Genomic DNA, 72,089 nt, shown 5'->3' with positions numbered 1-72,089 from the left:
CGATTCATCTGAGAGAATAATCATAGATATGATCATTCAATGCAACCTTCTCCATTCTTTGTGTTTTCTGTGCCTTTCCTGTGCAGCATCAGAGAAGTTGCAATTTTAGTCATGTAAATCTCTTTCATCTGATTTTTTCGAAATCCATCTGTGCATTGATTAAGAAGATAATGTATTGTTTTTAATATGCATGTTACCATGCTGGAGTTATTTATTGTTTTCTTCTTTTCCTTTTTTCTTCTGTTCTTTGTTGTACTTTTTCACAGGAGGAAAGGAAGGGGCCCAGACACCGACACTCACGTTCACCGGCAACCTACCCTTTTCCCCTATCATCACTTAATATATCGACTGATGGGTACAGTATGAGAACACATAAGATTTAAGTCTTTGGATGTCTTTCATCTCAATGGAACCTGAGGGCACTTGCCCATTCATACTTCCTATGTGATTTTTTGTATAAACCCAGGCAACACATGTTGCTCTGATTCCTGTAAGACATTCAATCTTCATTTGCATTTATGTATAACTATTTTGTGGACCTTGGAAATTATTTTACCAGTATAAACATACGCGCACGAACTGGCATTGCAGTCCATTGCGCGACATGGATTGGAGAGTATTGCACTATGCATATACAATTAGTTGGGGCACTAGTTTGGAGACATGCAATACGTAGAGATTTAGCATATGCTTGTCATTTATGTTGATGTGTCCATACACAAGATTGTATTCTTTTCATTTTCTGGTACCATTTATACCTTTCCAAGATGTCTGCCGCATTGTGTGCAATATGAGTGTGACATATCTACATTGTCCTTTGTTTGTTTTCATGCCCATAACTTTATCAGTCACCAAGTTGTATGCACTATTCTACGTGAACAAGGCTTTGCAACAAGCTGAAACGCGTTGTAGAATTAAACACCTTTTGAAGTAATTTGGATGTGGCGTCATTCGGTTGCTGAGAGCGCATTCATTTGTGACTTTGTGGAGAATTTACAGCCGGCGTGCTCCGCCGGCATATGCGCCACCTCTCTCGGGTCCCCCGCGATCAGAAGGAGCGGCGAATTTGGGATATATATATATATATATATATATATATATATATATATATATATATATATATATATATATATATATATATATATGTATATATATAGATGTATATATATATATATATATATATATATAGAGAGAGATTGATAAAGGCTGCTGGATCAGGCAAAATGCATCTCTCTTTGCTTCCCGGGCTGAGGATGGCTTGCTGAAATTAGAAGCTTTTTTACTTTGCAGCTTTGTGTGCGTGCTATCTGTCCGTCTGTAGTAGGAGGTGTTCTGCTACATCTATATATCTATCTATATATGTGTATATATATAGTAATGCCACAATACACGCGTTCTCAGGAACCACATAACAGGGGATGTAGGTACAGAAGATTTATTAAGTCGTAAATCTAAAAGTGATGCATTTCGGGCGTCCAGCGGCCTTGATCACACAAAAGTGAAATGGCATACAGAGCGTCATATATACATGATACATGAAACTGAAACAGGACTCAAGTACAGAGTAACGTAAACAGCGTTTAAATGGCGGCCATCTTAGAGTGGATACAAGTATATACACAAACATTACAGTGCTCGCCCAGGTGAGGAGACATACCAATATAATTTATAATGTATGCAAAGTACTGGTCTGAAGAGTATGGACAGTAGAGGAGGAAAATGCCATGCTCATAGTATACAATCTCAATGAGTTGCATTGGCAGTGGACCAACTGATAGACATAGTTATAAAAGTGATTGAAAAATTCACATCCCCAAGTGGAAAAACAAGGCAAAAGTCGTTCATTACGTGTCATACAATGTAAATTTTTAGGTCGAAGACTACCAAATAGTGCAACTTTCTGGTTGCTAAAGACGTCTTGGGAACATTCTGAAAGTTAACCTAAGAAAGCATTCTATCCATTGCTTACCATTGGTTTGTAACTCATATTTGCTTGGTATTTGCTGGCTTTAATTGTTTTAGGCTGTCCTGCATGTCTTTGCCCCTCGTGTGGAGCATAGTCTGCTTACTGTATTCTTCCATGAGTGTTCGTTTTCTGTAAACAGGCCTTGAAATTTCGTTCTTATCTTGTCATATTTGCTGTGCATTCAAAGACAGAGGTCAAAAGTCAGACTCTGTCTTCGAACTTCAAAGTGAGACGGTTCATTTGACAGTCTGAGGGTGTGAAAGGAAAGGTGTTTTTCTAGCACACAATAAAATGTAAATGTCTGTAAATTAACTGGGCAAATATTTTAGCATATCTCAAGATTAGGAAAGCACAAACGATGTGCATTTTTTGTAATTCTGACTTGTGCTGGAAACAAATATTTTAATGAGATCAATAAAATAAATATACTAGACAATGCCATTTCCATACACTATCTTTTGTGCACTGTATACTTATATCACTAAGACTGTATGTCTGTGCAAAAGTAATAGCCATTTCAATAGAAAATGTGTTGTCCGTAATGGCAGTGCCACACCATGAACACTCCACTCTACACCACTCCACTCTATGACACTATACTCCACTCTATGCCGCTCTACGCTCCTCCACTCTACAATACTCTACGCTACTCCACGAAACTCTATGCCACTCCACTTTACGACACTCTATGCCACTCTGCTTTATGCCACGCTACTCTACGACAGACTCCTCCTCTCCACTGTATGACACTCTACAACACTCTACTCCACTCTACACGATTCCACTCCACACCACTCCACTCTACTCCACTCTACACGACTCCACTCCACACCACTCCACTCTACTCCACTCTATGCCAAGCTACTCAAAGCCACTCAAACCCACCATAGGCCACTCCACTTTATGCCAAGCTACTTCACTCTACACCACTCTATGCCACTCCACTCTACTCCACTCCATGACTCTCAATGACACTCTATGTAACTTCACTCTATGACACTTCACTCTGCAACACTTAATGGCACTTCAGTCAGTGACAGTCTACGCCACTTCACTCTTTGACATTCCACTTTGCACCACTCTACAACACTCCACTCTATGACACTCCACTCTATGATACTTCATGACGCTCCACTCTGAGACTCTATGACACTCTACTCCACTCTTTGCCACTCCACTTTATGACACTTTACTCAATGCCACTCCAATCTATGACATTGAACACTAGTCTACTCTATCACACTTTACTTATCTCTATGTCACTCCACTCTATGACCTTCTATGCCATTCCACTCATGCCATGACACTGTATGCCACTATACGACACTCTAAGCCGCTCCACTCTACTGCATTCCATGCCACTTACTCCACTCTACGACACATCACGCTATGCCATTCCACTCTATGACACTTTGCTCCACTTTATGCTATGGCACTCCACTCTACTCCACTCCACTCTATGGCAGTTCTCTTTACGTCACTCAACTTGACTCGACTCCAATCTACTCCACTCTGACATGTTTCTCCACTCTACGCTATGCGACTCTACGACAATTCCCTCTATGCCCTTTTGCCTATGTCACTCCACTCTATGAAACTCTACTTTCTCCACTCTATGACACTCTTCTACATGTTAAGCCACTCTACACCACTCTATTCTACAACACTCTACACCATTCTACGCCACTCTATGCTACTTAGCACTAGGTCATTCTACTCCACTCTATGACAGACTAATCTACTCTAGTGTATGACATTCTACAACACTCCACTCTATGACACTCTACTCCACTCTACACCACTTCACTCTATGACACTCTCCTCTACTCTATGCCACACCACTCTGCCACTCTATGCCACTCCATGTCACTCTAGCTCTCCACTCAGTGCCACTTCACTCCTCTCTATGCCACTCTAAGCCACTCTACGACACTCATCTCTATGACACTCTAGGACACTCCACACCACTTCACTCTATTACATTCCACTCTACGCTACTCTATGACACTCTACTCTATGACGCTCCACTCTATGACACTCTATGCCATTCCAATCTATGACACTTTACACCACTCTACTCTAGGCTAATTTACTCCTCTCTGCGCTGCTCCACCCTACGATACTGCACTCTATGACACTCTACTCTACGACACTCTATGCCAATCCACTAACCTACATTCCACTCCACTTAACTCTAGTCTACGACACTCCACGCTATGCCACTCCACTCTATGACACTTTTCTTCACTCTACGCTATGTAACTCCACTCTATGGCACTACTCTCTATGCCACTCAACTCTACTCCACTCCAAACCACTCCATTCTACGACACTTCACTCCACTCTATGCCCCTCCACTCTATGTCACTTCACTCTATTCCACTCTATGACATTCTAGTCCATTCTATTACACTCTACTCCACTCCCCTCTGCGCCACTCTACACCACTCTACCGCTCTCTATGCAAATTAACTCTAGGCCACTCTACTCCATTCAATGCCCTTCCACTCTACAACACTCTTTGCCCCTACACTCTATGCCCCTACACTATACACCCCTCTACAACACTCCACACCACTCTACGCCACTCCACAACACTCTATGCCACTCCACTGTACTCTACTCTACGCCACTCTCGTCTACGTCACACTATTCTATGACACTCTGCTCTACGAGACTCCACTCCACTCTATGCAACCGTACTCTACTCCAGGACACTTTACGACCCTCCACTCTATGAACCTTCACTCCACTCTATAACACCCCACTCTACTCTACGACATTCCACTCTGCTACACTCCACTCTACAACACTCCACTCTATGACACTTGACTCCACTCAATGGGTCAGATGTACGAAATAAATTCAATTCTTGCATTTCCTAAATAGCGAATCCTAAGAAATTGCTGTTTGTTAAATACAAAATGGAATGAACAAAAATAGAGATTTCCTAATAGTGATTCCTACGGAGTAGGAATCGCTATGATTAAATTGCTATTTAAGAAATGCTAAACCATTCGTTCCTATGGACCTAAAGGCCCATAGGTACGAATGGTTCTGCATTTCCAAATTTGCAATTTCCTAATAGTGAATTGTAAATTTGGAAATGCAAAACCAAGGTTGCCTATGGGCCTAAGGCGCCCCTTGATGCACCCCCAAAAAAGTGGTGCATTTGTAAAGCAACATGCCCTATGGGCATGTGTGCACATTATGGCGCTTAAAAAAGCATTTTGGGGTGTTTTTTTAGAATTGCACGTGGTTGCCATCGGCTTGGAGTCGATGGTAATCGCATTTCCTCAATGGCCATTTTGCTTTTAGGAAATGTTTTCTACATGTGCTTAGGAATCCCTACTTGTGATTTCCTATTTAAGGAATAACAAAATGCAATTTCGACTTGCTAGAAATCACATTTTGCGATTCCCTATTTGCCTTTGTACTTATAGAAAGGCAATATTAGCATTTCTTAATGGACCGAAATTGCGATTTGGTCCATTATGAAATGCTAGATCCTTTTGTGCATCTGGCGCTATGTCACTCCACTCTACGACACTTTACTCCACTCTATCCCATTCCACTCTAAGACACTCTACTCCATTCTACGACAATCTACTCCACTCTCCTCAACTCCCTCTATGCCACTCCATGCCACTGTACTCCTCTCTACACCACTCCCCTTTATACCACTCCACTCTGCAGCATTCCACCCTATGATAATCCACTCTGTGACACTCCACTTCATCTTATGTTACTCTATGCCACTAACGTGCTATGCGGAACAGTAACTACGCTGGTGTACAACATGGCTTGCAACACATTAATAAAGCCAACAGCTCTTGCATAGGCGAGACCTATTGGTTTTTCACTGTACTTGTTTAGGTGAGTACACACCTCGAATTATAATGACAGTAGCCTTATTCAAGCAGAAAATACATCTGAGCAACATATTTGTTGGGCAAACCAGTCTTTATATCTCACAAGACTTTTTCACATGAGGAGCAGTCACTTAAAAAAAATCAATATCTGGTATTGTGACATTTTGAGATATTTCACATAATGCGATATGTGTACATTTCATGATTCTCACTGACATATCTGTAGTTTTACCTAGCCTTAATATATAGCCGCAATGATCAAAATAACAGGGAAATGCTTCAGAGATCTCTGCCCATGAAGGACCTTCTCTCTAACAGCCGAGTGGGGGCCTCAGCGTCCATTATTAGGGGATGAGTGACAGCCTGACATCTGAAGCACTCAGCATTTGTCATAGACAAATAATAATTGCCTCCATTCACTCTTATTCACTACAGACTCATAGGATTGTATGGGTCTCATTTAGGGTTAGGCAGTAACAGGCCATCCATCAAAATGCGGCTGATGCCCAAATGCCCAACCATTGGTTCTCCTGCCTCAATCAGATGTATGGGAACTGATATGTTTAGAATGGCAGAACCTCAGTTAGCTGGGGTATCGAAAACACCCACTATCCCTCTCCTCCACCAGTGAGGATTTTGAATGGATTGCCCACCCTATTATGGGGTGCTTTTACAAAATCAATAACATCAACCTCTTCATGTCTGAAACCGCCATGCTGATATCTGAGAGAAAACTTCCAGCACATCACCAACGTTATTTTCGTGTTCTTCAAAGACAAACTCCCTCTTGAAAAACCCACAGAAAAATTGCCAACTGGTCCGCCATGGCATGCTGGTTGCCTGTAAATCCATCTTTTTAGAAAGTGTCAGGAAAAAATCCCCAAAGAGCTGATGGGATAATCTATATTGGATTGACTGGCTCTTACTGGGTTGAAGGAAGCTGTGTATTTGCTGGTCGGGTTACATGGTGGCAGATCTTATCAACTGTAAGCGATGTCCAAAGTTCAGGACTACTAGAATGATGTGGTATTGTGGCTACTGCATTTTCTGAATAATTTGGTATTTGCCACATTTTCCGTCATGTAATTAATTAACTATATATTTTACAATTGTTTCTAGTTCAAACAGTTCAAAACGTACTAAAAACGCCACAACATGGGTTGCCGCACAGTGGAAGACTCCTTGCTAAGGTTGACTGGTCACCTTTCTGTTGCCTATTGCTGTATTGATTGTTTAACTTGTGCCTTTGCCCAGACATTGTTAAGGTGTAAAAATGACAAGAGAGTGAAATAATAGTATCACAAAATATGCCTCATAAGGCCAAATAATTTAGTCAGCCCTGTCGCATAATTTATTCCTTCCCTGCAGCATAATTCCACTGACTCTGGCAAGTCCGCATGAAAGGGGACTCTGGTGAGAACTTGGGGGCAGATTTACAAGGCCCTTGCGCTACTTTTGCGTCACTTTTCCCATGTTAAAAGTGACGCAAAAGTGACGTAAGGGGCTTGTAAATTTGCCCCTTGGAGTGGAGGCTAGGGACACTTAAGCAATGCCTGAGATGGGTCATTTTTAGGGCTGAGCCTGAGTGAGCCACACGCTAGTTAGTGCACGCTTGCTTGTGAGACACGATTGCGTACAGAAAAGGCTTGGAGCCCACTTATTACTTGCCCCTTGTTGATTTGCGTGGCACTCTTCTTTGCAACCTTGTAATTGGTCAAGGGTGACTTCCAATCCTTTTTGTGGAGTAGGGACCAAGCAGGCGCGTCCAGTGCAGGTGAATAGTGGGGGGGGATTTGACAGACGATGACGAGGGAAATAATGATTTATTTAATTTTCCCTCGGCGTCGTCTGTCGAATCCCCCCACCCACCGTTCTTACCTGCACGCGCCGCTCCTGGGGCCAAGCACTGATTGATTCAGCTTAATCAGTGCCTGTCTGCTGCTCCCGAGGATTGAGGTACTATTATTCTCTTTTTAACTTCTAATGTCATGCAACTAGAAGGCAGTAGACTCGACAGTGTGAACCCATGCATAATGCAGGCAGATGATAGGAACAGACCTGTACTTAACCCAGGGTTCAGGAAAAGTGAACTTGCTTTTAGCTGCATGCCAGCATTATTTGCAAACCACAAGCTGAATCGGCATTTTCAAGGGCAGCTCACAAATTATTTTTGAAGTTCAGTGTCACTGGCAAAAACGTGAGCAGCAGCACAAACAAAATTGCAAGATTTATTCTCTATAGTTGACTTTCTTTCATTTTGCCAAGTCTTCCTTTCTCACTTTGCAGGCTCATGTTTTATTTTTGCTACTGTGCGCAGTTCTCTAAAAATGGCAATGACGATCTTGTTCTAAATATTGCAAAGCAACATCATTTCTTTCTAACATGTAATTTCAGAAAGGATGCTATAACACCTGATCGTACAGTACACCCCAATCCACCCCACTCCAATCCACCCCACCCCATCCTACCCCACACCAATCCACCCCACCACACTCCAATCCACCCCACACCAATCCAGTCCAATACACACCACACCAATCACCCCCATCGAGCCCAACCCACCCCACTCCAGTCCAATCCACTCCAATCTAATCCAATCCACCACACCACACACCACCCTACTCCACCTCAAACCAGTCCAGCCCACTTTACCCCAATCCAAACCAAACCACACCAATCCAACCCACCCACCACAATCCAATCTACCCACTCCAACCCACCCCATTCCACCTCACTTCACTCCTTTCCACCCCACTTCAAATCCTATCCACTCATTCCAATCCAATAAAATCCACCCCACTCCAATCTACCCCAATCTAGTCCACCCACCCAATCCAATCCACATTCCCAAATCCATTACACCCCGCTCCATCCCAATCCACCAAACTCCAATCCAATCCAATACACACCTCTCCAATCCTCCACAATCCACCCCACATCAATTGACTCGATCCTACTCCAATCCACCCCACTCCAATCAAATCCACCCCACCCCAATCCAATCTACCTCACCCCACACCAATCCACCCCAATCCAATTGACATCACTCCAACCACCCCACTCCTATTCCAACCCACCCCATTTTGATGCACCATACTCCATCTCACTCCTACCCAATCCACCCCACCCCACTCCAATCAACGAACCCCAATCCAATCCACCCCACCTCAATCCACCCCATTCCACTCTGATGCACCCCCACCCAAACCAATCCACCCTCCCACTCCACCTAATCCATCCCACTCCAATCCAATCCACCCCACTCCAATCCACCCTTTTCCACCCAATGCAATCCACCCCACTTAACTCCAATCAAATTCAACCCACTCCAATCCATCCCGCTCTAATCCACCCCAATACAATTCACTCCACCCCACTCCAATCTGGTCCACCCTAATCCAATCCACCCACCCCAATCCACTCAGCCCCTCTGCACCCCAATCCAAACCACCCCTTTAAAATTCAGGGGGTGGCCAGCATGGCTCGCGGGTAGGGGAGTGATTGCAGAGGGCGGGGACGGGGGGCACATTACTTTACAAAATAAAAAAAAGACTAATCCAAAAACATACCTTGCCGCCCCTCCGGGTCCCGCGTCTTCTCCCCTGCTCGCCTGTGTCGGACTCCAGGTCGGAACAGGAAGCAGGCAGCCATGCTCCCACCCCTAAGCTAATCACAGTCCTGCAATACAGCAATGTGATTGTTCTGAGCGCTGTGACTGTAGAGGTGGCCATGTTCTCCATGCAGGATGTAATGCAGCCTTCATGGAGAACAGAGGAGTGCGCATGACTGTTTTGGGAAGCCGGGGAGGGCCGACCAAACAGTCATAGCGCACAGGAGTGTTCTACCACTACTCTCCTGCAGCTCCATCCGCCCCCTCATGCACTGCCGCAGCAAGAGGAAAAAATAAAATGATAATAACATTCCGTTATTATCATTTTATTTTTTCCTTTCTTTGCTGCTCCTGGCAGTGAAGCAACGCTCCTCCACCTTAGTGGAGGAGCCGCCACTGCTCAAATCCAATCTATCACAATCCACTCCCCCACACCAATCCAACCCCCTCCAATCCAATCCACCCCAACACACCTCACTCTAATCCAATCCAGCCCGCTCCAATCCAATCTGCCCCACTCCAATCCAATCCACCCAGTCTACCCACTCCAATCAAATCCACCACACTCAAATCAAGTCCACCCCAATCAAATCCACCCCACTCCAACCCACCCCACTCCAAACCACCCCACTCTACCCCACTGAAATCCACCCCACTCTACCCCAGTCCTATCCACCCCCTACTCCATTCCACCCCACTCTATGACACTCTATGCCACTGAACTCTAAGATACTCTACATCACTGCACTCTACTCTACCCTACTCCAATGTATCACACTCTACTATCCCTATTCTTTTCTACAACACTCTACTCCAACAACTCTACTCTATGGCACTTTACTCCACTCGACAACATTCCACTAACTTTTAGCCATGCCGAACAGCAGCCACGCTAGTGTACAACATGGCTAAAACATATTGCCAAAGCCAATATGTCTTGTTAGATATGTATTTGCAGTGAGTGTGGAACCCATGTGAGCACCTGAATCTTTTTCTTGGTTAATTTTCATAAAATAAATAACATATTTTATTTTGACTTACATGTCCCTGTGCATATTACTTATCGCTCCCTGAGATATTGATTATCATTTACGACTCTAGTTCATTGTCCCCATATCGCATTCCCACAAGCATAGCATTTTGCGATTCCCAAATAGCGAATCGGTAAAATTAGTTATTTGGGAATCGCAAAATACGGGCTTGATGCATGTGCGCCATGATCTTCCCCCGCTGCACTGAACGAAATGTACTTACCTGAGGACAACCTAACTGTCTCAGACTGAAGAGCATACTATGTAACTAGTCATGTTGCATGTGCAGACTCTGGGAACACCTGAGTCTAAAGAAGTGGAACAGTGAGAAAATCTCGGAATGTATTCTGTAATAATTGTTTCTTTTTATTTGCTTCTTATTGGTGAAAAGCCTTTTGAACCATGTACTCATGTAGAAAATGTATGAAATCCTGTTTTTAAAGTCCTATAAAAGAATGTAATTTCTCCATGCCAGGGAGGACCTCTTTCCCCATTCTTTGCCAGTTTGCTTATTCCACAGCACTTAGAGTTCTTGGGTTCATACTTACTATTGATTTATATGCTTATTGAGATAACTAAGTGATGGTCCAGCTTATGCATTTCTGTAGCTGATAATCTTTGAGTACATCTTTAAACTTTAGCCCTTGTCTGGTGTTCTTTGAGCAGAAATGCTTACAATCTAGTATTCCATTTGTAAGATTTAACTAATAGAGAGCGAGACAAGTCCATAGCGGGGAGCACCAAAGTCCAATGGGGACTACACCGCTCCCAGTCCAAGCCTTTGACGTGCACAGGATGATAATGATATACAGGTTTGCGCCCTGACAGACCTGTTAGCAGAGCCGGTGGTTCCGACTGGAGCCATCCGGCACTGACTGGACCTACTTGAACATGGTTAATTGTCCACAGACCAACTACTGTACCTTCATGGTTCAGGAGCTTTTGCCCTGAAATTCTATTTGACCCAGCCCCAGCCCGATCCTGATTCAGGAAGACTGTGGGCAGATGAGGTGGCTGACTCTGTAACCGGAAGAGAAATGCGTATCAATAGGGACAATTAGATTTGCAGTCGGAAATGGTGTGGTGAGATGCAGTGGAAGGAGTTTGAATTCAACTACTATGTGACATTATTTTTTGGACTTGTAGTGACACCAAGTATTGTGTTCTTGACACTGTTTCGACTTTTGAAATGTCTAATAGTTTTGGCGTAAATACACTTGGGGTATAAGGTTGCAGAGTGATACCTCAGTCAGTTGTAGCTTGAAATTTACTGAATTGTTGAAGTAGTCTGCTAAGGTGAGGTGTGCTGTGAGATACTATCAGTCACACCAGGATAGGGACGTAACATTGCTGTTGTGTGATTATAGTAAAACAAGGTGGGCAGTAATTCATTTCTTAGTGCACTGGAGTGAGCGCTGAGTTACGGCAAGGTCCCTCTAGTCAAGAGCCTGCTACTGAGTGAAAGTGGAAAGTATTCTGCGTATTCTAGAAATGTTCCATTTAGAAGAAACAGGCAAAGTTAGCAGTGAGAAGTGTGGAGAGAGTTCAGGGGAGACCAACAGTACATGGTTGCTTATGTCAGAAGGGGTCATGTAGGGATTGGCTGGCAAGCGCTGAAAGGAGTCCTACGATTGGTTGGCCTTTGATTGGGATGTACTGGTATTGGTGGATGAACCATGAACTTGGTGAGAAAGGAGAAACAGTGCATGAAACCACAATAAAGAATGATTGTTGACTTTTGACAAAATGGGGAATCCATTTTAGAAACACAAAAAGATACAAATAAGGAAGAGATATTTCCATACGAAGGTACACCAGCTACGGAAATGGCAGGAAAGAAAAGGTTACACAAGTGCATGAGACTAGGCCTATAGCATGAATACACTGTGAAAGATGCGGGATTACGGTTTCCATTTGGTGGCACATTCCACATACTTAGAAGTGAAAACATGAAAAGGAGGATGTATGACTTAATGCCCCAGCCTAGACCCACCCAATTCGAAGCCATAAATCTTTGGCAACAAGTTGCCAATGAAAAGAATAGGAGGACATTTGCAATGTAAGACTGTAACAAAGCTTAATCTTGGATAAGAGCACAAGACGATGAGAGACAGAGAAGATGGCAGGAGCATGTGATGGAGATAGTAGGAAAGTACCCATTGATAGACTGCGATAACATAAAGAAGGAAAAATTCACTACAAAAAAAAAACAGAAATGGGGCAGAAGCAGAGAGTGATGAGGAGAATGCCTTCATAGACGAGCTCCTAAGAGTAAGACCACTCCCATATCATGCAGCACCCACAACAGGTGCCACAGTCCACATACCATTGGAGAATGACTCTGTTCTCGTACCCTTTGCCAATGCAAGTGTTACCCCGAGTTACACTGAGAACACTATCACACTCACTGCTCCGACATCGACAGCTGCAACTTTGACCAAGACCCAGACCCTGACTAGCATAAGTATTTCTTCCACCCCAATTGATATTAGCACGTTCCATGTTCATTAACCTTTACATTTTCCCGTAAATATGGTAGATGCATCCAGAATATTAAATCGCAGAATGCCAAACTTTGACAGTTTCTCCCCTGAGGCGGAAGCCGGGGGTTATATTTTTTTTCCTGCCTTGTAAAAACCTTGTAAAACTTTAGTTAAACCTTTTTAAAATACTGTAAATATTTTAACTTGCCGTTTTTAACGTGGCACTTGTGAGTGTGAGATCCGACGCAGCGAGGCTCCTGGCGCTTGACTCTATGGTCCCAGCTCAGCCAATTGAGGGCTGACGTTGTGGGGTCGAAGGGCGCTAGCCGCCATCTTAGGGGAGCGACACAGGTTGCGCTCTAGTTGTCGGACGCCTCCCGTCCTCCCTGGCTACATAAGGGGTGTGTTCTCAGTAGTGTGGTGACTTTGACAGTTTCTCCCCTGAGGCGGAAGCCGGGGGTTATAGTTTTTTTCCTGCCTTGTAAAAACCTTGTAAAACTTTAGTTAAACCTTTTTAAAATACTGTAAATATTTTAACTTGCCGTTTTTAACGTGGCACTTGTGAGTGTGAGATCCGACGCAGCGAGGCTCCTGGCGCTTGACTCTATGGTCCCAGCTCAGCCAATTGAGGGCTGACGTTGTGGGGTCGAAGGGCGCTAGCCGCCATCTTAGGGGAGCGACACAGGTTGCGCTCTAGTTGTCGGACGCCTCCCATCCTCCTCCGCACTGCTTAAATTTCCATGCTCTTTCGACGGCGCAGCGGGCGGGGGCAGCGGGTGCGCCGTCAGCGCGCCGAAGGCGCGCCAAAGGCAAGCCCGTCTGCGCCCGTCCGCGCCGAGTTCGGGCCGTCGGCCAGAACCCCTGGCTCACCTACGCAGGGGGTCCTGCTTACTTATTCCTCGGACACGTTGCTACTACATAGACCAGTACATACTAATGGCTGTATCCACTATGATCCTGAGTCGGTAAGATGGGGAGATGGTCTAATCAAATGCCCAGAATGTAAGTGCGTCCCACCATTCATGAATAATATAAGATATGAAAAAATGAGAAAGGAAACTAAAAACATTACTGTGGCATTAGTCAATGCGCGTTCTGTGGGAAGACACAGACAGGAAATAGCAGATCTAATTCTGGATCATAATATAGACATTTTATTCATGACAGAAACCTGGCTTAATGACTCCTCAGACCCAGATTTAATTATTGCAGTCCCACCGAACTACTCTATGCAGAGAATGGATAGGCAAGGAAGGAATGGGGGTGGTGTAGCAATAATATTGCGGTCACAGTTCCCTACTAGGACTAATCCTATTCAGTCCTCGTTCTGTGAAGCACTATACTTTAACATCTTGCTCACACCTACATTCAATCTCAAAGGTATACTTTTATACCGACCACCGGGCTCCCGTAATGATTTTATATCTAATTTTAGTTCATTGCTGGAAACCCTAGCTATTGAGGATGAATGTATGATACTAGGGGATTGGAATTTTCATTTCGATAACATTAGTGATACAGACACGCAAATGTTATTGGCAGATCTTGATGCCTTTGGCCTCTCCTCGGAGATTACCACACCCACTCATGAGGCTGGTCACACGTTGGATGCTATGTTTTCCAACATTAATGGGCTAAAGATTCTCGATATTCTGCCACTGGAGTGGACTGATCACTATGTTATATTAGCTGGGATTGTTGTTAACAATGCGTACGGTAGGAAGCATGCGCCTACAACCCAAGAGTATTTCAAGAACTGGAAAGACTTAAACTATGTAGCCTTCCAACAACACCTAGAAAGATCGCGTCCCGTGACTTCCCTTGAAGCTAATACAGCAGCCGTTCAATATACATCTTGGATTGGAAATGCGATCGACACTCTTGTCCCCATAAAATCAATATCTAGAAATAGATCTACACCATCTGCCCCATGGTTTAACGAGGATCTGAGGAAAAAAAAGAAACAATGCAGAGTGCAGGAACGTTGTTGGCGCAGATCGTATGATAGTGAGAGCAGAGAAAAATATAGAAATACTCTACATGACTATAAAAGGATGATTAATGAGGCAAAGAAAAAGTTCTGTACACATCAAATAGAAAATGCAAAAAACTCCAGTAAACAATTGTTTGGAGTAGTACAGCAGTTGGCTGGCAAAGTGGTAGACCTAGCACCCCCCGCCTCACAGAGCTTTTGTGACTCCATAGCAACATTCTTCTTTACAAAAGTTAATGATATTTATTCAGAGTTTACATCTAAAATCAATGCAGACCATAATATTGCTAATCAGGGAATGTTGCACTGCTCTCTAGATCAATTTACAGATATAGACACTGCATTTATGAGGACCATTATTCAGCAGATAAAATCAGGATCGGCCCTGGATCCTTGCCCTCCAAAGATTCTTCTCCCAGTTTTGGAAACAATTATAGAGACTATCACCATAGTTTGTAATACCACATTTAAAACTGGTATTTATCCTGATAGCCTTAAAAAAACGACAATTAAACCGTTGCTGAAGAAACCCTCTTTAGATAAAGAGGAACTTAAGAACTATAGACCTATTGCAGGCCTACCTTTCCTGGCAAAGGTACTCGAGAAAGCCATAAATTTCCAACTGGCAGAATATATAGAGCAAAATAAATTGCTTGATGACACTCAATTTGGTTTTCGGAAGCTACATGGTACGGAGACCGCCTTGATTAAAGCCGCTGATGAAATCAGAGTCATCAAAGACCGAGGGGGGACCGCAGTCTTAATACTACTGGACCTCTCGGCAGCATTCGACACGGTCAATCACTCTATTTTGATTGACCGTGTTGGAAATCTAGGCATTCAAGCAAAAGCCAAGGACCTGCTTACCTCTTTCTTATCTGGCAGAACACAGGTGGTAACAATAGGCCCTTTTAAATCTGTTAGCCTGGCGTTGCCTTGTGGGGTTCCGCAGGGCTCATCCCTAAGCCCGACACTATTTAATATCTATGTGTCTGATTTGGCTAGGGTTATTAAACAACATCGGATGAGCCTGACCTCTTACGCAGATGATACCCAGCTTGTGCTTGCCATTAAGAACGATGGGAAGGAGGTAGCAGGAAGGTTCCAGGAAGGTATGCTCGCAATCAGAGACTGGATGGCAGGAAATTGCCTTAAACTAAACTCGAAGAAAACGGAGGTGATCATTTTTGGAAAACTAGTGCCTGATTGGTCCTCCGTCTGGTGGCCTCCATCTATGGGCACACTACCGACTCCGGTATCTAAAGTTAGGAACTTGGGTATCATCTTTGATGATAAACTCAATTTTGCCTTACATGCAAATCAGACTGCTTCATCTGCTTTTCAGAAATTGAGGACTATTAAGAAGGTCATCCCGTTCCTACCTGACAATGCGGCAAAATAGTTGTGAGCACTTTAGTACTATCTTCCCTGGATTACTGCAATGGTCTTTTTGCTAACGCTCAATCCCGGGTGATAGCAAAATTGCCAACAATTCAGAATGCAGCGGCAAGACTGCTTTCCAAAACACCTAAATTTGATCCCATTAGTCAAACTATTAGGGTCTTTCACTGGCTTACTGTCAGGAATAGGATCAAATTCAAGACCTTATGTCTCACGTTTAAAGCTTTAAACAAGCAAGGTCCACAAGTTTTTCAAGACCAATTGTTTCTATATCAACCCCCAAGATCCTTGAGATTAACAACAAGTTTCCAAATTTCTGTCCCGCGCACAAAAACCGTGTCTTGGGGAGATAGACGCTTTGTGGTAGCGGCCGCAAAAATGTGGAATGTGTTACCGTTACATATTAAATTAAGCCACACTCTGCTTCAGTTCAGGAAATTACTGAAAACTTGGCTTTTTAATCAATAATTATTGTTAACCCCCTGCTTTCCTTTCCAATGATAAAGTCCTTTTTATCTGGATTCTGTTGAAGTCTCAGCGCCAAGACGCCCAAGGGCATACGTTGCGCTTAATAAATTGCAAAAATAAATAAATAAATAAATAAATAAATAGGAAGGAATCCCAGGAACCCCTATCACAGGAGGGACTGCAACGCTTACAACTCTATTATCCACTTCACAACCCCGTGGACAAACCCCACAGAGACTACGCATAGTTAGTTAAAAATTGAGTTTGAGGAGATTGTGAAGGGTAATGTGGGCTTGGATTTCTTAGGACACTGCAGCGAGAATGAATTGCTTTACCTGAGCAAAGAGGCTGCAAGAGTGGCATGAGAAGCTTATGCGAAGATGGAAAGGGCTGTTGATGAATGTGAGTTTGACTTGATGCAAAGGAAGACATTGCTGAAGCATGTCAGGATGATCATGAATGACAAGGATATTGGGTCACTAATGCCGAAGGGGTTGAAAATGCATTCAAGGAAACTGAATGAAAGTCTCAGGGAGTGGAGTAATGTTGATAAATTTAGGCAACTGTGGTCCAAGAAGGAAAGGTCGAAGGCAAAGCGGAAAAAGGTAAGTAGTAAAGGAGTATCCTTTGAGGGAACTACAGAGAGGGATTTATGTGCATGTCCCTTGGTCTCAAACAGATCTCTTCCACTTCATGAACAATCTCCCAAAGTTGAGGGAAAATCTTGACAAATGGTACACTCAAATAGATCAGATAGTAACAATCTTAAAGGCCTTATGGGAGGACTTGGACTTCCTCTACGAGGTGACAGTCCCAAAGGACCTATGGGATGAATGCAAGACTAGGGTAAACTGTTCAACATAAGAACACCCAAGAGTAGCAAACACAAATGCCCCATCACCATTGTTAGAGACCAAGTATGATGCAGTCATTGCCCACCTCAAAACCAATGTCCTCCAGAAGGAAATGAATTGACTCAAGATTTTCAGAACGTTTCGAGAGCCCAAGGAGTCAGTTCACGCTTACTTTGAGAGATTAATGTACGTGTACATTTAGCACAGTGGTATGAACTATCCCCTTGGGGACAACATGCAAGGATTTCTCACTTTTATTTTGTATAGGCTGTAACCGGAAATCATTACTCAGAAAATACAGGGTGTCCTTTACTGGCAAAGCAAGACATAAATAAGATACTGCAATATGCAAAATATTGCAACAGCACATTAGACACCAAGTGGGGAAGACTGAAGGAAAAGCTCATGGTCACACAGTCCAAGATAGCACAGCATAGAGGGATGAGAAGAATGAATATCCCTGTTTTAGGGCTAGACCTTGATACAAGTATAGGGCTGAACATGCAGGGAGTCTCTATGCCCTATGGAGGTAATACACAAGGGATTGGGAGAGGATGGCGAGGTGTGCATGGAACAAGTGTAGGCACTCTGAAGAAAATTATCTGCTGTCACATTTGCAACAAGGACAGCCACTGGAAATTGGAGTGTCAATACAACCCCAACCGAGTGATGGGTGATGCTCAAGTACCTAATCCCACGATGCAAGGGGAACTTCCCCCAGTGCCAAGAACCCTATGAAGAACCCAAAAACTCAAAGACCAGGACTACCACAAAATTCCCTGGTGCCCATACAGATGCAATGAGGGAACCATTACTTCCAACCTAGTGTTAGAGCTCAGTACAATCCATATTTGATGCAGGCTTCACATTTCCCATTATGTTTGAAAGCTTAGTGGGATCCGACCGGGTCCAATGATGGTGCCTGATGGGGGAGAAGTACTTACAGTGCGTACTTGGCACAGTTCTGGAAGTGGATCTGAATGGCCCTTATGTAGAAGGGGGTAATGGACATCTTGTATCCTTATTGATATACACCAGAGCAACTTGTTCAGTCATTAGTACACTAGAGATTCTGAACCTACCCCCTCAGGGAAAAAAGTCCAAGTTGGTGGCATCATAAATTACAAATTAGCAGCATACTAATCAGGTTTTGGTCTCAGACCCAGTAAAAATAGAGACCATCAGAGGATGTCCCCAATTTGTCATATGCAATTTAAGCCCTGTGAATTTGTTGGGGCGAGACCAACTCTGTAAACGTAATTGAGTGACATATTGCACAGTGGATGGAGTAGAGTTAAAGACTCGGGTGGCAGATGGCAAGTTTAAAAATTGCAGGGGCAGGTGTCAGTAGTGAGATTGGATGTATGATAGAACCCACCATGCCATTACAATGCATTCCCTTACAATGCAATTTTTTACCATACATATGTCTTTACCACGCGTGCCTTTACTAGGCACATTTGTACCATGCATGCCTTTACAACGAAAATGTAAGTATATGTATGTATACAGTGGCGGCTCCTCCGATATGGCGGAGGAGCGTGTCTCACTGCTCAAAAGGAAAAACGCAATGATAATAATGTATCTTTGCATTTTTCCTAATGAAAACAGTGGCTCTCAGAGTGACGCGGGGTGCTGGCAAGAGCAGGCGAGAGAAGTGGTTTGCACTCCTCAATTGGGCATGACCGTCGCAGACCGGCCAAACAGCCATGCGCACTTTGCATCTTCCCCAGCAGGCTGCAATACACAGCCGGGTGAGGAACATGCAAAGCCTCCCATTACCCAGCAGAGCGCCGATCCACGGCGCTCAGACCAATCTCAACGCTGCATTGCTGCGTTGTGATAGGCTGTTGGCAGCCTGGGTGGGTGCTTCCTGTTCCTGCTGCCGGCGAAGTCAGGAAGAGGACCGGGGAGAGGTGGCGGCCGGCTGGCTGGCCAGCCAGCCCAGGTAAGTGGTTTCTTTTTTTAAATTTCAATTCCCTCCTGACGCCCGCGCCTCACCACTCCCCTCCGGTAGCAGTGGCACATGTGTGTGTGTTTTTTATTTCCACAAAAACTCCAAAAGGAAAAACACAAGCACTCACAGGGCCAAATATACAATTTTAATTGTAAGTGGCAGGTAAACGTGTTTTGGCGAATCTATGTACCGGCCATATTTCCATGTGCAAATACTATTAATCCAAGTGGTAGAGCCTGTGTTCCTCCATCAAAGCTGTTGAACTCCAGGACTTTGAATATACATGTTATGCAATGAACTACTGCTTTGGAAGTGTGACGGCACATAAGGGCGTAATTTGAAGAAAGACTGCAATTCAATTTCCCATTTTGAATGCTGGCTTGTAAACTATGCCTTCTGTGTTCCCCGAATACAGACTATTTAAGCCCAATTGTATATTTGAATTACCAGGACTATACTAATTGGGGGAATATAGGCACCACCATGTAGATTAATGGCATTTGTACATGCCAATATGGCCGGTTCAGAGATTATTCATAAAAACAGATGTCCTCAGTCCTATTTTTATTGTTTATTTATGTCATCCAATGACAGCGCTTTGGGACAAGTTCAAAGGTAACTTCTCCCGTTGAAATGTAAGTTCAAATGTAACTGCCTCATTGGTGCTCATTTAGGAGTTACGGGCGTTGAAAAAAGCATGCTTGACGCCTACCACTTGCAATTAAAATGGGATATTTTAACACATAAGTGCCCGTGTTATTCTTTCATGAGTCTTTGTGAATATTCAATAAGTCAATCCTCACATATGGGGTACCCATCCTCGAGTTGGGCAGCTTTGATGTTTTTACCTAGTAGGTACTTATAGTTAGGACCAAGTTTCCATAGGAAGAGCATTTTTTGTTTTGCTTATAACTTTGGCGTAGTTTGATGAATCTTCATGAATTTTTCCAAACTAATTCTTTGTTCATATCAGCTCCTATGTTGAAAGTTTGGGGGTGATTCGTCAAGGGGGGGCCGAGAATAAATGGGGGTCCCAAAACGTGTTTTCTCCATGTTAATTTCCATAGGAAACTTTAGACAAGGCTACAGGTCGAACGGGTGAACGGAATTACCCCAAATTTGGCTGGAAAAGGGTCTTGGTCTAGAAAGCACGCTTTTGTTTATTTGGTGTAAATCCATTCAGTAGTTTTGGAGAAATATCAAAATTTACAGATATCGATATTTGAGAATTCAGCCATCTGATTGGCTGAGGCGTTACGAGCACGAGTTTGCTTCTTATTGGCTGCGAGCGGTGTGAGCGGTTGCAACTAGGAAGTGTTGGCAGCCATTTTGTGTTTCCGTTGAAATGATTAAGGGGGAAAAAGGGCAAAAAGAGTAGGAAACAGGAGGATAGGAGCACTATAACCTCTGTGGGGGAGTGTAAAGCGAAGTAGTCACTCCTACCGGACTGAAAGTACGGTGTTGCTCAGAGTGACATGGTGCTGAGATGAGATGCTGCTACACTCGGGTATGAAACCGAGAGCCTAAATTGTGAGGTCATTGCTGTAAAGTGATGTGCTCTGGTGTTTGTAGCATACCTGTGGAAGTAGTGTTAGTAGGCGTTTATACCATACAGGGAGTGGGAAGCGAACTACTGACCTCTACCGTGCGTTTATACTATACCGGAAGTGGGAAGCGAAGTACCCACGCCTACCGCACGAGAATACACATGGGTAAATAATAATATATTATGCCAACGTTCACATACAAAGGAACAGAGCGCATGCTAGAAGGATAATGTGCGCGTGGAATACAGTTGGGCAAGTCTGTGTGCATGTACACTTAGTAATCAGCTCACTACAGTGCCCCAAAAGCCAACGCCACGTGTCTGTAGGGCAGCGCTGCCCGCTGGCTCAGGCCTACAGTGCGGTCCAGCAGGTCCTTAAAATGAGAGAGAGATTTGACTGAATGAGGTCAGAGATCACATCATTACGCACGGCAACATCGCTTGTTTGCACCTGGGCACCCAGGCTGATACACCCCATCCCTTCCGCCGCACCACGCTGAATTGCAGCCCACCTGCTGTCATTAGTTTGTGTCCAAACACGACGTCCAGCAGGGTTCACAATTCAGATGGAGTTTTGATTGCCAGGATGATGTACACCTCATGGATACCTTTTTTTTATTGCGCATTGTGATATGCGAGGTGGATGCGGCCATATCACCTGAAGCAGTGTGGAAGAACTGGGACATGTGGCGTCGTCGTTATTCTATTTATACGTACACAAAGTGGGCTGGGCTTGCGCACGCCAGGCCAGCATAAGGGTGTGAATAATTGTTCCGGGGACCTGGGCGTTGTTCAGTTCCTGCCTGGGCAGGAAGTGTACTTATGTGTGTGTCCCTGTTGCAGTTTTGACATCGCACAATCCGCAATTTACATTAATGTAGCATGTACCGGGAGGACGGCAACAATCGCTAATGAGATGCTGTCCGAAAACATTGAATGGACAACATCTCATGTTGTCAAGCTTGTGGATATGCGCAGACACGCATGTCAATGGTGTGCGGTATTATTGAAAGTGTTGCTATCGCGAAGCGCACACATGTGAATGTGCTCGGATGGAGGGAGGATCAGCAGTGAGGCTACATCATACACAGTGATAAGGGTCATTACAGTTAAGCAATGCATGTCAAACGTGAATCTGAAAGTCTCACATATGACACACTACTATACTGGTAAAGCCTGACAACAGAGCATACTGCAACACAAATCTACACTTTGCTCTTTACTCTTTGTCACATGTGATCTAGGATGTGCACTCTGCCCGTGACTGATGATACCCCTTCGAGCCACCAATACCCGTTGCATGTTGTGTGTACTATAAGATATGTGTACACAACATCTGTAAGCAGAAGAGGTGTCTCTCATCAAACGGTGTAGAGAGAATGACTAAAATGGGTGGGGTCCTCCAACTGTTACAATGGGAAATGTTATGAACCAATCAAAAGCTTTTTTTTAAGGTCACATGGCAAGCGCGCACCGAGCGCGCAAGGAGGCCGCACCCGACACGATTTTGAGAAAATATATTTACCATAATATAAGTTTATTACAGTTAGAAATATATAAATGTGGAAAATATTTTAGATTATCGCTTGCTCTCATATACACTTTAAATTTATTTAGATATAGTTTTGAGACATAAAAAAATAAATGAGGGAATGGCGTACCCGGCGTGATACCATACGTCTATGACGTAACACAGGGTCTGAAAACAGCAAAACAAACTGTCCAAGCTGAGGATCACTGAAAACAATCTCTTTTATATCTCCTATCATGAGAGATAAAACGTGAAAGGAGGGCTTTATGAATTGCCTTTTATTCAGAAGAACATTTATTGTTTATTTCTCATTTGTGCGCTCAACAATTATTCATTGCGCATTTACATTTTACAAAATACATCATAATATATACACAAATACATTAAACAACAGAAAACAATAATCTTGATCCCCTATATGGAGGTTTCAAACTACATTCATTCATCAAACATTCTTGGCCAATTCATTCATACACACAATCAACAAACACTGGACAAAGCGGTCCTAATGACACCTCTCCTTTTTAGTGAAATGACTTCCAAACTCTATATATGTCATAACATTTTCTCTTTTGTTACACAATGAAAGTCCATAAGAACGTTTTTACTTAGAGCCTATCAAATGGGTGCAAAAAAGGACCGGTCTGGTCGACGCGTTTCGAACCTCTATCTTTTTGAGGTTCTCTTCAGGACCAACCCATTTCTTAGAGAAGTACGTCAATGTGGAACCTTAACTATCCGTAAATCATCCAGCTTAACCTGGGGCCTTCGAAGTGAATCTGTTGCCTTAATGGGACAGCCTGAGTCCCATTTAAGAGACGGCTGTCTCCTAAACCGGCTCCCTCGGTGGACAAACCTCTTTTCTTCCTATGTGAGTTTACTAGATGTGTGATCATGCCTCGTTGGAGTTCCGTGCCGGCATCGAGAGTTCTCCACTTATACAGCGTTCCGCGGCTCCGTTAGTCTGTCAGTGATGCTTCAACAATGCACTGGTTCCACACATCGAGTAAACTCACATAGGAAGAAAAGAGGTTTGTCCACCGAGGGAGCCGGTTTAGGAGACAGCCGTCTCTTAACGTTATAGTTAGTTGGACATTTGACTCATATAAAACCAGAGAAATTCGCCTGTTATAGTTAGTTGAGCTAACTATAACTCACGCGCCCGCAATGCACTGGTGATGACGTCACATATTACATCACTCATGACATGGTCAGTGACATCACTCATGACATCTCAAATGACATCACTGATGACATCATCCATGTGATAATCTGATGCACATACTGATGGCCTAATATAAACTTTGATACACGCACTCTAAAATACAGACTACTATTTTTGAAACCATACACACAACAATGCCAGATACTACATACCACCCACTATTTCCTAGGTCTACACTCACATCCACTCACTTATACATGCAGTTGCTCATCAATACAGTACTATAATATGCACTCATACACCTATACATACAGTGACAGTCCGTCACTCATCCATAGAGTTACTCACACACCTAGTCAGTCATGCAAAGAATCAATCACATAGGCATTTACTCATGTATACAGTAATACACACCAACAGTATTATTTATACACACACCACATCACTTATTTATGCAGATACTAACACATACATACTGTCATATACAATCAGTGATAGAAGCAGACACTATTTTATACACCGACTCTTCAAATAACTTACTCTCACATATAGTCATTTCTATACTCCAACACTCACATATACTGCCTTAAAACATATGTAGTTACTCACACATATACCAGTGAGACATTTATTCACCTACCAACTCACCCATACACACACCACTCAGACATGTATGCCCAGTCACACACCCCACGCACCAACCCATACAGACACTCAGGCACTCATACAGATACTTAGACAACAAATCAATAACCCATATAGACACTCATGTAGCTACTCACCATACCGTGGAGCCGCTTATACACCAACTGAGACACTAATACAGACTTAAACGCAGTTTAGTCACTAACCCATACATTCAGTAACACATGTTCAATCACTCACTTCAGCCATGCACCTACTAAATAATCCATTCCGGGACTTGTAAATTCACTCTTTCTTCAATACACCTTGGCATAGATTTACATGAAAAATATTTAAACTTTACAGAAACACAAATTCACTGGATGATGTCATCAGTGATGTAATCAGTGATGTCATTTGAGATGTCATCAGTGATGTCATGAGTGATGTCACTGACCATGTGATGAGTGATATAATATGTGATGTCATCACCAGTGCATTGCGGGCGTGCGAGTTATAGTTAGCTCAACTAACTATAACAGGTGAATTTCTCTGGTTTTATATGTCAAATGTCCAACTAACTATAACATCCCTGAAACCTATGGTTTTTTCAGTAAATATATATCTATCTATCTATATATATATATATATATATATATATATATATATATAAATTTTGGACTTGGATTCAGCCCCATCGCGACTGCACCCGTCGCCTGAGCGCGCCGCTAAGTGAATCAAATTGTTTTGTCATATATATATATTTTTTTCACTGAGAATGACAAATGCTTCCCAATACAAAACCAGTGAAATTCAGCAGTTATAGTTAGCTGGGTGAACGAAAACCCACGCCCCCGCAATGCACTGCATATGACCTCACATATTACATCACTTATGACATGGTCAGCGACCCCACTGATTACATCAGTTATGACATTTCAAATGACCTCACTGATGACATCACTGATGGCATCATCCACAAAATCACTAACGCACCCACTCACACCCCATAGAACCTTTCATACACCCACTCCCACACAACCATTTACAAACCTATTCACAGACCCATACTAGTACTTACACACCCACTCATGTTGTAGTTAGGCTCAGGTTTCACTTGTACAAAACCAGAGAATTTCAGCCGTTATAGTTAGCTGAGTTAACTATAACTCGCACCCCCGCAATGCACTGCTTATGACCTCATATGAGTAAAATCTGACCCTAACTATAATGTCTCTGTAACCTTTGTTTTGTTCTTTTAAGTGAACTTCTAAGGTTTTCTAAATGTGAATTCCTAACAATACCGTCCGTGTAACCTTAAGTTTTTTCAGTGAATTTCTAAGGTTTTTAAATTGTTAATTCCTAACTATAACATCCCTGTAACCTTTGTTTTTTTCAGTGAATTTCTATGGTTTTTGAAGTAGTGGTCATGTTTGCATAGTATTGGTGAAAGGGGGGGCCACCGACCAGCTCACAGAAATTCCGCTGTGTGGGACTACAGGAGGTACCATGAGGGCTTCTTGGCCCCCAAGGTCCCTCTGGGGCCAAGGGTACTTCTTCATCCCCCAATAAGTAGTGAGCCAGGAGGCACGTTTGCAGAGTGGTGGAGAAAGGGAGCATGATTCTGACAACTTCTCAGCAATCCTGCTGTGTGGAACTTACTGGAGGTAACAGGAGGGGTAGTTGGCCCCCTACGGCGTCCTTGGGGGGCAACTACCCCTCCTATTACCTCCAGTAAGTCCCATACAACAGGATAGCTGAGATCTGATAGCAGACCACGTCTCTTTGACCACCACTCTGCAAACGTGCCTCCTGGCGCACTACTAGTAGGGGATGAAGTCCCCTTGGCTCTTGAGAGTCCCTGGGGGCCAACTAGCCCTCCTGTTACCTCCAGTAAGGCTAACACAGCTGGAGTGCTGAGAGGTGGTCAGAGGCCACACACCCTTTCTCCACCACTCTGCAAACAAGCCCATTTATTCATTTCAGGTGGGCTTGGTTGGTATTTTACCAATTCAAAGCTGTAATACTGTGCCTGGAGTGGTGAAAGGCTTTTTGCATTTTACAGCTCGGCATGGATAGCACTGTCCTAGTCCTATGCTTAAAAACTTTGCTGTAAAAATGGCAAAAGACTTTGTCCCTTTCTATCTCGGCGTGGATGGAACCGTGCTAATCTTATGTTAAAGACTTTGATAGCAAAGTAGACATTTGAGGTGAGCAAATTTAGAGTGTCGCTGGTGTTGAGGGTGCTCTATGCAGGTTATATATATATATATATATAGTTTTAGTTAGGATGTAGTCCACAGGAGGAACACGTTTTGTTTTGACAATAACGTTGGTGCCGCTTTACGAATCTTCGCAATATTTTCAAAACCTTTACTTTAGTCTGTTCAGCTGCTGTGTTGAATGTTTCGAGGTGATCCATCAAGCGGGGGCCAAGAAAAGAGGGGGGGCCCAAAACACGTTTCTCCCTTGCATTTTCCTATAGGGATTTTGAACACCACTACAGCCCGAACTGCTGGACGGAATTACACAAAATTTGGCACAAAGCTAGATGTTGGTTTAGAAAGCGTGCCTTTGTGATTTAGTTTAAATCTTTTCAGTAATTCTATAGATATTTAAGGTTAAAAATATAGAGATCTGGGGATGTGTATCCTTGCAGTGGACTTGCGGATCCCTGCTGCAATTTGCTTGGCTGCCAACACTAGAACCAGGAAGTGTTGGCATCCATCTTGGGACTTGGCTTGAAACCGAGTCCCACAAAAAATGTAAAAAATAAACAAAAAAGGGCAGGGAGAGAATCCCTTGACCCCCAGAAATAATAGGGGGTGCCACAGGGACCCCACCAGGGAATAAGAGCATTTTTTAAATTCAATTTTGGCAGATTTACAGATCCGTGGCAAAATTGAAAATAAAGATGTGCAGGCTTCCGTGCATCTTTTTCAGGAAGCCCCAGGTGGGCCAAATCCAAGGGCATGTAAAAAAAAACATTGGGTTTATAAAACCCCGGGGACCACATCCTCCCTGGGGTATTACTTATAAATTATTCAGGGGGGCGGCATGGCCCTCCTACAGTCCCTTGGCCCCCAGCTCGACCAGGCTATTTTGAAAATTAGTTTGGGAATAGGCCCTTATGGCCTCCCCAGCAGCCCAAGAACTGCCACCTCCCCAGGCTAATCTAAAAAAATCAAGGGTGCCTCACAGATCCCCCATTCCCCGGGGACCACCTCCTCCTCCGGGGCCTCCAAGCAAAATCATTGTTTTTTAAATGGGAGAGGGGCGCTGCCCCCTTCCTGGGCTGTTCTCAGCCCCGGGGATGGCCACCTCCCAGGGTCGGCTCCTGCTGTGTCCAGGGGTGCCCACCCCTGAGACATTTCTGTTTGTCATGGCTTGGCAGGAGCTTTACCGCTCCCGCCAAGCCAAAGCAAACTGAGCTCTGTTTCCAACAAGCAAGCTTACATTTAAAATGCTCTCGCTTGCATGAAGAGACCGCCTCAACCATGAAAGGCAGCCACTCGGGGGCCCCTACCAACTCCACCGCCAGAACCCAAAGAAACAGACAGACACCCTTCCTCTCCAAACCCACGGAAATCAACTGCCGAGAACCCTAAGGATCATCTCTCAGCCCAACCCTCTTCAACATCTACATGGCCCCCCTCGCCGCCATCGTCAGACAGTACGGCCACAGCATATTATCCTGCGCAGATGACATCCAGCTCATCCTCTCCCTCACCAAAGACCCCACCACCACCAGACTCACCTTCCAGGAAGGAATGCAGAACGTCGCATCCTGGATGAGAAACAGCTGCCTCAAGCTCAACTCGGAGAAGACAGAAGTACTCATCGTCAAAACCTCCCCGTCAGCTTGGAACAACACCTGGTGGCCCGCCTCCCTCGGCAGCCCCCAACCCACATAGACCACACTCGAAACGTTGGCATCATACTCAACTCCTCCCTCTCCATGAACCGACAGGTCAATGCCGTCACCTCCAGCTGTTTCAACACCCTTCTCATCCCCCCCGAATCAAGGAAGACCGTCACCCATGCACTCTTAACCAGCAGTCTGGACTACGGAAACACCCTCTATGCCGGGATCAACAAGTCTCTACTCCACAAGCTCCAGACAATACAGAACACCACTGCAAGGCTCGTCCTCGGCATCCCAAGACACAAACATATCACCCAACACCTACAGGACCTCCACTGGCTCCCTGTCGAGAAGGGAGTCACTTTCAAGATACTCACCCATGCCTACAAATGCCTCCACAACACCGGACCCCAATATCTCAACGAGAGAATCTCTTTCCATGTATCCAATAGAAACCTCCGATCCACCAACCTCTCCCTCGTTGAAACCCCACGCATCCACAGAGCCAGAACAGGAGGAAGAGCCTTCCTCTACATTGTGACCAAGACCTGGAACGAGCTCCAGATTGACATCAGACGTGCCCCCTCACTGAGCATCTTCAGAAAGACACTCAAAACCTGGCTTATCAGCTGAACGGAGCTGCTCAACCCCGCCCCTCCTTCCAGCAGTAGTGCGCTTACAATCCTCTGATTGATTGATTGATTGATTGATTGATTGATTGATTGATTGTATGAGTGAAAAATAAGCCTAATTATAGCATCCTTGTAACCTTTGTTTTTTTCAGCAAATTCTTATGTTTTTTAAATTCTGTTCCCTAACTATAAGGTCCCGGTAACCTTTGTTATTTTTGGGAATTTCACTGTTTTAAATTTTTTTTATTTCCTAACTGTAACCTCTAACCTTTCAGAGTGGGTGTGTGAGTGGCTGTATAGGTCAGTGAGTGGGTTTGAAAGCAGATGTATGGGTCGGTAACTGGGTGTGTGAGTGGCTATGTGGTTGCCTGAGTGGGTGTGTAACTAGCTGTGTGGGTGTCTGAGTGGGTTTGTGAGTGGATTTATGGGTTTGTGAGTGGCTGTGTAGGTGACTTTATAGGTTTATGAGTGGGTGTGTGAGTGGCTGTATGGGTCTGTACAGTGGGTGGATAAAGGAGACAGGGTCTCTGCTGAGCTCTCAGCAATCCCGCTGTGTGGGACTTACCGGTGGTAACAGGAGGGGGTCTTGGCCCCCAAGGACCCTAAGCAACCATAGGGACGTTATCCCCCAACTAGTAATGCACCAGGAAGTACGTTTGAAGAGAGGTGGAGAAAGGGGGCTGGGCCTCTGACCAGCTCTCAGCAATCCCTCTGTGTGGGACCTACTGGAGGTAACAGTAGGGGTTCTCGGCCCACAAGGACCCTCAGCATCCAAGGGGACTTTATCCCCCAATAAGTAGTGTGATATGAGCCTTGTTTGCAAAGTGGTGGAGAAAGGAGTCGTGGCCTCCGATGACCTTTCAGCAATCTGGCTGTGTGGGACTTACTGGAGGTAACAGGTGGTGTTTTTGGCCCCCAAGGACCCTCAGCATCCAAGGGGAGTTTTACCCCCCAACAAGCAGTGTGCCTGGAGGTTCATTTGCAGAGTGGTAGAGAAAGGGGGCGTGGCCTCTGATGACCTCTAAATCCAGCTGTGTGGGACTTACTGGAGGTAAGAAGAGGCACCACAGCATCCAAGAGGATTTCATCCTCCAACCAGTAGTGTACCAGGCAGCACATTTGTAGAGTGTTGGATGAAGGGAGTGGGGCCTCTAATGAGCTGTATCAGGTTTTGCAGTTCCACAGGAGACGAAGGTCACATTGAGCATTCTGGTGGATCCGCGGATTCCCACGCTTTGAGAAAACCTTTTTATAAGGCAACTTATTGACCTTTATGGGTCCCTCTGGGACCCCTCCAACTCACCCATGGGGTCAGGGTCCCTTTACCCTGACCCCTTTATTCACTTTGCACAGGACATTTCCCGGGGACCATTTCCTGACAAACAAAATAGAAGCCGCGACTTTTCTGTGAGGTTGCAGCCAGCCAAACCGGACTTTGCTTTGGTGCATTGCTCTCCGGATCCCCCGCTGGGGAATCCACGAACGATGTGAGTCCCTATATATTCAAATTTGCTTTTCAGTTAATATCTCTAAAACTACTGAATGTATTTACACCAAATCACAAAAAGCGTTATCTGTAGAACAAAATCTACATTTCTAATAAATTTAGTGTAATTCCATCCAGCGTTTTGGGCTGTAATCATGTTCAAAACTCCTACGGGAATTAACATGGGGAAAAATGCGTTTTGGGACACCCCCTTTTTCTTGGCCCCCGCTTGATGGGCCACCCTGAAATTTCTCAGACACAAGCTGAAGTGAGTGTCAAATTTTTGGGGACGATTTTAGGAAGATTCGTCAACCAACACCAAAGATATAGGCAACTGAAAACCGCTTTTTAATTCCCACACTTTTTATTAGAAATCACGCTTTTTAATAGAAATCAAGTCCTACCTACAAGCACCTACTGGCAACTGCCAGTAAGGGATATATATCTCGTAAACAAGACATTTTTGGGGTCAAAACGCATAGAGCCTGTTGCTCAAAAAACTGCTAATTGCAAATTACCCGCTCGGAGTGCTTATTCTTTTCCTTGAACAAGCACAGTGGAAATTGTTGTTGCAAATATATATATATTCACTGAAAAAACCATAGGTTTCACACATGTTATAGTTAGCTGGACATTTTACTGATAAAAAACCAATGAAATTCCCCCGTTATAGTTACTGTAGGCAACTATAACTCACGCGACCGTAATCCTCTGCTGATGCTAATACTGTATTTAGACACTTATTTGCCCATGTCTTCTTCCATTAAATTTTAGCTATACATATATTACAAATATTTTTTTTTCATAAAGACACATATGTCATCAGCAGAGGATTACGGTCGCGTGAGTTATAGTTGCCTACAGTAACTATAACGGGGGAATTTCATTGGTTTTTTATCAGTAAAATGTCCAGCTAACTATAACATGTGTGAAACCTATGGGTTTTTCAGTGAATTTGCAAGGTTTTTTAAATGCTAATTCCTAACTATAACGTGTGTGAAACCTATGGTTTTTTCAGTGAATTTGTACGGTTTTTTAAATGCTAAGTTACTTTACGCCATTTGTGGCGTGCACGCCCACTTAACGCAGTTCGTTCCGTGCGCGCACGGTGCGCTTCGCGCACCGTGCCCGCACAGTGAGCACGCGGTGCACTTCGCGCACCGCGTGCCCACGTTACGCTAGATGGGCCATGTACGCACGATGCGCTTCGCGCACCGTGCGCACATGGAGGTCATATGATGAGCATCGTTGTGCCAGGTAAAATATATGTTTTTTTTATCTCTGATGAGCCTTGCACAAAAGGTGCCCTTCGGGCAACTTTTGCACATGGGGTGGGGAGAATGTTTTTTATTATTATTTCTTACCGTACGCGTACGGTAAGCGTAATCGGCGAAATTTTCGAAAAAATTAAAATTGCCTTTTTTCACTTGGGGGATCGTTGGGGACTCCCTCGACATGGCTAGGTGCTTGGGAGCTGTGTAAACAGCCCCTTTACATGATTTGCACTTTGTTTTTCAACCCCCTGTCAGAGTGCGAGAGAGAAAATGGCGGCCGCCGCTTCCTGGTTTCGACCGATTCGAATGTTTACTAAGATCTAAGGGCCAATCAGAATCGCGCTCGCGCATGCCACCGTACGCGTACGGTAAGCGCACCGTAAGCGCACCGTAAGCTGCCACAGATATATATATTGATTTAAAGGCTATTTTCTCAGAATCTACTGAACAGATTTACACCAAACCTACAAAAGGCACTTCCTTGACCTGAGGACTACCTCTCTGCCAAATTTCAAGTAATTCTGTTCAGCCGTTCGGGCTGTAGCTGTGTCTAAAGGTCCTATGGAAAAATGCATGGGAAAAACGCGTTTTGGGACCCCCCTTTTATCTCAGCCCCCGCTTGACGAATCCCCCCGAGACTTTCAGGGTAGGAGCGGAGCTTAGCGCCCCACCTATTTTGAAAAATTCGCGAGGATTCGTCAACCGGCGCCAAAGTTATTCAAAATAGAATGTTGCGGATTTCCTATGGAAACGTGGTCCTAACTATAACTACCTACTGGCGACCGCCAGTAGGTAATATATATATATGTATATATATATATATATATATATATATATATATATATATATATATATATATATATATATATATACACATATATATACATATATATATATATATATATATAGATAGATATAGATATCTTCACTTAAAAAACCATAGGTTTCACACATGTTATAGTTAGGTGGATATTTCACTCGTAAAAAACCAATGAAATTCCCCCGTTATAGTTAGTTCAGATAACTATAACTCGCGCGCCCGCAATCCACTGCTGATGACGTCACATATTACATCACTCATGACATGGTCAGTGGCATCACTCATGACATCACTGATGACATCATCCTTGTGATAGAGTGGCGGTCGCGCGAGTTATAGTTATCTGAACTAACTATAACGGGGGAATTTCATTGGTTTTTTACGAGTGAAATATCCACCAAACTATAACGTGTGAAACCTATGGTTTTTTAAGAGAATTTGCAAGGTTTTTTAAATGCTAATTCCTAACTATAACATGTGTGAAACCTATGGTTTTTTCAGTGAATTTGTACGGTTTTGTAAATGCTAATTTATTTATGTATTATTATTTTTTTTATACATTTATTTTACAATAAACTACGTATTAAAATGATTATTTTTTGGGGGGTTTTTCACCGTGCGCGCACGGTGCGCGCACCCCCGTGAATTAAAAAAAAAAAAAAAAAAATTAAATTTCTTCCTTCGGGGTCCTTCTGGGACCCCCTGACAAAGGCTAGGGGGTCAGGTAATCTGCCTCTTCATGACTCTTGAAACAATCCGATGAGATCTGACCTAGTTTGTTTTCTAGTTATTTTTCACGTGTTCATTGTGTACACTTCTTCTCCTTTTCATGTAATGTGTATTATTTTAGAAGAACTTCATGATGCAGTATCAATTGGCTAAATTAGCCATCATTACTAAATCTGTAATGAAAAATGGTCAGTGGTTATCGATAAATGTATAGTACTAGGCCCACTTGGGCTTTACTTCACTAAATCACAATGTTCACAAGGTTTCATCAATAATGAATTATTATGTGTATTTAACTGACTGGTTATTTCATGACATATTTTATGTCGAAATGAATTAGATTATGTAATGATTTATTTATTTGTTTTACGGCTACATTTTCATGGAGTAGCACTAGTCTGAAGAAAGACTCTTTTTATGTTAGTCATTTGTCTATGTTAATTGTAGGTTCACCAGTTGCTAAGCAACTTAGGAGTTTGTGTCACATGCACGTAATATGTATATAAGTAACCTATCGGAGCCAGGTCAGACACAGTGAACAAGGCGGATTCGTTCGCCGAAACGCGTCTGGGCCATAGCTTTGAAATAAAGCATTATCTTTGAAAATATATCCCACGGAGTCAGTGCCTGTTTCGAATATGAGAAATCAGGATTGGAACGAATATATATATATGTATATATATATATATATATATATATATATATATATATATATATATATATATATATATATATATATATATAGATATATTCACTTAAAAAACCATAGGTTTCACACATGTTATAGTTAGGTGGATATTTCACTCGTAAAAAACCAATGAAATTCCCCCGTTATAGTTAGTTCAGATAACTATAACTCGCGCACCCGCAATCCACTGCTGATGACGTCACATATTACATCACTCATGACATGGTCAGTGGCATCACTCATGACATCACTGATGACATCATCCTTGTGATAGAGTGGCGGTCGCGCGAGTTATAGTTATCTGAACTAACTATAACAGGTGAATTTCATTGGTTTTTTACGAGTGAAATATCCACCAAACTATAACGTGTGAAACCTATGGTTTTTTAAGTGAATTTGCAAGGTTTTTTAAATGCTAATTCCTAACTATAACATGTGTGAAACCTATGGTTTTTTCAGTGAATTTGTACGGTTTTGTAAATGCTAATTTATTTATGTATTATTATTTTTTTATATATTTATTTTACAATAAACTACGTATTAAAATGATTATTTTTTGGGGGTTTTTTCACCGTGCGCGCACGGTGCGCGCACCCCCGTGATTTAAAAAAAAAAAAAATTATTAAAAATGTCTTCCTTCGGGGTCCTTCAGGGACCCCCTGACAAAGGCTAGGGGGTCAGGTAATCTGCCTCTTCATGACTCTTGAAACAATCCGATGAGATCTGACCTAGTTTGTTTACTAGTTATTTTTCACGTGTTCATTGTGTACACTTCTTCTCCTTTTCATGTAATGTGTATTATTTTAGAAGAACTTCATGATGCAGTATCAATTGGCTAAATTAGCCATCATTACTAAATCTGTAATGAAAAATGGTCAGTGGTTATCGATAAATGTATAGTACTAGGCCCACTTGGGCTTTACTTCACTAAATCACAATGTTCACAAGGTTTCATCAATAATGAATTATTATGTGTATTTAACTGACTGGTTATTTCATGACATATTTTATGTCGAAATGAATTAGATTATGTAAGGATTTATTTATTTGTTTTACGGCTACATTTTCATGGAGTAACACTAGTCTGAAGAAAGACTCTTTTTATGTTAGTCATTTGTCTATGTTAATTGTAGGTTCACCAGTTGCTAAGCAACTTAGGAGTTCGTGTCACATGCACGTAATATGTATATAAGTAACCTATCGGAGCCAGGTCAGACACAGTGAACAAGGCGGATTCGTTCTCCGAAACGCGTCTGGGCCATAGCTTTGAAATAAAGCATTATCTTTGAAAATATATCCCACGGAGTCAGTGCCCGTTTCGAATGTGAGAAATCAGGATTGGAACGAATATATATATATGTATATATATATATATATATATATTACCTACTGGCGGTCGCCAGTAGGTAGTTATAGTTAGGACCCCTTTTCCATAGGAAATCCGCAACATTCTATTTTGAATAACTTTGGCGCCGGTCGATGAATCCTCACGAATTTCTCAAAATAGGTGGGGCGCTACGCTCCGCTCCTACCCTGAAAGTCTCGGGGGGAGTCATCAAGCGGGGGCTGAGATAAAAGGGGGGTCCCAAAACGCGTTTTTCCCATGCATTTTTCCATAGGACCTTTAGACAGAGCTACAGCCCGAACGGCTGAACAGAATTACTAGAAATTTGGCAGAGAGGTAGTCCCTATGTCAAGGAAGTGCCTTTTGTAGGTTTGGTGTAAATCTGTTCAGTAGATTCTGAGAAAATAGCCTTTAAATCAATATATATATCTGAGCCCGCTTACGGTACGCTTACCGTACGCTTACCGTACGCGTACGGTGGCGTGCGCGAGCGCGATTCTGATTGGCTCTTAGATCTTAGTAAACATTCGAATCGGCCGAAACCAGGAAGCGGCGTCCGCCATTTTGTCTCTCGCACTGAGTGTTATTTATCAAACATGATGCCCAAAAACATGTTACGGGGCTGTTTTGACAACTCCCTCCCACATAGTCATGTTGAGGGAGTCCCCAAACATCCCCCAAGAGCAAAAACGGTTTTATTTTTTTTTCGGCAATTTCGCCGAGTACGCTTACCGTACGCTTACCGTAAGCGTATGGTAAAAAATAGAAATAAAAAAAACACTATCCACACATACCCCACCCCCTGTGCTTTTGGTGGCCGTAGGCCACCAAATGTACAGGGCTTATTACATCAGTAAAAAAACTATATTTTGGCAACATGAAATTATAAAATCGAAATAAAAAAAACACTATCCACATTGACCCCACCCCCTGTGCTTTTGGTGGCCGAAGGCCACCAAATGTACAGGGCTTATTAAAGTTGATAAAAACCGTGCACGGAACGCACTGCGTTAAGTGGGCGCGCACGCCTCGAATGGCGTAAAGTAACTTAGCATTTAAAAAACCGTACAAATTCACTGAAAAAACCATAGGTTTCACACACGTTATAGTTAGGAATTAGCATTTAAAAAACCTTGCAAATTCACTGAAAAAACCATAGGTTTCACACATGTTATAGTTAGCGGAAATTTTACTGATAAAAAACCAATGAAATTGCCCCGTTATAGTTAGTGCTGGCAACTATAACTCACGCGACCGCAATCTTCTGCTGATGACATATGTGTCTTTATAAAAAAAAATATTGTAATATATGTATAGCTAAAAATGTATGGAAGAAGACATGGGCAAATAAGTGTCTAAATACAGTATTAGCATCAGCAGAGGATTGCGGTCGCGTGAGTTATAGTTGCCAGCACTAACTATAACGGGGCAATTTCATTGGTTTTTTATCAGTAAAATTTCCGCTAACTATAACATGTGTGAAACCTATGGTTTTTTCAGTGAATTTGCAAGGTTTTTTAAATGCTAATTCCTAACTATAACGTGTGTGAAACCTATGGTTTTTTCAGTGAATATATCTATATATATATATATATATATATATATATAGATATATTCACTTAAAAAACCATAGGTTTCACACATGTTATAGTTAGGTGGATATTTCACTCGTAAAAAACCAATGAAATTCCCCCGTTATAGTTAGTTCAGATAACTATAACTCGTGCGCCCGCAATCCACTGCTGATGACATCACATATTACATCACTCATGACATGGTCAGTGGCATCAGAGTGGCGGTCACGCGAGTTATAGTTATCTGAACTAACTATAACGGGGGAATTTCATTGGTTTTTTACGAGTGAAATATCCACCAAACTATAACATGTGTGAAACCTATGGTTTTTTAAGTGAATTTGCAAGGTTTTTTAAATGCTAATTTATTTATGTATTATTATTTTTTTATATATTTATTTTACAATAAACTACGTATTAAAATTATTATTTTTGGGGGGGTTTTTCACCGTGCGCGCTCCCCCGCGATTTAAAAAAAAATAAATAAAAAAAAAATGTCTGCCTTCGGGGTCCTTCAGGGACCCCCTGACAAAGGCTAGGGGGTCAGGAACTCTCTACCCTGCCCCCTTTTCACGTTCGCCACCTTCCTTTTTCACTCTCGCACTGAAAACAAACAAAATGGCGGCAGACACTTCCTGATTTTGACCGATTTGAACGTTGACTAACATGTAACCACCAATCAGAATTACGCTCGCGCACGTTAGGGTGCTCGCACGGTGCGCGCACAGTGCGCGCACAGTGCGCGCACAGTGTGCGCTTATAGATATGTATATGCTTTTAAATGCTATTTTCTCAGGAAATACTGAACAGATTGACACCAGACCTGCAAAAGGCACTTCCCTGACTTGAGGACTACCTCTCTGCCAAATTTCAAGTAATTCTGTTCAGCCGTTCGGGCTGTAACTTCGACTAAAGGTCCTATGGAAAAATGCATGGGGAAAACGCGTTTTGGGACCCCTCTTTTTTCTCGGGCCGCGCTTGATGAATCACCCCGAGACTTTCAGGGTAGGAGCTGCCCATTAGATTTGAAAATTTCGCGAGGATTCGTCAACCGGCGCCAAAGTTATTCAAAATAGAATTTTCAGATTTCCCATGGAAACACGGTCCTAACTATAACTACCTACTGGCGATAATATATATATATATATATATATATATATATATATATATATATATATATATATATATATATATATATATATATATATATATATTACCTACTGGCGGTCGCCAGTAGGTAGTTATAGTTAGGACCCCTTTTCCATAGGAAATCCGCAACATTCTATTTTGAATAACTTTGGCGCCGGTTGACGAATCCTCGCGAATTTCTCAAAATAGGTGGGGCGCTACGCTCCGCTCCTACCCTGAAAGTCTCGGGGGGATTCGTCAAGCGGGGGCTGAGATAAAAGGGGGGTCCCAAAACGCATTTTTCCCATGCATTTTTCCATAGGATCTTTAGACAAGGCTACAGCCCGAACGGCTGAACAGAATTACTAGAAATTTGGCAGAGAGGTAGTCCTCAGGTCAAGGAAGTGCCTTTTGTAGGTTTGGTGTAAATCTGTTCAGTAGATTCTGAGAAAATAGCCTTTAAATCAATATATATATCTGAGCCAGCTTACGGTACGCTTACCGTAAGCTTACCGTACGCGTACGGTGGCGTGCGCGAACGCGATTCTGATTGGCTGTTACATCTAAGTAAACATTCGAATCAGTCGAAACCAGGAAGCGGCGGCCGCCATTTTCTCTCTCGCACTCTGAGGGGGGGGGGCTGTAAATAAAGGCAAAAAACATATAAAGGGGCTGTTTAGACAGCGCCCATGCACATAGCCATGTTAGTTGAGTCCTCAAAGGCCAAAAACGGTAAATGTTTATTTTTTGAAAATTTCGCCGATTACGCTTACCGTACGCGTACGGTGCGCTTACGCTAAAAATTTTAATAAAAAAAAAAAACACTCTCTGTGCATGGCATATTATTGTCATCACTTACAAATTAAATTTAACAGATTACCTATCACAAGGAAGCGCATAATATGTCCTCCATGTGCGCACGGTGCGTAACGTGGGCACGCGGTGCGCGGTGCGCGTAGCGCACTGCGTGCCCACCTTGCGTGTATGGCACTAACTGCGTAAAGTGGGCGCGCGGTGCGCGAAGCGCACCGCGTGCTCACTGTGCGCGCACGGTGCGCGAAGCGCACCGTGCGCGCACGGAACGAACTGCGTTAAGTGGGCGTGCACGCCACGAATGGCGTAAAGTAACTTAGCATTTAAAAAAACGTACAAATTCACTGAAAAAACCATAGGTTTCACACACGTTATAGTTAGGAATTAGCATTTAAAAAACTATAACTCACGCGACCGCAATCTTCTGCTGATGACATATGTGTCTTTATGAAAAAAAAATATTTCTAATATATGTATAGCTAAAAATTTATGGAAGAAGACATGGGCAAATAAGTGTCTAAATACAGTATTAGCATCAGCAGAGGATTGCGGTCGCGTGAGTTATAGTTTTTTAAATGCTAATTCCTAACTATAACGTGTGTGAAACCTATGGTTTTTTCAGTGAATATATATATATATATATATATATATGTTTGTGTGTATAAATATATACATGTGTGTGTGTTTGTATATATATTTATATATATATTATTTATTTATTTAATTATTTTTTACCTACTGGCGGATGCCAGTATGTAGTTATAGTTAGAGCCTAGTTTCCCTAGGAAAAGCATTTTTTAACTTGCTTATAACTTTGGTGGCACTTTCTGAATCGTCACAAATTTTTACAAAAAAGAAGTGGTACAGTACGTGTTGTTCTGCATGGAAACTTTTTGAGTGAGCTGTCAAGCAGAGGCCAAGAAGAAGGGAGAGTCAAAAAATGTGTATTTCCTAAGCAAATTCCCATTGGACTACAGCCCAAACTGCTGGACAGATTTAAACCAAGTAGCTCTTTGCCCAAAAAGAGCCCTTTTTTTGATTTGGTGTAAATGCGTTCAGTAGTTTTTGTGTTATAAAAGAAAAATCTAATTGTATATCTAGGCATGCTGATCCTCCCCAGAGCCACCAGATCTCATGTAATCCTATTCCAATATCCCCTAGAAGCTGAGTGGTTCCCGGTCACTGACTTGTGTCAGGCATTCTTTCCCATTTTTCTTCATTGAGAGAACTAGTCTCTGCGTTTATATTCCAAGGGAAAACTCTTTAGTGGTGTTGTGCTCTTCAGTGCTGTACAGAAAGCCCCTCATATTTCAATCAGATTCTAAAGAACTACTTAGAGCCCTATAGCTACCATGCAGTTCCACTTTAGTGCAGCGCATTGATGACCTACTTGTGGCATCAATGACAAAAGAAGTTTGTAGGCAAGTTACCATCGCCCTACACAACCACCTTGGTGAGAATGGGCACAAGGTTTCCCCAGAAAAGCTGCAGTACTGTCAGAGAGAAGTTAAGTGCCTGGGACACCAAATTGAGAAGGGAGCCAGAAAACTGTCCCATAAGTGCATTGAGAATGAAATTCCCGACCACACAGAGAGGTGTGTGAATGCTCTTGGGCATAGTTGGCTATTACCCAATGGATCCCAAATTTTTCCCTTGTGGCGAAGCCTTTACTGAGGCTGACCCATACAGATGTCAGTGATCTGGTACCAAGGGATGACGAGAGCTTGGCGCATTCCAGGAGTTAAAAAATATATTCTGTAGTGCACCCACTCATGGACTGCAGACTACAACAAACAGTTTGTACTCTTCTGCTGTGATTGTGATGGGTGGCCCCATCTGTGTTGACACAGACCCATGTGGAAGCAAACTGCCCGTTGCATACTTTTCGGCAACCCTTGATCCAGTAGCCGCAGTATTGCCTGGTTGTCTCAAGGTGGTTGTAGAGGTTAGTCTGACCATGCAGCAGTCAGAGGGAATCGTGATTGGTTACCCACTGATTGTAATGGTGCCCCATTCAATTGACGTTCTCATGACTCACACCCACAAACAGCATTTGATCAACCCTTTATGAGAGAACTATTATGGCTGCAGATAATGTCTCTTTGAAGAGGTGTAACGCTCTACACCCTACCTCATTATTACCCACATCTGATGAAGGTGAGGAAAGCAAATTCAACCATAACCGTATTGATGTTTTAGAATAGTGCACAAAGCCAAGACCGGATTTACTGGATGCAACACTTCTTGAGCCTGGCCATACCATGTTTGTTGACGGCTCTTGCCTGAGAAACAGATGTGGTATTTTAAGGGTTGTGTATGCTGTCTGTACTCTAAATGGAATTATAGTAGCATCCTACCTACACAAGTAACCAAACTAATTGCCCTTGCTAGAGCCTGTTGTACCTCAGAGGGCCCTTGAGTCACCAAATATACTGACAGCCATTATGGATTCGGTGTTGTGCATGACTTTGGCCTACTGTGGTAGCAGAGAGGATTCTTGACTTCAGCTAGCTCACATATCAAGAATAGTCTGTATGTCCTGAGCCTGTTGAATGAATTTTAGATGCCTAAAGAAATAGCAGTGGTGAAGTGCGCTGCACACAAGAGTGGTGGGGACTTTGTCATGAGAGGCAACTGCTAATGAGATGAGATTGCTCAATACTGTGCTCTTCCTTCTCTCTGAACGAGCAATGCAGTTCTGAGGGAGCAACAGTTTCAAACATACTCTTGAACACTGCAAACATTTAAAGAGTTGAAAAAACTGCAACTTAATATGAAGCCCCAGAGATCGAAAAGGGAAAGTGGGAAAGGGCAGAAAGTGTGAAGGATGCTAGCAACATTTGGGTATCTAGTGATGGGAAACCTGTTTTATCTGACTCTATCTGCCATGGTGAGACACATGCATAGCCCAACACATGGGGGACAAGATGAGATGGTGATGACCTTTAGGCAGTATTTGTATAATCCTCACTTCCACACAATGGTAAAACAATCTGTGGCAGCACTGCATGTCTTGCCAGAGGCAGAAATTAGGCATGGTTGTGATGACTATGATTCAAACATCACAAAGATTGCAGTGCACACCTTTTTTTCCATGTATTCCTTCGTTTTACCATAATTAATTTGAACTTGCTCTTTTTTGCGTGCTCCCTGAATTGCGTGATCTACCCTGGTATCACGCTGAGTTAAATGACATTAGCAGAAGGAGCGAAGTGTCACTCCTAAACCAGGTGCCCAGCTATGAATTTGGGTTGTCCCATTTTTTTATCCACAATTTTCAATTTTTGACGAAAATTAATCAAAGTACTCCAACATGTTCGTTCTGTTTCATTTATTTTCTTAGTTTCATTCACACGTGAAAAGCTTATGAATGTGGCAAGAAGCAATGAAGGTATGAGTAAATTCAATTCATAGCTGTGCACCTGGTTTAGGAGTGACACTTCGCTCCTTCTGCTAATGTGATGACTATGAATCACATACGAAAGGCAGATGGCCCCAACCATCTCCAGATTGATTTTGTGAAGATGCCCTGACGTAATCAATTGAGTTACATATTGGTCATCGTATGCTTGTTCTCCCCATGCGTTGAGGCATACCTCACCAAGAGATGTGACAGCCTGACAGGTGCCAAACTATTACTACGGGAATTGATTCTGTGATTCCGAATACCAGTTCACTCTCAATCAGATCAAGGAGATCATTAAAAAAATGAAGCAATGCAGTTCTTATGCACAATGCTAGGGATTGACCAAATTATTCATGCAGTTACAGACAAGAAGCATCAGGTGTGGTAGAGAGGGTAAATGGGATGATCAAAGCAAAATTGGCCAAAACCTGCACCTCAAAATCCCACAAATAGCCTGATGAACTGCCCTTTGTACTGATGAGCATTGAAAGCACTCTGTGTAAGAGAACAGGACTATCCCCTCACTTGGTGTTAAGTGGGAGAGCCATGAGAATCCCTCTCTGCCCAGTCTGCTGCTCTTGTGAATACCACAGATGACTTGGTTCTTGAGTACTGCAAGGAATTGACTGAAATGTCATCTGTACAAGAAGCTCTATGCCGTGATTTGAGCCCTGGTGACTGGATTCATGTGAAGAAACACATCTGCAAGGCATGACTGGAGTAAAGTGTGCCAGACTGCCGAACTGGATAAATGCCTTCCATACAAAGACGGTGAGAAGAACAGAGGAAGAAGCAGAGCCAACAGCCACTAACTCCTTGGGTTGACCTAGGTTTTAGGTTTGCGAGGCATCTGAAGAGGAAGAGGAGGGCCAGTCCGAGACTTCTCAGCCCTCCACAGCAGAGCGTCAACAACCACAAGGGCAGAATGGCAGTACAGATTCCTCACTTATAACTGACACTCACAGCTCCAGACTGAGGCTACACATATGCAGAGAGCAAAACTTGTAGAAAGCAGAATCTGATCTGCCTCCGGATGAGAGAGTGAAATTGGCAGAGAAAGTTCAGCATCTGAAAATGAATCCACCTCCACTGAGCCAGAAATCACAGGTACCTTGAGGGAAGTAGTGCAACCAGAAGAAGACTGGGCAAAGACTAGAACTAGGCGAAAGAGAGTGTTGACAAGAGTTAAGAGACCAGAGACAGTGAGATAAGTAAGTGACCCAGAGGAAAAAGAATGCCAAGAACTCCAAGACGTCAGTAATGAGGACTTAGAGGCAATTACCCCTTGAAGATCTAAAAGAGAGAGAAAGACAAATCACTAAGGGTGGGTGGAATTTGCAAATTATCGCGAAATTGCACAAAATCTCCGCGAGCATGCGAAACTTTCGCAAAGATGCGGAGAAAGCTTTTCCCGCCCGTTCGCGATGTGTTTTTGCGTGCACGCGGGGAAATATATCTCCAACTTGCCCATGCAGTCGCTAATGGGCGCGGCCATCTTGCTCACGATGCTTATTTCCTATTCGCGATCGCAATGACGTGTTCGCGATCGCAAACTCTCGCGGGATAGCGCGACCGGCTACCAACAATCCAACATCTTGTGGCGCGCGTGAACGGATAGGAAAACTCGTCGGCGAACGCAGGGACCCGGTAAGTCGCGACCGTGCGCGCGAGAATGCATTTTTAAAGCACGAACAAGAAAAATACTTGCGTTTCGTGGCAGGTTGCGAAAGTTTTTACATTTTCGCGCTCTCCACGGAACGCAAAAATTTCAAAATATCGCAAATTCCGCGAACGGAGCGGAACTTACCGCCCAGGCCTACAAATCACACGTATTCAGGTTCTGATTGGATATATTTCACAAAACTTGACATTGAATCTGATGATTGTCTGGCACATGTTGACGAACCTCCATGAGTTGAAAGAACAGACGAGAAGGTTCAACTTACGCAGACTATTAAGAAGGTTGAAAGAACAGAAAGATATTAAGGGCAATGGTCAGAAGGACTATAGGGCCCTTAGGCATCCAGCTGACACAGAATAAAAGTCACTATAGATTCCTAGATAGGGTAGTGACCACAAAGTACTTTTAGAATGCCTAATTTCCATAACAAAAATATAGTCTTTTCACTTGATCTGATGTAAGCTAAAATGGCGCAGCAACGCTGCAAAATTAGCCTAGTTGTATTGGTAGTTGCCCTTGCTGTTTCTGTAGTTGGGTGGATGTTAGACATCTATCTGCTTGAGGAAAAGGTTTAACTCCTGCAATATACCCAAACCAATAAACCTATAACTGATAAGGAAATGCATGTGGGTAGACTTAGACACACCCATTCTTTTGAGAGTGTGATTACAGCTATAAGGTATACTATCAAATGCTTGTTGAAAATTGTTAAAATAATGCAGATTGAAAATTGTTTTGTCAGTTCCTAACTTTTAGCTTCCGCAGCCGAAGGATCGTGCATGCTTCCACTTGCCACTATTGAATGCATTCTCGTGTAGTGTTCCCTTGATCTGTTATATCAGCAGCATTCAATTAAACTGTTCTATACAAACTAAGAATGCCTGTTAGAAAATGTACCTGTTGTCAAAGTACCAAACATGCATTGAGGGCAACTAAGCATGCTTACTAATTTTCTAAAGCAGATTAATAGCCATGTTGCCAATATCACCAATATCAGCCATGAACTAACTGAACTGGAAGAGACAGGTGCCTAGGAAGGAATGGGCTCTGTATTTGGATCTATTGGTCAGGGATTTGCCAAATAAGGAGAATGGCTAGAATGTTTAGGTGGAGTAATAATTGCCTTTGACCCCTCTCTTGGTCATACTAACTGATACACAATGTGTGCTTTTATTTCTAAAACTTTACAAAAGAAATTAATCAAATGTCCAAAATATTCCATCATGCCGTAACGCGAAGTAGGCAAAAATTAGCTAACTCAGCCGCCAGAGCGGAATTGTGGCACACCCCTAACAGGAAGCAATGAGTAGAACACAAAGGAAAAGGACAGATGTAAAAATCGAGGTGATGCAGAATGAATCTCATGATGACCAGATGAAGAAGTTGGAAGGATACAAGCAGAAGAATACCAGATTGATGACGAGTGTCCTGTAATGCATAACTCAATAAATGTAACCCCTCCCCACCCCCCATCCAGAGGGAGGTTGTGGGATCTATTTTACAAGTTGCAGTGCATAGTGTACGAGAAATCAAGCTTTCACTAACTTAGCACAACTTTCTTCTGTCATCCATCTTGATTGTGACACCATGTTATATCACATGATCATTGCTGTTACTATTATTTTGCTATAATAAAGGTTTGTAGGCTTTTCTATGAAAAGACTAAAGCTTTCCAAGCCGCACTAAATGAAATATACTTATCCAAGGAAAACATAACTGTCTCAGCCTAGACAACATATTATGTAATGAGTCGTGTTGCAAATGGAACGCCTGAGTCTAATGTAGTAGAATGCTGCGAAAATCTCCAAACATAATACATGTTTCTTTTTGTTTGCCTCTTATTAGTGAAAACTTTGAAAACCATGGACTTATGTAGTAAATGTATGAAGTCCTATAAAATAATTCCTCCAGGCTAGGGAGGACCCCAATCCCCACTCTTTTTTTATTGAGTTTTAAGACAATGCAAAATACTGTTCCAATTAACACGCAAGAAAAACATTGCCGGCAGTATTACATGTGTAGACAATGCCAACCATACCGAATCAAAGTCATTGGTCCAATGGTCAGTCATCCCTGTGTATACGGATTGTCAAGAATAAACAGTGAACTAATAAACAATATCTGGCCTACTTCTGATTTTCATTCACATTTTTGTTGGCGTATGGATTACTATGTGCCCGCCCTATTAGGATCAACATGGTCTTGCCCCAGGGAGGGGAATTTGTTGGTGCACATGATGGTGGTGACAACGAGTCTGATTCGGAGTTGGGGTCACTCCAAAAGGCATGCAATAAATCATCCCACTCAGTGGCTATGGGGCGCAGGTAGAGGCCACACAACTCCTCCCTTTGCAATGCCACAGATTCTGCCGTGACCCATTGCATCACAGCCGTCTGTCAGGGTGCTGGCCCAGGGAGCGATAAGGCCTTCCACCTCATTGTGATTGTGCATTTGGTCACTAATAGTACCAAGTCAATAAAGCGTGTCCCTGCTCCCCGTGCCCTCCGATGACCATGGAGTCCAAGGAGGCATCATTTCGGCCTACATATATCCAGACAGCATGTGATTCTGTGAAGTATTGCCCAGACCTCCTGCCAGAATAGATGCACTATAGGGCATTCCCAGAGCATGAGCAATTTATCTGCGCTAGCTTGTCTACACCTAGTGAAAGCTGGAGATGTTGTTGGATACATTCGATGCAGCTTAGTTGGGGGTCAGATAACCATGGTGCAAGATGTTAAATTGGATACATTGGAAGTAAGCGTTTTGTGAGATCTTACGTGGGTATTGGAGTATCCGTTGCCATCCCTTGGGAGCCAGTGGGAGGCATAGGTTGTGTTCCCACTGTTCCCATGGTTTACCTTCAGGTCAGGAATAGCTCTCACAATCAAGGAGACCAGACGGTGTCCAGCTCCCTATGTATGCAAAGCCTGAGTCAAGGATTGTATTGGCTTAGTGGCCACTGCACACCAGAGGCATTTTATCTCAGCACCAAGTCACCGGTGCAATAAGTACTGACCCGCTGGAAGCCTGGTCTGCTCTGACAGCATGTCAAATGAGACTAAAGTGTGGTTTTGGTACAGATTCCCCAAGATGCCTATCCCCAGGTTCTCCCAGGTCACCAGCCCCTCCCTGCCCACATCTGCACAAAAGACAATGAGACTACTCAATGGGATGTCAGGTGTATACGGCAAGGATAACCTCAAGTGTCATGTGGTCAGGGTAGGCACTGTTATAAACACTACCATTTTACCCTTTGACCCTGTCACCAGGCAGGCCGCTCCCCCCATCCGCCAAGCAGCCCCCTGTGGGTTGAACCTCCGTTGCCGCCTCTGCGGCCTGACTGCTCGCTCCCTCTTTTATTCTGTACCCCTGCGCTTGGCTTTCTGTGCCACTTTGTTTTTTCATTCTGTGCCCCTGTGTTTTGCTTTCTGTACCCCTGTGCTCTGTTGTCCCTCTCCCCGTTTTCTCCCTGGGTTTTCCCCTGCCGCTGAGCCCCTGCCGCCCCGCCCCCTTCACTCCCATTGGCCGCCCCGCTCCCACCTCCCAGCTGTTCCTCCCTCCCTCTGCCCTCATAGGGAGGCCGCGAAGCGGCCACGCAGCGGCCGCGCGCAGCGGGCGTGCCGCTGGCGCGCCAAAGGCACGCCTAAGGCAAGCACGTCTGCGCCCGTCCGCGCCTGAACCGCACCCAGCGCCAGAACCCCTGGACACCGCACCCCCCGCTACGCCAGACTGCACTACGACGCAAGCACCCTCCACGCACTCAACACCAGACGAGACCACCCCTGCTACTGGGCCACCCCGAAACGCACCCAGGGGCCTTTCACCTGCCGGAACTGCAGATTCACCAGCATCCAACCCTCCACACCACCAGCCAGAGAACCCAACCACCTCCGCTGCATCCTCCTCAACACCCGCTCCGCTCGCAAGCACGCCATCGAACTCTGGAACCTCCTAGACTCCACTGCCCCCGACGTCGCCTTCCTGACGGAGACCTGGCTGAAATCCACCTTAACACCAGACAGCGCCATAGCCATCCCACAGGCTACAAGATCTCCCGCAGAGACCGCACCAACGGAGTGGGAGGAGGAATCGCCATCATCCACAAAGACTCCATCAAAATCTCAACGAACACCGATGACACCCTCACCACCGCCGAGCACATGCACTTCCAGATCCACACCGACCCCAACACCACCCTCAGAGTAACTCTCATCTACAGACCTCCCGGACCCCGCCCACAGTTCAGTGACACCATCGCCGACCTCATCAGCACCCACGCCCTCGCTTCCACGGACTACATCCTCCTCGGGGACCTAACTTCCACCTCGAGAACAACAACAACGCCAACTCCACCACCCTGATCGACAACCTCGCCAACCTCGGACTCAAACAGCTCGTAACGACACCTACTCACGCCGCTGGACACACGCTCGACCCCATCTTCTCCGCAAGACCCCACGTTTCCTTCAACCACACCACCGAACCACACTGGACCGACCACAGATGCGTCCACTTCACCTTCAGAAAAGCCACCACACACCACCGCACCCAACAGCTACCACGCCGCTGCTGGGGCAAGGTCACCGAGGACCAACTGACTACCGCCCTCGCCCTGAGACCACCCACCGACACCACCGACCCAGACACCGCCGCGACCAACCTCACACAGTGGATCAACGACTGCGCCAACACCCTCGCCCCTCTCAAGACCTCTACAACCAACCACACCAACAAGAAAGCCGCCTGGTTCACCGAGGACCTCCGTATCTCCAAGCACACCTGTCGGAAGCTGGAGAAGAAATGGCTCCACGACCGAACACCAGACAACCACACAGCCCTCAAGAGCGCCACCCGCAGACACCACCAACTCATCAGCACCGCCAAGAAGACTGCCTTCAAGGACCGCCTAGACAACAACGCACACAACACCAAAGAGCTCTTCAGCATCGTGAAAGAACTCTCCAACCCCAGCTCCAACACCAACGACATCCCGCCATCTCAAGACCTGTGCGACTCCCTGGCCACCTTCTTCCACCGCAAGATCACCGACATCCACGACAGCTTCAACTCTGACCCCACCGCACCCACCACAGAGTCCACCACCCCTGCGACTACCACTCGCACCAGTCGCCTGACCGTCTGGTCCAGTGTCAGCATCGAAGACACCATCAAAACCATGAACTCCATCCACTCCGGATCCCCATCGGACCCCTGCCCTCACCACGTCTTCAACAAAGCCAGCACAACCATCTCGCCCCACCTCCGGAAAACAATCAACTGTTACTTCGAGACAGCAACATTCCCAGAAAGCTGGAAGCGTGCCGAGATCAACGCCCTTCTGAAGAAGCCCAAGGCGGACCTCAAGGACCTCAAGAACTTCCGGCCCATCTCCCTGCTCCCTTTCCCGGCAAAAGTGACCGAGAAGATTGTCAACAAACAGCTGACCCGCTACCTCGAAGTTAACAACATCCTGGACCCTTCCCAATCCGGTTTTCGCAGCAACCACAGCACCGAGACCGCCCTCATCGCCGCCACTGACGACATCCGGACCCTGATGGACAAAGGAGAAACAGCCGCCCTCATCCTCCTGGACCTATCAGCAGCCTTTGACACGGTCTGCCACCGCACCCTATCAGCACGCCTCCATGACGCCGGTATCCAAAAGAAGGCCCTGGCCTGGACCACATCCTTCCTCTCCGGCAGAACCCAGAGCGTCCACCTCCCACCCTTCCGCTCCAAAACCACTGAGATCATCTGCGGCGTCCCACAGGGATCCTCCCTCAGCCCGACGCTGTTCAATATCTACATGGCCCCCCTCGCTCACGTCGCACGACAACACAACCTCAACATCATCTCCTACGCCGACGACACCCAGCTGATCATATCCCTCACCGAAGATCCCCACACCGCCAAAGCTAACCTCCACAGAGGAATGAAGGCCGTAGCCGACTGGATGAAGGACAGCAGACTGAAGCTGAACTCAGACAAGACAGAGGTCCTCATTCTCGGACCCACCCCATCAGCCTGGGACGACTCTTGGTGGCCCACGTCACTAGGCACAGCCCCGGAACCCACCGACCACGCACGCAACCTGGGGCTCATCCTCGACTCCACTCTCTCCATGACCAGGCAAGTCAACGCCGTCTCCGCGTCCTGCTTCAACACCCTCCGTATGCTCCGCAGGATCTTCAAATGGATCCCCTTTGACACGAGAAAAACCGTTACCCAGGCCCTCATCACCAACAGACTCGACTACGGGAACGCCCTCTACTCAGGAACTACTAACAAGCTCCTGAGACGACTCCAACACATCCAGAACGCCTCGGCCCGACTCATCCTCGACGTCCCCCGCCGCAGCCACATCACACTCCACCTGAGTGGCCTGCACTGGCTCCCCGTCAACAAAAGGATCACCTTCAAGTTCCTGATCCATGCACACAAAGCACTGCACAACACCGGACCCACCTACCTCAACAACCGACTCAGCTTCCACACCCCCACCCGAAGCCTCCGCTCAGCCTACCTCGCCCTCGCCACAGTCCCTCGCATCCGAAAAACCACCGCCGGCGACAGATCCTTCTCCTACCTCGCCGCCAAGACCTGGAACACTCTCCCCACCATCCTACGACAGACCCAGGACCTGCTGGCCTTCAGAAGACTCCTCAAGACCTGGCTCTTCGACCAGTAGCACCCCCCCCCCCCTCCCAGCGCCTTGAGACCCTCTCGGGTATGTAGCGCGCTTTACAAATGCAGTGATTAATTGATTGATTGGTTTACTTGCTCAAGTTTCTTAATTTGCCCTCTCTCTTAAGCACGGTGACATTTGACATAGATTTGCGTGGGTGGCCGTGCAGAATAACATTCTCTGCATTGCTTACATTTCCAGTTCCTAGGCACACTATCATGACACCTTGAACATTCAGCACAAGGGATAAAGTTCACTGTGTAAATGTCATTGTTATTATTGTCCGGTGGGCAACAGAGCTATCATAGTAGAATAAGCAATTGGGATCTGACTGGGGCCTGGGGCTTCGACATGGCAGCATGGGTGCTGCTTATTATATGTTTAGAACAATTTCCTTGTTTAGGCCAGAGAAGCACTCCACTGACACTGCATGCCAAATTTTCAGCACAGCTGATTCCTGTTTACCTGTGCGGGGAGGGATGCCCAGTTTTACCCCAAGAAGAGCACGCTGTTGAAACTTACCCGCAAGTAATGGAGAGTTAGATCACCCAGCAGTTATTTGTAAGATCACCCATCTTAGGCAAAACTATGTTTGGGAAGCGCTAGATAGGATTTGCTCCTATATCACAGCACTTATATGTCAGCATATATTCACTGTTATAGCACGATGGTGGAATTGTTAATCTTTTTCAATGTTCTCGTAATGCTAATTACGCTATTTTGTTTCCTTCTATTTATCATGGCAGCATACGTAGTTTGCTCAAGAATCACGATGCTTCAATAAATATTGAAACTGCAGGTTGTGTATTTCTTGTGTATTTCTTTGGGTGTGCATAAGAACCAAATGAAAAGGTTCTGGATCTGTACCATTACTTTCTTGGGTAGTCAGGGGTGTCATGCTCCGAGGTTGCACAATCCATTTGTTACCTGGTTATGTTTGGGGTACAGATGGTGCACTGTGGGATAGCAGGAATACAGGCCAACATATCCTGAGGGTGTGCATGGAACCCATCTGGCACAAACCTGACGTTGATGTTGTCCAACAAACACACAGTTTTTACTACGAAGTATTAAGCGGTACGACATGGCACCACCAACATTCTAGCTTGGGTTCTTGTTTAATAGATTGCCCGAGAAGTTTCTTTTGTATACTGAAAGAACCCTACTCACCTACTAACCGGAGACATCGGAGGTGTTAAGGAAACATCTTCCTCAGCTAAGTGAGCAATCCCTAAGCATTTGCTGTAGGTTAGTCAAGGCTGAACCTTTCAAAGGATCACCCCATAGTGGTACCCTGTCTGATTTCCACATATTCTGATGGCCGAAGGAGCGGCGCTTAACATACTTGAAAAATGCAGACATGCACTTACTCAGAAGCTGCTACAACGTGATCTCGCACTTATGGGTGAGGAAGTTACATTTGTGGTTGAGGGTCATGTAGCATTTAGGACAGAGGTGTTCTATTCAAGGGTTACAAACTCAGAAGCAAATGAAAGCTCAAGACTGTTTCATACTTACACTGCAACTGACGTTCCAAAAAACGATATGGCTTACAAAGCACTAGAAATACCACTAATATACCAAGAACAATATAAATGGTTTGAATGCGCCCTACCACACACTACAGATTAAGTTAGACTAGGTCTCCTATTGTAAAGTGCCCTTTTCGGATGGTCATCTCCTCCCTTTTTGATGCTAGATGCTGTGATAATCGGATAGCATGGGCTGGCATATAGAAATTACCTAAATGTCCTGCTCCACAATGGCCGGACGATTTCTTTCATGTTTGGTGTCAAATGGTGGTGTCGAGGTTTAGCCTGCCTGTACCTAAGTGGCACTTTAGACAGTGTCCATCAAGTTAACTCAGTGTTTTTGTGCCTTGGCGGGCTTTTTTGAAGCTTTGCCACCAAGACAGAATCTGACCTTATGCTGGGTGGTGTGTGCCACTCCCAGAGGTCAGAGACAAATGACCTGTGTGAGCAGGAGGCGACACCTCTGCCTACACAGGATGGCTAGTGATTACACCAGTGTGGCAGTGAGCCTCAAAGGTGCCACTGGCGCCACTGGACAAAGGAACTGTCCCCCCTCGAGGGCAAAGCCTCCCCCTGCTCCAGGCACTGTTTTTAATGTTGGGAAATTAGCTATGCAGGTGGCGCCCACCTCCCCAAGAATGACCTCTAGGAGCTGGAAGCTGACCGAGGATGGTTTTGGCTATCTTGAATTTAGCCTTAAAAGCAGGTTCTGACTAGTTTTAGTGACATACACCCACAGGATATCATCACTACTGGAGCAGATCAGCCACAGGACTAAGTGACCATTGGCTACCATTCTTCACACAAAATAACACCAGGATTTAAGGGGCACCCCAGACACCAGAACCTCAGATTCGATGTGATCCCAAGAAGAGAGACTTTCCACAACAAGGTAGGACTCCACAAATATAGGTGCTAATCTCTGCACCTGTGGCAGCCACCCTGCACCCGCTGGATTTTGACTCAACAAAGACAAGAGACAGGTTCCAAAAGGATGGTCAACCCCTCTGCAAACTCCAGATTTCACTAAAACTCCCTTGAGCTAGAGGAACCTGTCCCCTGCAGTCAGCAGGCACAAACCACAAAGTCCACAACCTTGAAGTCATGCTCTCTGAGCTGTCCTGCATGACCACTCAACGTCCTTGGGCAGGTAGCTTCTGGGAACTGTAGTCCTGACCCTCAGTGAGGCTCAACTTTCTACAACGCTCCCCTGGTCCTCTCGATAAAGATTTCCTCAATAGGAGTGCTTGCAGGTACAAGGTTTGTTGTTGGTCAGTCAGACTACAACCTGCTGCCACTTCAGACTACAACCTACAACCACTTCAAGAGAACAAAATCCCCTGTATGACAGACCAACCACCCTGTGGCTCCATTGTGAAGATCTTGCATCTGTTTTCACCCTCTCTTGGCACGCCTGCCAGCTTCTCTAGCCCCGGATCCAGTTCAGCAACTATGCGCCCGAGTCCCCCAAGCCAGGTAGATCAGATCTGCCTGGAGACTCCTTGTTTTGTGTCCAAAGGGTTTTGCTTAACTCACCCCACAAGTATCTTTTTGCCAAGGTATCCATTCCAATACCACAAGCCTGATTGACAGCTGTGTTTGACAGCTAAAGTGCACCTCAGAGCCAGGTAAAATTGTGCTAGCTGTTGTGAACTGGTTTAGGAAATCAAAAGACCTTATGTCTGAATGGGTTCTGTTTATGTCATTCTCTAAGTAACCGATTGCATATATGTTTAGAAGTATGCGAAACTGAAGAAGGACTCACAACGCTCTTCTGACTTTATCATAAAAAAGAAGACAAACCTAAACATTCAAAGCCTCAATTAAACATGAAGAAGGTGTCTGGCATTAAAGTAAAGCATGTAACGATATTGAGGACACTATTTGTGAGCGGGCTTATCCATGCTGGACAGCGCAGCAGAGATCATGATAGTTCACTGATGGATTGTCTGGCAGTAGTAGCATCAAGTGACTATATTCAGGTGGAAACCTGGATATACGAAATGCAACTCCAGATGGAGGGGGATATTCAACAACCAATAAATGTTCTTTTTTGGGAGATCTCGCCATTTGGTTATGACATTCTTTTGGCCGAAAGGGATTGGTCACCAGAGTTTGTCATGGACTGTCCAGAGGAAGTAACTGTAATTTTATCAGCCTTCTCTGACCTCGTTCCAGATTCAATTAAAACATTCATATGCCAAGGAGTGGGCATTAGTGCAAGCTCCTGTGTTATACCACAACCATGCGGAGTGGGATGATGGTTCCCCTTACCACGTAATACCTGTGAGGTCAACTCTACGACCTCACCGACAAAACCCCATTAACAATGAGGCTAAAAAACAAGTTAGAGAGATACTCACACAACTTGAATACCAGGGTGTAGTTGAAAGTTGCACCTCTCCTATGAATAATCCTTTGTTTCCAGTAATAAAAAAGACCATTCATATTATCTAGTATTAGATTACAGACATTTACACACAGCTACACATACATTCGCTGTACAAAACGCTCACAGCACTAATGAACAATATAGTGCGTAAAAAATACAAAACCCCACTAGGGCCCCCATTAGGATGGCGGGTGGACTCCAGTCCGCCCGCCACCCTAGCGGTACTGGGACCGGCCGCCAGTGGTGCGGCGGTCCTGCACTGCCAATTAGGATGCGACCGCCACCCTGGTGGTCGCATCCCGCATATTCAACATTGTGGCAGGCGGCACTGTAAGCAGCAGCCGCCACAATGTTGAGAATGCATGTTGTGTATTGGGCATGCACAACGTGACTGCCACCTTGTGAATGCCAATGTAGGAGGGTACCATGGGTACTCCCCAAGTGCAGCCCACCACCCCCCGTGGGCCAGCAAAGGGCCCCCAAAGTAAACACTGCATGTCTTTCCATGGCAGAGTCTCTGCCATGGAAAGGTATTCCACCGCCATCATCATAATATGGATGGCGGTGCCCGCCACCATATTATGGGCCTTTTCCGCCCGGCAGGCAATCGTGACGATTGCCTACCGGCGGAAAAGCGGCAGACTGTCTTTCCGTCCGCCACGGTACCCCCCGCCATGCTAATGTGGCGGGGAGTAAATGGCCGTCCGGCGGGGTGTTTTGGTGGACGGATCGCCACTGCCGGCCGGGCAGTGACTATTGGCCCACCATGCTAATAGGCCCCTAGATGTCTCAAATGGATTTCTCTGCTAGAAAATAGCGCCTGAAAGCAGGTATTTTACCGCATTCAGCATGCTCGATCCTCAAAAACAGTTGACGATTGCCCCAGGGATATAAGAACAGCCGAGGGTTGCTTAAGGCGGGTTAAACTTTTTAAACATTTTGACGACCAGGCATTATCCTACGTCAATGACATATATTTGACGGATGATGACCTTTCCACGCACTTGACAAGTGTAGCCCGCATAGTTCTGGGATTTTCTCGCCTGGGCTACAAATTCAACTTTAAAAAACCATAAATTGCCCACCTCAAATTCCTGTTTCTTGGAAATGAGCTGTCAAGTGAAGGCAAAAGCCTTGCAACACGTTTCTTAGAGAAGTGTTCACTCGTACAACCACCAAACACATTGAAGAGACTACAATCCATATTGGGTTTCCTAAATTTTGGCAGAACTTACATTCCAGATTGCGCAGAATGGGTTAAACCTTTCTATGACTTGATCTGTCCAGTCTTTTAAAGTACACATTGGACAACTGAACACACACAGATTTTACATTCAGTACAAGTTGACTTGCTAGCTTCAAAATACTTACAAACACGTGTAAACACAACATACCTGATGATCCATGATCCGTATAATTGCAGGGGCATCAGGGTACACCTATATTACATTCAATGGAGGTGACACTGTGCCAATTGAATATAAATCGCATCTATACACTAATGCTGAAATGCCTGTTGCAACCACAGAAAAAATATTGACAGAGATACAGACTGCTGTGGTGAGAGAAAGATCATTGGCTCAGAGGAAACAAATGAATGCTGTGACTCCAGTTCTGGCATTAGAGGCTGCGACACAGGCTAGCGTTCCTAACGCGAAGGCTCTAGCTCCGCGTTGGATACAATGGGCCAACTCACTCACCACAACTGATTTAGATTACATTTTTGACTCTACACTACAAACAAAAGTCTTTTTGCCATATGATCATGAATATCCTCTTCCTAATGAAGTCATTTCTCTTGATCAGTTAGATTGCATCATCTATACTGATGGCTCTGCCCTGCCTGCTGTAAGGACAAAGCACTAATACATAGCAGCTTGCACCGCTGTGAGGGATCGCATGCAGGATGGAGGATTTCACCCTTAAAAAACCTACATGCAGTCACTCGGTGACTGCACAGCGCAACTGGCTGAACTCAGAGCTCCAATTCTGCCACTAGAGAATATGGATCCCAGATTCCCCACACTCATAGTGTGTGATTCGGAATATTGTGTCCAGTCTTACAGCGAGAACTTACACTATTGGAGTCAGAATGGATTCAGAGATTCCAAAGTGTCCACAATAAACCACAAGACACTTTGGGGACAGGTGGCTAAACTGAAAGCATACTTGCCACAGACTCAGGTGATTCACACTTTGATTCTTCACCGTATGGGAATACACCTTGCAGGGAATTACATGGCTGATGAAGCCACAAAAGCAACAGTAAAAACGGCTGCTGTTGCTGCAATAACTCGTTCAAGTATGAGAATAGATGAAGGCATTATGACGGCTTTCAACACTGCATGCGAATGCACATATTTGCCGAAAGGCTTTCCAACAAAATATTCCTACCAGTTAAGTGCGCAAAACATTCAATTTGCTCATATTCCCAGAGTTGGCGATGGAGTAATGCTAAATTCAGATCACAGGTTAGATCTAATCCTAGCACCACATGAGGGCCTAGCTTCTACACACGCAGGGGTGGCAGCTACAATTTTACTATGGGAGCAACGGTATTGTTGGACAGGTCTATACAAACAGGCTAAGGACTTTGTCCTCAAATGCAACATCTGACAGCAGATGAATGGATCCATTGTAGCACATCCACCACAGACACCTCTAATAATCTCAAACAAACCATTCGCTTGTATTTATCTAGACCACTGAGGCTCCTTACAATCCGATGGGGCTTACAAATACATCTTGGTTGCCGTGGATTCCTGCTCTTGATTCCTGTGGATTTGGCCACAGAAACTGGCTGATGCACAAACTGTTATAAAAGACCTACAAGTCTTCATTGGGACATAGGCAGTTGGCAAATTCCATTGAGACCATGGTCTGGTGTTTGCCTCTAAGGCATACAAAGACACCATTGACAAATTGGGTGTGACCATGCAGTATTCCTCCCCCTTTCATCCAGAGGGAAGTGCAGTAGTGGAGAGGAAAAACTGGGACTTAAAGCAATCTTTTTTTTCATTTCAAAGTATTTTATTGATTTTATATACACAAAAACATTAGCATTTCTGTTACAAGGTTACAAGGTTATCCATTCGCAGTTTGTCTAACAGTGTTTCGATCACTTCGAGACATATGTTTGGCTAACCCCACCTGCCGTGACTTGGTGAGAGAAAAAGAAAAAAAAAAAAAAGGAAAGAAGGTGATAGAAAGACAGAAAAAGAGAAGAGAGGGGCACAAGAAAGACTCTGTATTTGTGAGACTTATAGTCGCCTGACCAGGCCGCCGCAGCTCTGACTAGCCTGTGGCGGGATAGTGGGACAAGTCAGTCCAGTCGCTCTGTAGGACCATAGTGGTTGCGCTCATTACGTTCTTTTTACCACCTTTAACAGGGGGTCAGGTGGTATGTCGCTGGGAAGACTTGGTTTCTTGGAAGTTTCAGGGTGGTTTCAGGGGGGTTCGAAAAAGTCTAGGTATGTGTCGAGTGACTTCCACATACCCCTGGATGCTGGTCTCCAGGGTGAGTTTTGTAGTGCAATGTTGTCCGCACCCCTCAGGTGTGTAACCCAGTTGAACCATCCTTTATATGAAGTCCTGCTTGTGTCTTTCCAATTTGGCAGGACCATTTTCACCGCTGCGGTCAGCAGCAGGACTAGTAGGTCCTTATCGTGCTCCGATCTTAGTTCTGCGGTCATAAATTCAGTGGCGAGGGAGGAGAATTCAGTTGTTAGTGTGCAACCCAGTACCTTATTTATAAAACCAACATTTTTTTCCCATTATGTTTTTAGAGTCGGGCAGTGGTATATGAGGTGTGCTAGGTCTCCTTTTTCCTTTCTACAGTTCCAGCATAGCGCATTGTCCCTGATGCCTAGTGAGAATAAGCGTGCCGGGGTCCAGAAGGCCTTATGAAGTAGCCAGAGCTTTGTTTCAGAGAGCACCAGGGAGATTTTATTGCGTGGGGCCGAGGTCCATAAGGTTGCCAGTTCTTTGCCGTTAAGTGTGTTTTTGGTTTGCGTTTCCCAGTAGCTAATTGTCTTATTGTTAAGTTTGGTTGATTTTGGGCATAGGAGTTTGTAGAGGTATGAGACCTGGTGTCCTAGTCTGTTTAAGTTTACCATGTATTGAGTGATTGACGGCTGTGCGGGCGATAGTTTGGTTTTGGACAGGGCCGGTCTGATTTTCTAAAAATTGTAGAGTTCAAGGTCTGTTAGGTTATGTCTAGACTTCAGAACAGCAAATGTGACGGGATATGCCCCGTCTTCTAGTTGGTATGGGTGGTGGATACCTTTCTCTAGCTATGTGTCGAAGGCTAGGCATTTCCCCTTGTATAGGATCCTACTGTTGGCCCAGAGTGATTCTAACCTGAATCCCCTGATGCTGTTCTCCAGTTTTTTATCTATCTTAAGTAAGGCAATTTTTGTGTTTTTAAAAACGGACCTGGATGCGTGAGTATGTTTATTTGCTGTTAAGAGCGCCAGGGGGTTCAGTTTATTCAGGATGGCCCCCTCTACTTGTAGCCAAGCCGGTGTATATCCGTTCGGGGGTGATATCTTGTAAGAACCCTGCCTCGCCAGAAACGCCACTTGGAATAGTCTGAAGTCTGCTAGGTTTAAACCTCCTAGGTTTTTCTCTAATCTTAGTTTTTTTATGCTTATTCGCGCTTTCTTCCCTCGCCAGAGGAATTTGTAAATCAGGGTGTCTACCTTGCGATGAAAGTCATTTGTGAGTAGGAGTGGGAGCATGCTGATCATGTAGTTAATCATTGGGGTTATCATCATCTTAATCGTCTCAATTCAACCCCACCACGTTATGAATTTTGGAGACCAGGCCTCTAGGAGTTTCTTTATCTTTTCTAGCAATAGTTTCTTATTGTGTGCTAGTGTACTCATTAAGTCACACCCGAAGTGTATACCTAGAAATTTGATAAATCCTGTTTGCCAGGCTAGTCCTAACCCCCCTAGTATTTCCCTAGTGCAGCGGATGTTCAGTGGCTTGCATTCTGATTTGTCCCTGTTGAGCTTGTATTCCGAGTGCCCTGAGTATTCTCCTATGGTGTCTATCAGAGCCTCAATTGAGTTCTGTGGTTGCTCGGTTACAATTAGTATGTCATCCGCGTATGCGGCAAGTTTTATTTCGACTCCATTAATATCCACCCCTTTTATTTTCTTGTTTATCTTGATGTCCCGGATCAGGGGCTCTAGTGCCAGCAAAAATAGCGAGGGTGACAGTGGGCAGCCTTGTCTTGTGCCTCGTTTTAGTGTGAGTGATTCGTATAGTGACCCATTAATGACAATACAGGCTTTTGGATGCCCATACAGGGCCATCACCATCCGTATGTACCCTTCCCCTAAGTTGAAAGATTGCATGCATCGCTCCAGGAAGGGCCAGGAGACTCTGTCAAATGCCTTCTCGGCATCCAGGGTACTGCTGGCACTGTTTTTGTGGCTGTGTGTTCCAGAACGTGGCAGAGAAGTCTAGTATTGTCGTTAGACATCCGCGTACATAGGAAACCCACCTGGGAGTTGCTTATCAAGTTGGGTAGGACAGAGTTAAGTCTGGTTGCCAAGATTTTTGCATATCTTTTACAGTCCACATTAATAAGGGATATGGGTCTATAGTTTTTGGGTGACAGATGGTCCTTACCCTCCTTTGGGATAACTATTATGTTGGCTTCAGTCATGGATTGGGATACATTCCCTCTATATGCGCAGTGGTTAAGGAACTGCTTCATGATTGTTTTCAGCTGCCCTAGGAAGGTCGTGTAAAAGGTGGCTGTGTAGCAATCCGGCCCTGGTGCTTTGTTATCCTTCATAGATTTAACTGCCATTTCAATCTCAGCGATGCTAATTTCCTGCCCTAATCTCCGTGCGTCTTCACTGGTTAGCTGTGGGAGACCGAGTCTGTTGAGGTATTTTGTGCATGCCTCTAGATCCATGGTCTGGTCATTTTTGTAGATTTCCTGATAGAACTCTTGAAATGTTTTGAGGATGTCTTTGTGTCTTGTGTGTTTTGTTGCTTGAATCTGTGATGGATGAGATGGTGAAATTGGTTGCGTTTATGTTTTAGGTAGGAGGCGAGCAGTTTCTCTACTTTGTTTGTCTCGCAAAGGTTAAGGGCCTTATATTTGTTAAACCACAGTCCCGCCCTTTCACTCAGAATTTTGTTGTATTCATACTTTTTCCTAGTTAGGTCTGCTAGGAGTTTGGTATTCTGAGTGTCCCTGGCATGGGCCGTTTCACAGCTTTTAATGTCCTGCTCGAGCTGTGTCAGGTGTAGGTTTGCGTTTTTGTATATTTTTGTTTTTATTTCAATAATTGTGCCTCTAATAGTAACATTCAGGGCATCCCACAGTGTGGTCGTACTAGTCCCCGGTGAGTCATTGTGCCCGAGATAATCCTTTATGGCTTCCTCAATCTTTTCTTTGTTAGCGGGGTCTGTTAGGACGTCGCTGTTAAACCGCCACCTCCGGGGTACGGCTTCATTGTGGCAGCAGCTCCATGTAAGGCTAATACATGAATGGTCTGAGACCAATCTAGGCGCTATCTCAGAATGCTCTATTAGATGCGTGTGGGGCCCTGTTATTAGTATGTAGTCTATTCTGTTGTACTAATTGTGTGGGTTGGAGTAGAATGTGTAGTCTCTAGAGTCGCCATGGATCCTTAAGGTTGAATTTAGAGCAAATGTTTTTGAGTGTGACGTGTGCGTTCATCGGCTGATATTGGCAGGATGACTGTCTATCTTTTATATGGTCTAGTGGTATGTTAAAGTCCCCCGCCACCACCATGAGGCCGTTCTGAGGGAACCTTCCGCATCCGGAAAGAGCAACAGACCCACTTCACTTCTGCACCAGAGATTTTCTTTGTGACGGTTTGGACCCGCCCGTCGTCCATCGCTCCTGCTTTATGGGGAAGAGACCGATCCGTCCTCCCCTCGTTTCCCCTCATCCATCTATGCCACTACTGACCCTCCCCTTGTTTTAAACCCGCTCTGGCCGGGTTGGAAATATCACCGGTCATACGATCCAGTATTTATTTTGTATCACTCAGCCCTGAAGAGTCACGGGTGACTGCCCGATTTGACGAAACACGTGTCAGTTGGTTTTTTCCTTTGATGTTCCCCTTTTGAAGAAGGTTTATAATACATTCCATACAAAACGTCCACTGGTGTCGACCCTGTCTTCAATCCTGCTTGAAAATAAGAATGTTTTTGATAGACATTTGTAAAGACTAACCTAACGTGTGCACAGTACTTGTTCTATAATTTACAGGGTGGGCCCTCGCCACTCTTTTCAGGGGTTGTTTTGGGTTTCCCCTGACCTAGTAGCACTGTATTAATTGCGTTCATATTCCCTACTTTACCGCCACCAGTTAGGAGCGCCAATCTTCCTGTATACTTAAAACCCTACGTAGAACCCTCATTTTTCTGAGGGAAGTTATCTAGTTTGTGTGATATCCCCTCCCAAAAGGTTGGGTCATCCGTGTTTGGGCCATATATGTTAGCTATGTGGATTAGCTCCTCCCCCTTCTCAGATGTGTGATCAAAAGTCTACCCTCTTCATCGTGGTATTGTGATTCTAGTGTTAGGTTGGATCTTTTAGATAATAGTGTGATAACCCCTCGCTTCTTCCTTTCGGCAGGTGAGCAGGCCATCTGTGGAATCCAGTTGCCTTTCACCAGCTTTACATCCTCCATGGATAGTTTGGTCTCTTGTTGTAGGATTACATCTCCCTTAGATTTCGTCAAGTAATCTAGGATCTTCCTACGATTAATGGGGTGGGTGAGCCCTTTGACATTGAGGGATACTCTATTTAGGTCAAAAGCAAGGCTGAGAGTATTGCTGTGGGCCATTATCTATGGGAAAGCATGTCTGGTGACTCTACTATAGATATCCTATATGTAGCTAAATTATCTCCGGGGCCTGAGCTGGGGGTAGGTACTTGCCCCCCACCCAGCCCTCGCGGTATGGTTAGCAGCCATTTGCTAGCTGCGTGTGGGATGGATCTCGGTTTTGTGTGGCTATATATGCTGGGTAGGCTGGGTCTCACCGATATGTTGATTAACAGTACTTGCCAGAGCCCTTGTATAGGTAAAGAAGAGGTGATAGTGAAAAGAAAGATAGAGAATAAAGAAAGCAAAGAGCTGAGTGAACCTCCCCTTCCCCCTACCTCCCCCCTTCATAAAAACATGTATGTTGGGCATGCGACGACAGGGTCGCCGTCTCGTCTCTCAAGGACTAAACAGGTTATATTCAATGACTGTTTGCTAAGAGATTCTAGAGTTAAATAGCAGCTTATTATTATTATTATTATGCTTGTGCTGCGTCTATGTTTATGCCCTCCTCCGTTAGCACTTTTCCTTGCGTCTACATAGGGTAAAGGATATGAAGATTGATCCAGCTTCTGTACAGGGTAAAGGATATACAGATTGTCTCTTGTGTGGAGGGCCAACATCGAGTGTCTGGTGTCGATCACCCAGGAGCTGCCCCCACCGTACGTCGGGCGCTGCTGAGTTCATTGCCTCCTGTGGGCACTGAGGTGTCTTGTTGAGGCAGTTAATGAGGTATCTGGTGAGGTAGATAGTGGTTGTTGAGGCAGCTGTAGGTTGCAAGGTTCTTGAGCTGGCTCGTATGGTTCATTCGCTCCCCAGCTCCGGCGAGGCTCTCCTTTTGCTGGTCCCTGTTTGTGATGTCTACATTTCTTGGCTTGTTGGGCCATCCAGGTATTTGCCCAGTTCCTTAGGCTGGTCGAAAATGTGAGAGCGTCCTCTGTCAGTTATCCTGAATCTGGCTGGTCCAACGAAAGAGAACTGTATCTTTTTCTTCCTCAGCTTTTCTCTTAAGGCAAGGAACCCCTTTCTAGTGTCCACCGTGGGTTTCGAGTAGGCCTGCGTAAATATGATCTTGTGCCCATTCCATGAGATCTGGTGGTTTTTGCGAGCAAAGTCGAAGATGGCTTCCGTGTGCTGCGCTCTTAGAGGTTTGCATATTATTGGTCGGGCCCCATTTCTTGTTGTGGATTTGAAAGCAGGGACCCTGTAGGCCTTATCTAGTTCAAACTGCCTGTCAAATTTTAAGTTTGTGAGTTTGGGGACCAGGTCCTTGATAAAGGTCAAGCATGAGCCTACCGTGTCTTCAGCCCCCTCCGGCACTCCTAGAATGCGGATGTTTCCCCTCCGGTTGTGATCTTCCAATTCCGTTGTTTGTCTTTGGAGTGTAACTGTAATTTTTGCCAGGGTCCTCAGCTCCTTGTTTGAGCTTAGACCAGTGTCTTCAATATCACTTATTCTTTGTTCAGCTGCAGTGAGTCTGTTATTAACCGTGTGCATGTCGGCCCTGACCGCCGCTATCTCCAGCTGTATTGCGTCTGTGGTTTGCTTTGTGGTCTTGGCCAGATCATGGACATCTGCCAGTTTTTTTAGAATCATCTCTAGGGTCCCATTGATGTCTGGTTTCTGCTTAAGCGGTGAGTCTGATATCGCAGGTTCAGCTTTGTTCTTTTTGAGCTGCTGCTGGTGGAGCCTCGACTCCCTCTCTGCCATGTTGTGAGACTCCGGTTAAAGCAATCTTTAATAGCTAGGGTATTAGGCTCAGGTCGCACTTGGGTCCATCACCTATATGGGGTCCAAAGAGCTCTAAACAATCTTGAGAATACCCAAGCACACGCAAAGATTAGGTTTACAAAATTATTATGTAAATTCAGCATGTAACACAATAAAGCAGTTCTTTGTTTCTTTCTTGTGTATTTCTTCAATTTAATATTCTCGTTTTTACAGTAGTTTCACAGTCTTCACAGTGGTTCCCAAGCCAACACGTGTTTCGTCGCCTTTAGTAATATCGTACATGCGACTTGTTCACGGCTGAACACTGTCTTGTAAATAATTTATCAAGTGTGACGGTAATTCCAAATCACACAGTCATGCGACGTGGGGGGCAGGCCCTCGTAAGGTTGCACTTCAAATTTAAAAGTGGTATTTGGAACTTTTTTGTACGATCCCCATCTCTGGGTTAGTGAGAACGTCTCTGAAACGTGCAGCTGCCTCCTCGCGTCTGGCTCCGAATTCGGACCCAGACGCGAGGAGGCAGCTCTTAAATTTGAAGTGCAACCTTACGAGGGCCTACCCCCCACGTCGCATGACTGTGTGATTTGGAATTACCGTCACACTTGATAAATTATTTACAAGACAGTGTTCAGCCGTGAACAAGTTGCATGTACGATATTACTAAAGGCGACGAAACACGTGTTGGCTTGGGAACCACTGTGAAACTACTGTGAAAACGAGAATATTAAATTGAAGAAATACACAAGAAAGAAAGAAAGAACTGCTTTATTGTGTTACATGCTGAATTAACATAATAATTTTGTAAACCTAATCTTTGCGTGTGCTTGGGTATTCTCAATTTTAACTTTGTGTTGCGTTTGCCACAATCACTAAGGGAGGCTGGTGGTTCTCTCCAACCCTTTAGCACCGTAACCAATTTGAACCCCACAGATACCAGGTGTACTCACCATAAGCGCCTATTGTCTATTAATAATACCACTGCCCAGAACGTAAACAGCTCTAAACAATCTGCCCAGAAAATCCCTGAGAGTTGGACTCCCTATTAGATCCTGTTTGGGGTTATGATGTGGGTTCCAGACCTCAACCGACTAAGCACAGTGACGGCCGAAACACCTTTTAAGATCAATGGATGTTTTACAGGAACTGGACATCTTCTGGGACGCACACAGCAATGTCCAAGTAAAACCCATTGCCACTGGTAAAGTAAAGGAAGCACTAGCAACTCCTGGTTGGATTCCAAAGATTGAGGACCTGGTCCGGGAGAAGTTCTTGGACATAAACAAATTCAGGCCCGTACCTGTCCTGGCTGTTAAATGTTCCAGAACTGTACTTTTACCGCCCCTCACTAGGTGCAAAAACAAGAGATTTTTGCCAATAGATGCCATTAAACAGCATTAAGTGGCCAGTTCTACACAGTAGGCCATGCAGAATCTTGGGTAGTTACCTGTCTCCACTCACTACCATACAGGAGTATGGTAGTGGATTTTGATACTGACCCATATTTACAAAATCATGTAAACCTGGAGCAGCTCCAAAAACTGACGCCTCACCAGTGGAGGCATAACGAGGATAAATGTTTTTTATTTCTCTTTGGTTTTTTTTCCTCTTTTCATGTGTGCTGCATTCCGCAGCTCACATAGAAATAGGAAAATGCCCCTCAAGATTGTTTTGGTGAAGGAAGGTGCCTCTTCCCGTACAAAAACAATCCTGCCTGCCTTGGTGCTATGCAGCAATTTGTGAAGGAAAAAGGACTGGAATGCACCGTATTTCATTTATATGGTACATTTCTGCCCTTTCACATTGGCATAGGGCAGCGCCGCAAGAAGACTTGCAGCGCTGCCCTACGCCAATTCCTCATAAATGAGGCCCTATATTTTTAGCTACACCTTTGGCTACACCCCTACGCTCAATGACCTTTACTAAACACTGTTTGATATAATTTCTCCACTGTAAAAATTACTTGCTGTGGTAATTGGGGGCTGTTAGAAATGGGGGTCTCTAGTTGGCCATGGTTTGCACCTTTGTTCAAGTAGGGACCCTTCCTTCTGGTCAGGGTAAGAGGGATATGCTACTGAAATAATAACCCTTGCTCACCCCCTTGGTAGCTTAGCACGAGCAGTGAGGCTTATTTCAGAAGCAGTGTGTAAAGGATTTGCACATAACCAACAGTAATACAGTGAAAACACTACAAAAGGACACCACACCAGTTTAGAAAAATCTCCAGTACTTTATATATTCAAAACAAGACCAAAACGATATGAATACAACATACAGTACTTAAAAATATGCACTTTGCGGGGCGCTGGTGTTGGTCGGTTTGGACTGCGGTGTGGGACGGGGCAGTGTGTCGCAAGACTTACGAGCAGTGCCCTCAAGCCACGTTGCGGTCACGGTTGTCAAAGTCAGCGACGCATCGGTGAGACCAGGGCGGCGAAGTGAAGCGAGGCGGTGCGGAGTGCGGTGCCCACAGGTCACGGTGCAAGCAGCAGCTAGGCGGCCATCATCAGTGAGACCAGGGTTGCGGTGCGAGATTCAGTGGTGCCCTCTGCGGTATCTTCAGGACACGGAGCCAGCGACGGGGTCAGTGACAGAGTAAGTTGCTTTCCCCCCTCTGTGGCAACTGAAACCACGGTTCCAGAGGCGGTACCCAGAGGTTGGTGAAGTCATTGCAGTCCCTGAGACTTCAGAACAGGAGGCAAGCTCTACTTCAAGCCCTTGGAGATACTCAGCAACAAGTAAAGAAAGTTCAGTCCAGTCCTTTCATTGGCCAAGGCAGAAGCAGCAACTGCAGGCCTAACCAACAAAGCAACAACATAGCAAAGTTGCAGTACTCCTCTTGGCAGTTCTTCCAGCTCTTCTTCATGGCAGGTTCCTTGATTCCAGCGAGTTCTAAAGTTATGGCGTCTGGACCCCAATATGTATACTGAGTTTCTCCTTGTGCTTTTGAGCAGAAAGTGCCTGTGCCCAGCTCAAACCAGTTCCATCCTCTCTGGCCCAGCTTCCTGGCAGGAGGTGGAGACAGCATTGTCCAAGGCAGACCAGGCCCATTCAGGTGTAAGGAAATCTCCTCCCACTACTATAAATACAGCTCAGGTCTATTCAGCTCTGCCCTGCCTCATCCAGGAAAGGCAGGACACACCTTGATCCCCCCAGTGACTGTCTGATGAGAATGCACATCCCCAAACCCTGTCACTCCAAAACCAGACAGTCAATCCACAAACCCAGAAGAGGCACACAGGATGGCTAAGCAAGAAAATACCTACTTTCTAAAAGTAGTATATTCAAACACAGAAAATAAATATTATCTTTACTAAAAGATGCATTTTTATATTCTGAGTTCAGGCATACTAAACCTCATTTCTCTATCTTGTTCCAATGGGAAGATAGGCTTATATGATGTTATAACTAAGTAAAATCCCATTCTATCCTATGGGACAGATAGCCTTTCCATAGTGAAAAATGAAAAACACTGTAATTTACTACCAGGACATGTCACACACACCAGTACATGTCCTACCTTTAATGTACACGGCACCCTGCCCACAGGGGTACCTTGGACCTACCTTAGGGATGACTTACATTTAAGAAAAGTGAAGATTGTGGCCTGGCAAGTGGGTGCACTTGCCAGGTCGACATGGCAGTTACAAACCGCACAGACACTGCAATGGAAGGCCTGATAACTCTTTTCAGGGCTGCATGGGTGAGTGACACAATCAGTACGGCAGGCCCACCAGCAGCATTTGATTTACAGGCCCGGACACCCTCAGTGCACTTTACTAGGGACTTACTAGTAAGTCAAACATGCCAATCATGGAAACACCAATCCATAATACAATTGACAATAGGAGCACTTGCACTTTAACACTGAAAAGCAGTGAGAAAGTGCACAGAGACACTAAACCAGCAAAAACAGAGTCAAAACTAGGAGATCAGAAAGGAAAAAACAGGGGAAACATGCCAAAAAATGTCAGGTTTAACAGGGGCATGTATTGTTGTCGATAGATGTTGATGATGAGGAGAACCAGTTTCTAGAAGATTTTTGCAGAAGGGGTCCTTACCTCTAAAAAGGTTTGACAAGGGGGTCTCGACATCAAAAAGTTTGAAGACCACTGATTTAGAGCATTCTACTGTTTTTTACTCTGATAAAAAACAGTATGACTAATGTTCTGTTTTCCACATTATGGTCACCAGCTGCCAGGCCTGGTGGCTCAGTCGACTAATGTGCCCACTGCAGGTGTTATCAACATTATGGTCACAAGTTCAAATCCTGGCAGGTCCACTCAGCCTTTCATCCATGTGCGGTTGATAAAATAAGTACCATTGAGTTGGGTAACAGTAAACATCTGTTATTCAGCGCCAAGATGCCTACGGCTGAACGTGCGCTTTACAAGTACACATTTTATGTTATCTCTTCCATAAAGCCAGTACTCCACATGCAGTATTCATTTACACACAATGGGAGCTCTGCCCTACATTACCATGGGGTACCTTACAAACATTTGCACAGAAGTTTGAGTATTTTTCTGGTCACAAAGCCATTGATCCAGGTTCTTATTTTTATAAGCTTGCACCGTCAACAGGAAAGAAAAATATGCTCACTGATACCAATCTAATTTATTCTGCATCTTTTCTTTCCCAGTTGTCTACACAAGGGTTTGACTTTTGGAGGTACACTGAAGATTTAAAATCAATTTGAAGAACTAAAGATTGGCAAGTTCAGGGAAACGAGGCTTTAATTAGAGCATGACTTAATCAACATCAACTTATTTCCCTGAACAAAACTGTGCAGCAAATATCATGTCTTAGCCTGGCTAAGGTAAAAGATTTAAATACAACAAACAATCCCACATTTGCATGTTTTGCAAACTGGCAGCGATTCACAAATTGCACAGAGGAAAGATCAGACACCATGCTTTGCAATGGCACATATAATTCATTGTGGACCAATCAAGAGTGACTGTTAGTGTGGCCGTTAAACACTAACGGATGTCAGGCACATTTCCTAGGTAACGCCAAAAGGATTTAAAATCAGCAGGACTGGCCTACGTTACTCACAGACATAACACTTAGGGTGGCAACAACTTACAGTGTTGGGAAGTTATGCCTAGATTGGCTAAAAAGCTCAACATTGTCTCAGGTGAAACAGCACTTGTCCCTTCTTTCTAATAACATGGGACTGCAGGACCTTTTACTAGGTTCTCGAAAACCATGTCAAAAGTGCTTATTGTATGCAATATACAATAAAGTGTGGAAGGCTTTCCAGTAGGAGGCTGCTGAGAGGCTGCGTAAGATTGACAGGGCTATTTTGGAAAGGGCTTTGGCAGTAGCTGATAATGGTATGACCACCCTGTCCACTAGGATTTATTCTTTAGATAACATTGTGCCGTCTGCAATAGACATTATACAGTGGGACATATCTTCTTGACAACATGGACAGTCACAGCCTAGAGCGATTATGTTAATGAGCTGGACTCCTCAAACACTTCTTGGTGGTCGGGTAGCCTTGGCGACATTTAAATGCCAGTAGCCTGCTTTTACCTTACAACATCACAAAACAGCAAACCGTCATGGCAAGGAAAGACACAACATTGGAGGAATTACCAATCAATATTGCTGAGGATTGGATAATTCACAAGTTTATTCCCATGCCAATTTCAACATTTCACTTTCAATACTGTTTACACCATCAAGTAAGCAGAGATGAAGCACTGGGAGAAGGATCTGTGAAAGAGTCATGGATCTTACCTTTCAGATACCACTGTAGGAATGGCAAGACTGACATTTTTCTTAGCGGGACTGACTGTGAGAGCACTTTAGGGCATTCCTTAATGTATAGGGAAATTTCCTTTTATGGCGCATGCATTGCATCCACTGCAAATTTGTCCTGCTATCTGAAGGGTCTCCCACTACTGTGATCTGTCCGGCCTTCAGATTACACTCGATTGGGAATTATTTTATATTATTTGATTTTGAACAATCAGGCTTGCTGTGGTATGAAGCCGAGAATTGCCTATCTGGTGACAGTTTCTGTGGTCGTGACCTGTTGTACAAAAGTACTGTTTCCACCTGCCCACACAGTTAGGGAGGCAACACTTTGGCCTTCGATAAAGCTTTTGAATATGCAATTTGAGGCTTTCAGCAGAATTAAAGCCTTATTGTTCCAGAAGGGTGTGGCCTTAACATCTGCAAAAGAGACGTTTGATCTTCAAATCGCAAGGTCTTCTTCTGAGACACAGTCACAACTCCACAATAATTTCCCACTGCATTTCGTGGAACTTTTGCACCACATTCTTAACATATTTAGTGCCACGGGAGTAGTGCACTTTATCAAGACTGCTGGCTCTGGGTTGGTTAGCACCTTCCAGACACGCTTAAGAGTTATTCAATCAATTATACACTCCATACTTAGATGCGTTTTTGGGGTCTTCTGCTTGTCCTGTTCCTGTTGTCGAGACTGTGTTTTTATATTTTCTGCTCCGTAATGGATCTCCAAGCACGACGCCAAATGGCACTGACTTCATGTGCTCCTGTGTCATGAACACATGATACAGTGTTTTGGCGCACCCTTGCTTCTAAAACTAAACGAGCACAGTTTTTTGTCCTTTCAGCCTGTATGGCTATACTGCGTGTAGCCTGAATTCTGCTGTCTGCTGTACACTTTTGAGTGTGACCTGGTCATATGCTTTGGAACGCACCTGGTTCAATCTCCAGACATTGCCGTACTGGTAGATCTGTTGACGGTCCACCTGTGCTATTGTCCATGGCACTTGCCGTTACTTCTGAACGGATTCTACAGGCCCTCCTGGGATGCTTCCGCTCCTTGTGATCTGGATCTTCGCTTGGCTTCTGTGGATCCCACGCTGCTGAGGGGGATGAATGTGACCACATTTGCTCTTTGGATCTGAGCCAATGGGTGCCTCTGGGAGCATCATATGTGGTTGCTGGGAATAGCAATATTTTATCTACCTCTTGGAACAGGTAAACAATCTGGCAGTATCGAGTTGTGGAACTTTTTAATTCGACTTTGCTTTTATTTGCTAAATTGCTTTTTTAAATAAAGAAAATTAGCTTTTTGTACTTCTTTTAGAAAGTTAAAATTTCTTAATGTGGCTTTCCCTATTGCTGCTAAAGAAGCAGTGATATTTATTTTAGATTTTAGGGGCTTTTATACTTATTGGCCCTTATATTCTAGCATTGCATAGGGATAGCTTTTTATTGTCTCGTGTCCAAGGAGTGGGTGTCGCATGGTCAGATTAAGCCCAGTTAAACACACCACCATTTTACATGCTCACATTTCTTAAGTTGCCTTCTCTCTTAAACACTGTGACATTTGACATATATTTGCATGCATGTCCGTGCAGAATAACATTCTCTGAAACGGCAGTGCTAACATTTCCAATCCCTAGGCACACTATCATGACACCTTGAACATTCAGTACAAGAGATAAAGTTCACTGCGCAAATGTCGTTGTTATTAGTTTCCAGTAGGTGACAGAGCTATCATACTACAATAAACAACTGCGGCCTGACTGGAGCTTCCACATGGCAGCATGGGTGCTGTTCATTATATATCCAGAACCACTTCGTTGTGTAGATGAGAGGAGCACTCTGCTGACACTGGGCGAGCACTGCATGTCAGAATTTCAGCTCGGCTGAGAGGAGGGATGCCCAGCTTTACACCAAGATGAGCACCCTGATGACACTTACCTGAAGGTAATGGGGAGTTTGAACACCCGGTAGAGATTTGTCAGACATCTCACCCTAGGCAAAACTAGGTTAGGAAAACACTAGGTGGTAGTACACTATATCAAAGTACTTATTTGCTAGCATATATTCATTGTTATAGCTATATGGTGAAACTTTTCATCTTTTTCACTGTTCGTGTAATGCTGATTATGCTATTCTGTTTCCTTCTATTAATCATTGCAGCGCATGTATTTTAATCAAGAATCACAATGCTTCAATAAATATTAAAACTGCA

This window comes from Triturus cristatus, chromosome 3_1 (assembly GCF_964204655.1).
Source record: "Triturus cristatus chromosome 3_1, aTriCri1.1, whole genome shotgun sequence".
Classification (NCBI taxonomy): Eukaryota; Metazoa; Chordata; class Amphibia; order Caudata; family Salamandridae; genus Triturus; species Triturus cristatus.
This window is presented reverse-complemented; position numbering follows the sequence as displayed.